General features: G+C 34.3%; 3 protein-coding genes across 3 annotated transcripts; 2 read left to right on the top strand and 1 right to left on the bottom strand.

Annotated features, from left to right (window-relative positions):
• Nucleotides 1-2062: 2062 nt before the first annotated feature.
• On the top strand, nt 2063-6910 carry LOC128552658 (uncharacterized). The gene is made up of 3 exons (XM_053533701.1): nt 2063-2347; nt 2907-3091; nt 6477-6910. Exons 2-3 carry the CDS (start codon nt 2921-2923, stop codon nt 6609-6611), a joined length of 306 nt encoding a protein of 101 aa, XP_053389676.1. The 5' UTR covers nt 2063-2347; nt 2907-2920; the 3' UTR covers nt 6612-6910.
• A 12720-nt stretch (nt 6911-19630) lies between these two features.
• Nucleotides 19631-33025, bottom strand: LOC128552657 (uncharacterized). Its single transcript, XM_053533700.1, has 4 exons — nt 32937-33025; nt 22211-22471; nt 21773-21932; nt 19631-21069 (listed from the first exon to the last, which is right to left on the bottom strand). Exons 1-4 carry the CDS (start codon nt 32937-32939, stop codon nt 20987-20989), a joined length of 507 nt encoding a protein of 168 aa, XP_053389675.1. The 5' UTR covers nt 32940-33025; the 3' UTR covers nt 19631-20986.
• A 19918-nt stretch (nt 33026-52943) lies between these two features.
• Nucleotides 52944-58056, top strand: LOC128552656 (myelin transcription factor 1-like protein). Its single transcript, XM_053533699.1, has 6 exons — nt 52944-52964; nt 53710-54090; nt 54763-54779; nt 55337-55575; nt 56213-56397; nt 57440-58056. Exons 1-6 carry the CDS (start codon nt 52944-52946, stop codon nt 57572-57574), a joined length of 978 nt encoding a protein of 325 aa, XP_053389674.1. The 3' UTR covers nt 57575-58056.
• Nucleotides 58057-72089: the final 14033 nt, after the last annotated feature.

Here is a 72089-nt window from a genome sequence, read left to right as displayed (position 1 = left end):
TACAGTGATTACTATTTACCACCTGAATACGCGAGAGAGGTTAGACAATATTCTGTTTTGTTAACTGGTCACACAATTTCTTGGAAATTTTATTAATAATGAAAGTATATAAAGTTATGTATAACATACAATTATTGAATTAAAACAATTACACCCGATGGTTACTGTTCAGGCGGTAACGAGGCTCTGCCGAGTTACCGCAAAACAGTTACCCGAGAGCCAGATATTTCAAACCGTACCTTGATCTAATGATAGATTCTATTTCTTGCATGCCGTATATCTTCCATGTACAAAAATACTCGTTTCGTGTAGGAAGGAACACCAGGACCACGTGCTGAGATTGTCGATAGCCATGAAGCATGCAGCTGTTTTCCAAACCGAAGTAATAAGTTCGTTGGTTCAATGCTTTATGACAAAATTACCTGTCAGCACACAGGACTGACTGGGCATACGCAACCCGGAGTTTTTAAGTTCAACCCTTATTGGAATGAGAATATGGAAGAACCAATGAGGTTGAGGAAGAGAGATATGAGAATAGCAAGATCAAAGTATGTATTCGGGTATCCAAAACCACGATTTGAACTTGTGTCAGAAAGCGAAGAAGAATATGACGAGGATGAGGACGACGAGGATGATGATGACAGGGAAGCAACTGCTGCTAGCGGTCGCAAAGCGGAAACTCCAAAAACTGCTAAAACAAATAAGACGCGAGCTGAAGAGGAAGATGATGATGACGACGATGAGGATAGTGAATATGACAGTGAAGAATATGATTCTGATGAAGATGAAGAAGATGAGGACTATATTCCATTCAGATTACCCGAAATAGGTTATCCTCAAACCCCCTCACTACCACCAAGTAGTCAGAGCTTCCGGTCGCGTTACAGTGATTTTACAGAATACAGTGAAAGTGTTCCAGAGTCGTTACCGTCACTTCCGGCTTCGAGGCAGCTCACTGCGCAAACAAGGAGGACTGGTGTTACACAGGTAAGACTGTGTACATTTTACGTATAGATTCACAAACGCCTTGAATCTGTCATGTTAATTCGTTTTTAACAATTAGATGATAATGTTATAGTTTAACGCGTTCCGAAGGGGTAATGCGCTCTATTTCATGTCCTCTACGTTTACATCATTGATAGTTTCTTGCTCAGAAGACATTAGTGAAGACCCCAGAATTATCGCAAGTTTAAGGAATTTAGAGTTGTTTGATGACTAGAAAGAAGTGGTGTTTAAACTTATTTTCATATGTATTACTCACACAATAATTATTTAAAAAGGCCCTTCGAAAAAGGTCACAGCGAGACTGAAAACACCTGAAGAATCCTTTGATATGCTGCCTCCGAAAATCGTGGAATGATTTGATTTTCTGTGGTCAGTAAATGACCATTGATATTAAATGGATGAGAAGGTCACATTGACCTCAAGACTTGAAATTGACTCAAGGTTCTGCTTTTAATAAGTAAAGAAAACTTGGATCTACTACTTCTGACTTGATAGAATTATTACATGTAATGATTCTGAGTTAAATAGGTCAATGTCACAGTTGCCTTGATACTTTATGTGGAGCACTTTTTGGGATTACAGTCGTCAAATTCCAAGTGGTCAGGCGTTGGTGTACTTTTTAAGACAGTACCTCAAGGATTAATTAGTGGAGAGCGCTTGGGCATATGACCTTCAAACTTCATAGGATGTATTAGAAGTCCACTTAGGCTGATGCTAGTGGCACATTTCATTACCTCTCTTGAACAGACTCAATCAAACCGAGACTGGTATTATATTGCTTGGTTGCGTTCTATGCTTCCAAAGGATCTTTTCACAGATTTTAGTAACTATCACAACATTTGTCTTTAAGTGCTGTGTGGCAGTTGAAAAAGTCTCTCCCTACTTTGTTGTTATATTTTTACGTCCTTTGAGACAAAAGCTGGTGCAATGGGGCGTGAGGGGAACTGCACATTTCAGTATCGCTCATCAATAAACTCATGGTTGCGGTCTATGCTACCAAAGGTTATTTTCACAGATTTTATTCACAAAGAGTTTCTACCTGGAATACATCTAACTTTGTCATTATGAATACAGAATGTATAGCAGACCTTTACATTTTAGCGCACACAAAGAACACACTTCACACTTCCATCGCAAAGACAAGACACAAAACGCTCAGCACGAACCGCAAAATCTGGAAAAACTGAGAAATCCGGAAGGAAGACCGCCAAAAAGGCGAAGTCTATAGATAGCGGATATGACGATGATGTAAGCAGACGGACAACGGCGAGCAGACAGTCACTTCCGACAGGCCCTGTCATAGGAGCATCAAGAACTTTTCAAGGAAAATTTTATGATCCAGGTAGAGCTTATGTTCATCACTTATGGTGTTTATAACAAACTTCTATCAAATTAAACGTTTCCGTCCGATGAACGCTATGCCCCCCCCCCCCCCCCCGCCATCCGAGTTTGGTCTCTCAGTATGACAATATCATCCTGTTGATCCGATTAAATTTTTTTGACTCTTTTCTATTTGTTTCCTGTGGAAAGATTTCAATAACCTCAGGAGAGTGCTTTAGTACTATCAAACTAAATAACAGGGGAAATAAAAAATAGTATGAGTAACCATTTGAATGTTCCTTTTGTATGTATTCATATGTGCGTTGTATATTAACGGATACAAACCTTTTCAAGAATAAACATATAACTTATTAGATGCTGATAAACAATGTGCTTAGATAAGAAACAGAAATGTGTAACGTATGCACATGTTAGGACTTTTCAAAACCTTGAATGCCATCTCTTTGGTATCAAGAAAGCACTTGCAGCAGTATGCTGTAACTCTTCTGGCTATTTTCTTTATTCACCTTAACAATCGCATTTAACTGTCATGCGATCTAATAACGTCACCTATTTTACAGTTACAAAGCAAGTTATGTTGTACGACATTGGAACAAGACCTGGTCAAAGGATTCCCGCCGGAAATATGGAACCCTTGTATAAACCTCCCACTGCAGAGACGTCAGATAAGAAAATGACTCCTAAATCTTCCAACAAAAACGAGCCGGGCTCCAAACCAGGAACAAAGGGAAGCAAGCGAAGCACGGTACTATATTTTACGATATAATTATACAGAGGATGTTTGTTTGTTTCAATATAAGATTGGTTGCAATCTATGCTTCCAAAAGATGTTCTTACAAATTTTATTAATATGAATTTGCCGTAGAATTTCACCAAAAATGAATTGTCCGGATATTCTGTAAATTTTATCATAACATTCGGCCGGTGTATATAGGTTTAAGGTTTCGATGGAGGACTTGAGAAACAAAAATCAAACAACACCAAATCATAGAAAGAAAGAGTTGTTTGACATGAAAATTGAACAGCATGTAAAACATGTATATTACTTTACGAAACAAGTGTCAGTATACTGATATAAACATTGAATTCCGGAAAAGGGCTGCCTAAAGGGGCTCCACTTCCGGACAGTTAAACGCCTTTAAAAACTCACCATTTTCAAAGAACTGTTACACATGTTTGTTTTGATGCATTTGCAATAGCGTGCGAGTGGTGAAATTTCACGTAACAAGGTGGAACATAGTTTTCAGCAATGGCAGCATTCGCTGAGTTATCTTCCCACATGATTTGATAGGTGTCGCTACGGGCGAATAGGTCCTATCATGCGTATACTCTCGGCTTTTATCATAGTTAAACTCTTTTTCTTAACCTTTCATGCATTTGACAGCTGAATAAAAAAGTAATTAAAGTATTAAAAAAAATCTAATCTTGTAATGTATCAATATAATCTATTTGGATAGCTGTTTCTTCTGTTTTTAACATAAAATTTAAAGCTTGGTAAAATTTTCATCATTTCAAAATGCAGGCTTGTAATATATAACTGAAATTATTATTGTAGCTTTAATTTAATTGAGTCACATTTCCGTACAATTTATAAGCAAAGTGGGGCTAGCTATAGTAGCTAGTTGAAAAATATTGCTAAATTTTACCCCTGAATGGAAGCTTTGTTTCAAATAGACAATGGTTTCTCTGGAAACATTTAGTTTGCATAAAATTGCCTATCCATTGGCTGCATACTGATTGTTACCATAAAAATGTACATGCCATGTGTCCTGTTAACTCTAGGGGGTTCAAGAATATGTCCTTGAAGCAGACTAAACACTTCCTGCTCCCACTTAGGTGTTAAATATAGGTCAGATGTTAATGTAATGTGTATAATAAGTTTTCTTAATACATTGCAATTTGAAATAATGTCTAATATGTCTCACATTTGTTTTTATTTTTAAAGCTTCACAGATTTGTGGTATGTGTATTATAAATCCTACGGGTGTTTTTATTAAATGTAGAGATTTATATTTTCACTTTATGTGGGCAAGTTGCTGTGAACTGAATTGACTGAAAATTAAAGAGGCAGCATCATAGAATTAAATTAACACGTGGTATGTCAACTTGTCAATAGAGATCATTTATGCCTCATGGATGATATTTTCATGAAATATATGAGAAAACACCTATAATAAATTAATTGGGCTGATGGAAAATTGAAGGGACATCTTATCACAAGAGTATAATTATATTCTAACATTTTACAGTAATTATTATTATAATTTCTATATTATTCAAGATCTCATTGCATTAAACTGTGTATGCAGATCTTTCCGATTAATTTGTAACTTTAGGAATATATACTGTCTAGTATACTGATCCTTATTCTAAGAATATAGTCTGAATACTTGTACAATGATAAAATGACTTTCCAAGGAGGCATTTCAATATTGAAAAATACTTTAAAGCTAAATAAAAGTATTTATTGTCACAATTAACAAACATAACAATCATACAGTCCATATATAAACTGACACACAGAAAATGCACTTTAAAACAGTCCTTACAGCTAGCCTCACAGAGTATCAATAAATATAAATAAAGCTCTTTCCTCAATTGCTCAAGGGATAAACAGCTGAATTTTGATAACATAATCGGATATTTTCCAAATCTACTAATATAGTCTGAAGTGACAGCGACTATATAATGTAAATTATGTAAACAAAATTTTCTAGGACCTATTCGCATGTAGCGCCACCTATACGCGCACCTGTTTAATCAGGGGAATTAACTGACCGATATCGCCCATTGTTTATCTTTTTTGCTTTACAAATGGCATTCATTTTCAAAGGGAGACAACTTTTTCTCAAAGATTACTTAAAATAATCGGAAAAAGTTGTTTCCCTTTGAAAATGAATGCCATTTGTACTTAAAATAATCGGGAACAGTTGTCTCCCTTTGAAAATGAATGCCATTTGTAAAGAAATAAAGATAAACAATTGCTGAAAACTGTGTTCCACCTTGTTATTCGAAATTTCACCACTCGCACGCTATTGCAAATGCATCAAAACGAACATGTGTAACAGTTCTTTGAAAATGGTGAGTTTTAAAGGCGTTTAACTGTCCGGAAGTGGAGCCCCTTTAGGCAGCCCTTTTCCGGAATTCATTGTTTATATCAGTATACTGACACTTGTTTCGTAAAGTAATATACATGTTTTACATGCTGTTCAATTTTCATGTCAAACAACTCTTTCTTTCTATAATTTGGTGTTGTTTGATTTTTGTTTCTCAATGCCTCCATCGAAACCTTAAGTTTCCAAAAGAAAAATTTTTTGGGTAAAATAAATGTTTAAAATGTTATTTTGTGAGTTAAAACAGTTAATGTTACAGATATATGTATGAAATGCTCTAATATTTATACATAAAATAACACCACTTTGCCCAATACAGTCATTTTGCACGAACTTGTGCATACATATTTTACACATTACGTGTAATGAATTGCTTGGGCAAGGGGATGGGTAGGGAATGGTCTAGAGCCAAATAAAACTACAAAGGTTGATGGGGAAAAGTTGTATAGTTCGCAACAAACTCGCATCACATGAAATACCATTTTTTAACAACAACAACAACAACAATTTATTTATTATTTATTTTGTTGGGTTTAACGTCGCACCGACACAACTATTGGTCATATGGCAACTTTCCAGTTTTGATGGTGGAGGAAGACCCCAGGTGCCCCTCCGTGCATTATTTCACCACGAGCGGGAACCTGGGTAGAACCACCGACCTTCCGTAAGCCACCTGGATGGCTTCCTCACATGAAGAATTCAAAGCCCTGAGTGAGGCTCGAACCCACATCGATGAGGGGCAAGTGATTTAAAGTCAGCAACCTTAACCACTCGGCCACGGAGGCCCCACAACAACAACAACAACAACAGCTAAACAACAAATTACAATAACACTAATAAACTACATTAATGCTAGAAGGAATATCAAAGTCAGATGTATACCATTATCAAGCCATTCATACCAAACAAAGTTACGTTAAAATATATGAATAAGCCTGAAAAATTGTATCTATGTTGTAGGTCAAGTTAACTACATATGTAATATATCATTAAAATGATATTATTTCTGCTTTACAGACAAGTCAACAGAGTCACCATAGTGTACCTAAGGCGGCCGTGCTAGGGGCGGTTTTTATCTCAAACTTACTCAGTAAAAATAAAGCGAACAAAGAGGCACTGGAGGCGGGATATAGCGATGACGAAGATAATTAGTGCAAAGGCGGAGTTAGAGAAGGGCGGATTTAAAGATGTGATTGTGTGGAATCAGAGCTGTATATAGGCAGATACACAGATGTGCATGTGTAGATTCACGGATGCGACAAGTGTCAGATGTTGGATTTCAGAGCAGAGATAATGTAAATCATAACAATAATTTTATTCACAGCTGTTCATATGTTCAGCTGTTGCCTGAAGTCGTCTGATAGAAAGTAAATGCATCATTGCAATCACATTCATACCTATGTTCCAACGGGGTATTTTTCTTAAGATATGCTGCTAACCGAAATATAGCTATGTGGAAGTATACGTGGACACGCATTTATTTTGGAATATAGACTATTAATCGTGATAAACACATATCCATGAACGTAGATTCAATATAATAATTTATACACATACACACATACACGAGTACATACAAGAAAAACTATATATTTCATTTATCATATTTGAAATGGTAACGAATTAAACACCTCATAAAAGAGACAAATCGTTTTACGTGAAATTGGAACAGCATATTATCCTTTCCGTAGCCGTAGGGTATTAAAACGTATTAGCGTCTGATGGCTCTTTCACGCTTCCGTAGAATCAACATTTATGACACGAAATTAATTTTGAAAATATTTCTAAAATGTCCAGGTCTGCAGCTCTCTAATTCAGAAACATCTTACATCCAAGGCATATACATGCACTGGCACTTTTAGACAACATAAAAAAGAACCTATCGAACGATTTGACGAAGTTCCAAAAGTCTCCATATACCCTGCTCCGTTACGGACTCTGTTGGTATTTTTTTCGTAAATGAAAAATTGACATGTCTTGCTGAAGCCCAGATATTTTCAAATCATAAGAAAGTGCTGAAAATTGACCCCCATTAGCAAAACAAAATTTTAAACGGGGTGATCCCTGCGCGTGAACCCTGACTCAGCTAAACTTGAAAACGAAAGTCGCATTTGCATTGGTCTATACTTTACACTAATCCAAATGCGACTTTCGTTTCCAAGTTTAGCCTGTATTATTTTATTATTTTTTTCACTTCAGGAACTAGACCTACTTAAATTTTTTCATGTCAACAATATCAACTCGAAAACAGACTTGAGATTTCCACGAGCAATTAGTTTTGCATTTGAGTTATAATCAGCCCTAAATAAAGTTGTTGTAGAGGCAAGATATTGATTTTCCCTTCTGTATAAATTTACATTTGATGTCCAATTTTGATATCATATACTGCCATAATGTACTAAACTCTGACATATCAACACTTCATAGTCAATATCTAAAGGTATAAAAGATCCAAATGTCATATTTAATATTATGAACAATTACTACATATACTTTAAGTAAACATTTAATTAACAAGTGTATGTGTATACTGTGCATTATATTTAAAATAGCTTACACACTTAATACATTTATACCTAAACACAGTATAAGCCCGCCCGCTTAGCTCAGTAGGTAGAGCGTTGGTCTACGGACCGCGGGGTCGCGTGTTCGATCCTCGGGCTGGGCGTATGTTCTCTGTGACTATTTGATAAACGACATTGTGTCTGACATCATTAGTCCTCCACCTCTGATTCATGTGGGGAAGTTGGCAGTTACTTGCGGAGAACAGGTTTGTACTGGTACAGAATCCAGGAACACTGGTTAGGTTAACTGCCCGCCGTTACATGACTGAAATACTGTTGAAAAACGGCGTTAAACCCAAATCAAACAAACAAACAAACAAATGTGTACCTACAACCCCTGTGTTCCTTAAAACTGGAAGTTTTTCAATGACCGTCTGTTAATTGTGGTGACTGTGACGTATGAAGTATGAACTATGAAGTTACCACTGGGCTTTTTATTTATAATTTATTTGTAATAAGCATAGCATGATATAAAGATTCGTGCAAAAACATCATAGGTATACACAATGTCGAGCGAAATACTATCTATAAAGGTATAATTTGTCATGTTAAACAATATCTAAATAATAATAAAAAAAAGTACATAAAGAATTGAAGCATATCCTCGCAGGCCGCTTTGCATTCCTCTAAAAGAGAGATGCAAGCATAGAGGAACCTTTCCGACATCTTTAGTGTAGCCTTGTAAAAGACAGAGTAGTTTTAAGTAGACTGCATTAAAGATACCAGGATTAAAGTAAGGTAAAAAAACAACATCTTAAATCTACTTTAATTTCATCATTTGATAGAACCAGCAAGTAATTTGCTCCATTGCTACCAGATATAGAACAGAAACATTTGTCTAATGATATTACTCCACTGACCTTGGAGTGATGTATATAAATGTGAAGCATACAACATACAACATACAACCCAGACATGTTTCAACTTTTATATTCCTATCGGAAACAAAAGAGAAATAATTATGTTGATACAGAAAAACAGATAGGTCCAAGGGGAAGAACTCTGTTAGGCTTAGTTAAAAAGCTTACGGTGTGCCGGAGTACTTGTGAAAGTTGCACATATTTCTTCTAGCTTGCTCTCCAGTTTTGTTTATGAATATGTAGACAGATGTGCAAAAGACCGACTGACATTATGTCTCTAAGTACACCCCAGACTCTGTATGAGGGGGTGTAGGTGACATGTAATGTACAGCCGCGGTGTATGTAAAACCACTCTGACAGATGTCCATTTCCAATCACACAAGACTTAATATCATTATAGAAAAGTTTTATCCAGTTTTTGAATGTATCCCCAAATTTTAAGAAATCTAGAACAGAACTCATAAATTTCCATGATAAAGAGTCAAAGGTGGTTGCGAAATCAAGTAGTAAAAGCATATCTGGAATATTATATTTTTCTGTATAGAACATTCTCTCCAATAAAACGTTCAGACATAAAGCCAGTTGGTCTTCAATAACAAGCTTATTCAAGACAGTTTTTAATATGTTAGCTATATTTGCTGTTGCTTTTTTCTATGAGATATTCAGTAAGAAAATTGGTCTCCAGTTTTTCAAGTACAGTTTATTTTCACCACCTTTTGGAATACATATAATTATACCATATTTTTATGTACATGTATCTGACATTTCTCCTTTTTCTAAACCATAATTTACTGACATTACTAAAAATGACCTAAATTTGTCCAGAAAACCTTAAAAAAAGGCAGCTGTTAAACCAGAACTACCAGGTGAAGATGTATTTGACATTCCTTTTAGACTATTTAACATTTCTTTATATGTAAGTTTTCCTTCTAAAGACATTTTTCTTCTAAGGTTAGCTTTTTTCAAATTAATATCATTGAAAAATTATTTAAATTAAAATCTTTTGTGGCTTCAAACGTAAAAAACTGCTTATAATTTAAGAGAACACCTGTCTTTGAATATAATGAGTTCATACTTTTTTAAGTGAAATGTCTATTTTCTAAAGTACAGAAATAATTTGTTGGTTTTTCTCCCTCTAGAATCCACTTTGCTTTTGATCAAATAAATGCTCCCTGTAGTATAACTTTCCTTATTCTTAATAGTTCGTTATTTTTTTCTTCTAAGAAAACTGCATTTCCAGACAACTGCAAACTTTCAATTTCTTTTCCTATTAATATTTTGTTGTTGTTGTTTTTGCTGAGGTATATGTCATTGTTTTACCTCTAATAAGCATTAGTAACGTTTCAAAAACGTCACCACCGGACTTTCGTAGAATCTATACATATGAATCACTGTATGGAAAAAGAAGTGAAAACTTACTGAATCAGTAATAATTGCTGTTTCATTTCTTTCTTCGTTGTTTGTAGTTTCTGTCTGTCTCGCGTTTGTTTTCTTTAAGTTGCCAAACTTCTGCTTAAAAGAGACATATTTATAGGAAGTGTTTAAGCAGTATGCCTCCAGATCGTCCGACAACATAAAAAATATTTGTAGATATCTTGAAATAAATGCTATATTTCTTAAGAAGGCTTTAAAACTTAATTACTGAAAAACTTTATGTTACGGAAACACATGAGACTTTGCTGTTTTTACTACCTTTTGCGATTGTCACGCTTTTACTTCAGGTAAACTGTCTCCATTATAAATATCTATAATTTGAAGTCACGATTTCAGCTATAGCGCTATTGGTTACGACGACGGGAAAATGTCTTTATTGCCGCGGCGGTCCGGGGTTCGATTCCCGACGCGGTCATCTTTTTATCTTGATTTGGAACTTTTAAAATATGTTAGAAACAAAAAATCTTATTCTAATGTTCATAATATGACCAAACTTCAATTTGAAAGAAAGATTATTTTTTAGCCAAATCTAGAGGCATGCTGCTTTAAAACAAACTTAAATAAAATGTTTAAAATGTATAGAGAGAGGAGAAATTTGTAGAGATATGAAGGAAATCAAATTTTCCACTCAGAAATGAAACGTTCCAATAATAATACCAAGAATGGCATAAGCTTCTTTCATTTCGGTGAAACTACCCTCTTTGTACATAGAATATTTCCTAAATGAATGAATTAAAGAAGAAGACTCTTTTATTACAGATCCCAACTGAATAAAATTTCACAATTGTCTTATTGAGTACGACATAGGTTCTAAGTTTGAACAGTATTACTTTTAGAAAAATCTTTCATCACCATTAAAATCGTCAAGAACGAAAATATGCCCATAAAAACCAAGCAATATAAATGTGCCTAATAAAGATTACATAGAAATTTAAATCATTTTCATGGCAATTTAAATCATTTATCACTTGCATGACAATTTAAATCCTTTTCATGACAATTAAAATCAATTTTTATTTGCATGACAAATTAAATCATTTCCATGACAATTAAAATCAATTAATACAAGCCACTCTTTAAATTCTATTGTCTTTACTTCTGCACATTGCTTTCTCCTCTAGGGCTCGTCCATTACTTTAACAGCTTTTCACGGATTTGCACTGTCACATCCTATATGACTCCCTTCGGTTATTGCTACTCTGGGAGCTGTATTCGGAGCACAAGATCTCGGTTCCTTTCAAAAATTACCGCACTGCATCATTTGACTTGGAAATACGGCCCCTGAATTGGCAAAACAATACTGTTTTTATCCTTGTCAACACAATGGAGACTACATTTGTTATTTAATTTTTATTAAACTTATGAACGATCTCACTTCCTTTAATAACGGCCATATCGCGCCATTCGTCTCGGAGTTATGGCTGAAATGGCAAAATTTGCTTATTTTAGTCTTGTGAAGACAGTAGAGAGAGACCATATTTATTATTTCATTTTGACCAAACTTGTATAGAAGTTATATATCTATAACATCTCGGTTCCTTGCGAAAACCAGCTATATAGCACCATTTGTCCTGGAGTTATGGCCCTTAAAATGACAAAATTTGCTGACTTTAGCATTGTAAACATGACAGAGATCACATTTGTTATTTGATTTTGACCAAACTTGCATTGAAATATTATATCATTAAAATATTGCTTTTTTTCCTCGAAGAGTAGCTACATCACACTATTTGTCTTAGAGTTAGGGCCCCTGAAATGGCAAATATCGCAGATTTTATAACATGTATAATGTAGTATTACTCATGTGAGCGATAGTGGGTCATGACGACCCTCTTGTTGATTAGAGGGATATTTCCGGTCAGGTTAATATCTTGGTACAGGTTTGTTATCTGGCAATTAAACTTGGCAAGAATACAGTTATCATGACTGGTCTGTTCATAGTACCATGGTACTACATGTACATATCACTTATAAATTTCCCATATCGGTTTTGGTTTGCAAGATTTCATTTTTACTAAATGCATATGAATATGTATGATCAAAGGGGAAGATGCACACCACATGCAATCCCTGTTCAACTTTTATAATCGGTAAATCGCTGGTTGTATTGCTTCAACAACAAATAAAATGCACTAAAATCAAGATCAAGGCATTCTCAGCTAACATAGAAGTCTTGTAAAAGCTTGTTTCCGTAGAACACCGGGTATATATACATTTATGTATATTTTAATGTATTTATGTATACTTTAAAATAGTGACTAGCTTGACTATTCTTAGACTGCTCATGGCTATTGTCCTGATCCTGATGTCGTCGGCGTCCGCGGGTTCGCTGCAAGATAGGTTTTTCGTTTTCGTTTCGTTTATCTTTGTCAATTCGCATTGCTTTAAACATCAAAAATAAAAAAAAAAACTTAAACTGACGACAATTGATACATCAAATGAAATATGTCCCATTTAAAACCCTGACGTGAACTCTATTGGATTATATTTAGTTTTCTTGCCAGGCCTGGTGTCTGCATTCGGGCCGGAATTTCCAGAAATGTTGTGTTTCTCATCCACCCAGTTAAGACTTTACGTGTATCGGTGCGTTTTACCAGACCCGTAAACGAACGTACGAGTGTAAACTCGTATATGAGCCAGGGTATAATTTCAATTGAAATTAATGGGAAGAACTAACCATCGGCTAGAGTGTCAAGGGACGAACGTTGGAGACCGGGTGAAAGCTACTCGTATCTGTTGCGATTTTTGCCTATCGGTGCTGTTTCAAGCTGGGATGTTGTCTGTTACTAACAAAGATACTGTTGTACTGATTTTAATATTATTGACATTTTTATTATCATTATCATTATCATCATCATCATCTTCATAATCATCATCATCATCTTGGACTGGTCCGTTGTAAGATCAATGGTAAGATTATAACTGCCCTAAACTGTATTACCTAAATACTGTTGAAAACAGGCGCTCTGAATCCAACAAACAAACATAATATTCATCAAAACCATTCTACAGGGTGCCAAACTTTGAGACGTTTGCAGTAATAAGTGTAATATGATTACTACAGATTGTCACTAAATGGTGGTTATTTGTACCAAAGTATTTGGAAATCTGACTAATGCGAGTTAACGTATATATTACAACAAAATAACAAAACAAATCTTAGTTCAAAGCTGTGACCTTGATCTTGGATATAGCAACATGGATCATGATCGCAACAAAACTTCTATCCATGCTGATCATTTGTACCAAATAATTTGAAATCTAATTATGCATGGGCAAGTTATACCCAAGGACAAGAACCTATATATAACTGCACGAACGCACAAACTCCGCTATTTCACGGCGGGATTATAATAAAAGAAGGCCTATTACCTCTGAGGCGGGCTCAGTGGGGTTAGGGGAATAAAAAATAAAGTGTAATTTCTTAAAATCTCATAGACATTAGTCCGCAGCACAAGATCGGCCCCTAGACTTAAGGCTAACGACTCCGTCCATGACAAGTTATATATAATTTGTCCCACGACATAGCAACTTCCTGTTTGTCACCCAACTTGAAACAGCTCTGGATAACGAAAGATAGCTACACATGTTGACGCCACCGGGTTCGAACCAGTCACCTGAGCCTGTAGGTCTACATTTCAGCTAATCGAGGTAACAGTAGAAGTAGCTGAAGTTGTAATCATATTATAGTGGTAGTGGCAGTGGATGCAGAAATGATAAAAATAAGAATTGAGCCACGTCACGGGAAAATTGGCATTCGGACATTTTCGTGAATTTCCGAAAAGTCTATATTCAGGCTGACCTGTGCATTTATGCATCTGACTTAGGGTCAGAAAATTACATATTCAGGTAGAATAAGCCTTCTTTGAAATAACAGCGAACGGTGTGTTCCCGTGATCAGACTGCGTGGATGTGCAGGCTGATCTGGGCCTGATTTGGGCCCACAATGGTTGCAAAGCCTCGAAGATTCCCGAAGGCCCATTTTCTCATGATGCGGCTCAAATAATTTATGACGTCGATGACGACGAACTTGTGATGGTACTTACGGCAGTCATTTAATGATGTTGCGATGGCAACCGACTAATTGAACATTTGCAGTATAAAACTCAACATGATACATACGTGCTTCTCATGTCAACCCCCATGTTGGACAAACACATTCGTAACACATTTTACCTGTTACGAATGCGATCGCATACGTACGAAATCTGTTACAAATGTGATCTGTTACGAATGTGGTCCTACATAGCTCCCTTGCTTAAATTGGAGCTATACACGGAGTACCTGTAGCTCTGTTCCGCATATAGCTCTTCGGTCTCTTTATGCAACATATACCACGTAGTTTCTAATTCATATAATACATGTACCTGAAAAACAACTTGAAATGCAGAATAGTCCAGATCCGCACTCTATACGTTTAGTAATGTGTTAAAAGTTGGCTCTGAGATTGGCTATCGGCCTATCTATATAGTGAAAAACAAATGCCGAGATGCAGTGCCAAGCTCGGCCATCAGTATCCAGTTTTATGTAGCTGAACGAAAAGAATAAAGAGCGCCGAGCTAGACTGTATAGCTCGGCTACCGGCATTTGATTTCTAAACCTCGGGGTCATGTTCAATGTGTCACGGGATTTTCTCGAAGACATTTTTAAAACATTTACAGGGAAGGTAAATGCTTCCACACATACAAAACTTTAGAGTTCAGTCCATAGGATACGGATGTCCCCACTTGATGTTTTTTTTTTCACAAAACAAAAGCATTGATATTTATGACAGTTGTGTTAAATCTAGTTACTGTATAGATTTTAACAACAAGTTAGTGTCACAATATTTCTGTGCAGTTTTGGGACAATTACTTTATTTCGTCAAGCGTTATAATCTGCAGTTACTTGTCCGAACCAAAATTAAAATCGTCACTTACGTCTAATTAACCTTTGTTTCATATTTGGTGACTCATTCACATAGTTCAGGAGATAAATGCCTGTCATAGTATTTGGACTAGATCAAGGACCATAACTGCCAGACCAAGTACAATCATTTTTCTTTTTTGGAACTACCGAGGCAGTCCGTTTATTTTCTTTAAAAACATCAATAATGTACAATAAGCAATAGTTACACATAGAAACTGAAATATGACACTTATATATCATACAACTCATTTTTCTAAGATGTTCTCACACTTGTCAAAATATTTAAGGTTTCGAAGTAGGCCTTGAGAAACAAAAATCAAACAACACCAAATCATAGAAAGAAAGAGTTGCTTGACATGAAAATTGAACAGCATGTAAAACATGTATATTACTTCACGAAACAAGTATCAGTATACTACTGATATAAACTTTGAATTCCAGAAAATGACTGCCAATAGGGGCCCCACTTCCAGACAGTCAAACGCCTTTTAAAACTCACCATTTTCAAAGAACTGTTACATAGGTTCGTTTTGATGCAATTGCAATAGCGTGCGAGTGGTGAAATTTCACATAACAAGGTGGAACATAGCTTTCAGCAATTGTTTATCTTTATTTCTAAACAAATGGCATTCATTTTCAAAGGGAGACAACTTTTTCTCGACGATTACTTAAAATAATCGGAAAAGTTGTCTCCCTTTGAAAATGAATGCCATTTGTACTTAAAATTATCGGATTCTTCAATAACATCATATTCCTTAACAGAATACCATTAAACATTTACTATACAATCCAATGCCGGGTCTAAATCAAATATCACATTTATTAACCAGACTATAACCTTAGGAGATGAAATAATTTTCCTATTTTGACGGGACCTCTCAAGATTTAGAAAATATCTGGATTTTTTTTCTCCGTCTTCTGACAATTGTATCCTTGATCTTATTTGGGCTCCATGGATTTGGAAATTATATATTTGAGATATTTCATGCTCTATTTTTTTTTTAAAGTTTCACTATTTTCATACTAGAGTTGGGTGAGTTGTTTTTGTAGGTGATGTAATCTATTATGTCTTTTACGTGACATTTGTATCGAATATTTTATAGATGCTTCTTTAATTTCATAATTATATATTTCCCATTTTAGGATACTGTCGACCTCTAAACATTTACATTTTTCGATAATTTCTGAAATAATTTCACGGTATTCTTTTTCATTCAAATATGCATTATTCATTTTCCAATAACCAGGACCTCGTTTAAATGGTGATTTTAATTTAATAGATATGGCTAAATGATCAGTACTTTGTATAAGTGTTGGTCTAATATCACAGGAAAATATAAGTGGAAAAAGGTTATTTTCAACTAATTAAAAGTCTATACGACTTTTTTCTGTACCATTCTTTCTTCGCCACGTATATTGATTTATATTTTCATGTAATTTTCTCCAAATATCTATTAGATTATGACGTTTTAGCAGTTTAAGTAAACCTGAGTTAATTGTAAATTTGTTTGAATTGGAAGTGTTTGTTATTCTATCATCTGATTGCAATATATCATTAAAATCTCCGCAAATTATTTTAATTCCTTGCGCTTTTACAAATAACTCATCAGCTAAGTTAGTATAGAAAAGAGTACGTGACCTTTCGTCATTGGGTGCGTATATGTTTAAAAAACAAAATATGTTACAATGCGTATCCACATTAATTAAGCTGTCTATGAAACAAAATAGAACAACCTCTCACATTACTTTCTCCATATGAATTATAAAAATTCAAGTCTTCAAATTCATAATTTAAGCTATTAGTTATATCGGCTGTGAAATGTGTTTCCTGCAAGAAAACAACTTTGCATTTTTGCTGATTTAACCATTGTAGAAGGCGACCATGTTTATTTTTATCCCTAAAACCTTGGCAGTTTGGAGATATAATGTGTAATGTGTCAGTACTTTGATTCATAGTGTTTATGTTATTCATTTTTAAAAATGTGACACAGAGATTTAAATGTTTGTTTTAACAAAATAGTTACAACAACTAATCACAGTCTAGATAGAATAATACATCTCTAATTTTTTAAGAAGTAACATGCGTCTTATAACAAAAAAAACGTGCAAAAAAAATACATATTACGTATAAATTTCTTTGCATGCATAGTACTGTACTGGGTCTTCCCAGAAAAGACGGCTTCGCGTGTATCTGTGCTATACACCGGGCACGGTAAAGAACCAGACTGTCTATTCGCAAAGAGCTAGGCTAAGTTAGCCGGACAGGCCTGTATTTAAAATGAATTTCTCTCTATCTGTTCTTGGGGCTTTATCTCGCCCTGTCCCTCTGGTCAAATCGCTCTGTGTCTGTACTTGTAGAGGATGAATTTCGCGCCCTGTGTGGCTGCGTTTGCTATATGTAAAGCGCCTTTGAACATGTTTATCGTGAAAAGGGCGCTATATAAATCTGGTAAAATAATAATAGTAATCATATAATAGGTATTTTGATTCATTAGTGCTCTGTGTAATTTATTTTAAAAAATGTGACACAGAGATTTAAATGTTTGTTTTAACAAATTAGTTAAATAGAAAAAGTGGAAACTCCATAGGTCGCTCAACACGACAAAAACGAAAATGTTGCAGGCTCGGTTTGATTGAGCCTGTTCATGGACGGTAGTGGAAATGCATGCTACCGTCCACGCCCTCTAGCCCCGGGTTGAGCAGAACTCAACATTTAAACATGCTAAAAGTACAAAAAGCAATTGAGAGACATCAGCAGATGTATTCAAACGGCGGTAACCATGAGCTGTATTACATCAGGGATGAGATTTATATGTTTTATGTCTCATTGTTTCCCCAAAGGAAAGCTTGTGTATCACTTTGTATAGAAAACTACGAAAGACCCGTGGTGACATTTCAACTTCATTATTTCACGATTTCTGCTTCATGATTTCACGATTTCCACTTCATGAATTAACGATTTCACGATTTCCACTTCATGAATTCACGATTTCCACTTCACGAATTCTCGATTTCCACTTCACGAATTCACGATTTCACGATGGTGAAATCGTGAATTCATGAAGTTGAAATCGTGAATTCGTGAAGTGGAAATCGTGAAATCGTGAATTCGTGAAGTTGAAATCGTGAAATCGTGAATTCATAAAGTTGAAATCGTGAATTCGTGAAGTGGAAATCGTGAATTCATGAAGTTGAAATCGTGAAATCGTGAATTCATGAAGTGGAAATCGTGAAATCGTGAATTCGTGAAGTGGAAATTTTGAATTCGTGAAGTTGAAATCGTGAATTCGTGAAGTTGAAATCGTGAAATCGTGAATTCGTGAAGTGGAAATCGTGAATTCATGAAGTTGAAATCGTGAAATCGTGAATTCGTGAAGTGGAAATCGTGAATTCGTGAAGTTGAAATCGTGAAATCGTGAATTCATGAAGTGGAAATCGTGAAATCGTGAATTCGTGAAGTGGAAATCGTGAATTCGTGAAGTTGAAATCGTGAATTCGTGAAGTGGAAATCGTGAATTCGTGAAGTGGAAATCGTGAATTCATGAAGTTGAAATCGTGAAATCGTGAATTCGTGAAGTGGAAATCGTGAATTCGTGAAGTTGAAATCGTGAATTCATGAAGTGGAAATCGTGAAATCGTGAATTCGTGAAGTGGAAATCGTGAATTCATGAAGTGGAAATCGTGAATTCATGAAGTTGAAATCGTGAAATCGTGAATTCGTGAAGTGGAAATCGTGAATTCGTGAAGTTGAAATCGTGAATTCATGAAGTGGAAATCGTGAAATCGTGAATTCGTGAAGTGGAAATCGTGAATTCATGAAGTGGAAATCGTGAAATCGTGAATTCGTGAAGTGGAAATCGTGAATTCGTGAAGTGGAAATCGTGAATTCATGAAGCTGAAATCGTGAAATCGTGAATTCGTGAAGTGGAAATCGTGAATTCATGAAGTGGAAATCGTGAATTCATGAAGTTGAAATCGTGAAATCGTGAATTCGTGAAGTGGAAATCGTGAATTCGTGAAGTTGAAATCGTGAAATAGTGAAGTGGAAATCGTGAATTCATGAAGTGGAAATCGTGAAATCGTGAATTCAAGAAGTGGAAATCGTGAATTCAGGAAGCAGAAATCGTGAAATCGTGAATTCATGAAGTGGAAATCGTGAAATCAAGAAATCGTGAAATCATGAAATCGTGAAATCAAGAAATCGTGAAGTTTTTTCGTGAAATCGTGAATTCGTGAAATCGTGAATTCATGAAGTGGAAATCGTGAAATCGTGAATTCATGAAGTGGAAATCGTGAAATCAGGAAGCAGAAATCGTGAAATAATGAAGTTGAAATGTCACCACGGGTCTTTCGTAGAAAACTCAACTACTGTATGAATTGAATATAGGGTATTTATTTACAAAATACCGGAAAACAAAGTTACATTAAAGTGTAAGAAAAATAAGAGTTATCTATATCCAGGCGATAAGAAACCGCCGCCACACACTACAAACACAATTAGAAGGTTACTAACACTAAAAATACATATATCCAAAGACATATTTGTATAATACAAGCGACAAGAAACTAGAGCTAAACAAAAACCGACAATAATGTTGAACGTCTACAGGAACCTAAGATATGAAGGAGGTTGGGGAAGGTGGAGGCTGTTAAGAGAAAATATACATGAACTGATCCTTTCCGCATCCAAAACAAGAATGATTTCCTAGACGGCGATTGGTTTAATCGCATCACGTGACTAGGGATCTCGATTCTCATTAACTCTAATTAATTATCTAACCACGATGCTACCTTCTATTGCATGCGTCATAAACTTAATTGAATCATTAAACATAGAAACTTTAATAGAAAATACAAATGGAAAACAAATACATAAATCCTTTTACCGTATATAAGTATATATAAAATTTATTTATGTCTCATTATTTCCCTAAAGGAAAGCTTGTGTATCACTTTGTATAGAAAACTCAACTACTGATGAATTGAATATAGGGTATTTATTTACAAAATACCGGAAAACAAAGTTACATTAAAGTGTACGAAAATAGGAGTTATCTATATCCAGGCGATAAGAAACCACCACACAGCACCCTGGATGGTACACAAGCTAGCCGTACGGGGAAATTCTCATTGGCTTTAATTAATTATCTAACCACGATGCTACATTCTATTGCATGCGTCATACACTTAATTGAATCATAAAACACAGAAACTTTAATAGAAAATACAAATGGAAAACAAATACATAAATCCTTTTATATAAGTATATATAAAATTTATATATGTTAAAGATCCTATTTTTTACCAATTGATGAAAAGCACGGTCTGTTGTAAGTAGAAATTCTGACCAACTTTATTGGGTAATGGGTTTTCGACGCAGGTATAATCTCAAACAAAGAAATTTCTTTATGATTTTATTACACAATTGTTTTAGTTAAGAAGTAGTAATATGACGAATTTCTTTCAACAATACACATACAAGATCTCTAAAAATCATTTGATGCGGATATGAAGTAGCTCGTTTTTTATAAACTCCCAAACTTTGCGGACCTATTTTCATTATTGTGGTTGATCTTTCGCTAACGCTATGCAAATTAATGTTTTGTATCTATGTAATTCTTATGTAAGGAAAAAGAAAAAACACCTAAATACTTTAAGCTAATAAAATAATGTGAGTATATCTACATATTTTTATATCGTAAAAATGTTCATTATACATTATTCAGAAACCACAAATTGTCCGCGCATTTAGAAGATGTTTCTATTCGTCACCATCGTCCACACAGGCAGTAATTGTCACAGGTGCCCGTTCGTAGAATTCTTCAATTTCTATAACGCCATCAGCTGAATGAGAAAGTAAACATTATAACTATTATGGCTTAATAAGACCAATGAACCTTACTGCAGATATTTTTCTCGACAGGACTTGATTGGAATGGTTGATCACTACAGATATATGTTTAATCATAAATACGGAGTATCAGTTTAGTTAAAACTAGACATGTTTCACGTGATGGTTCAGTCACTAATGACTGATTTGTAACCTTAATTCATGGAAATATGTCTTGCACGGTGTATATCATAAGAGCAAGCTATCCCGTTGCATTCACAGTTGTTTTAGGTATATCACTTAACTTGCAGAAATATAAAATATAAAGTATGCTTTTAACCAAAGGTACTGACAAGTAGACTATATCGCTGGTACATAAGCAAGATATAGCTAATGAATAGCATGTAATTTGGTCCAGTTATTTCACGATACATTGTTGCAGCGTGCATCAAACGCATGAAAAATTTCAAATCAGACTACATTGTATTTGTATATTTATATATTATTTAAAAAGACAGTTCATGATGTTGAAAAAGATTCAGTTTGTTTAAAAATCAGCATGTTCTAGCTTTCTTTGTGAATATTGTACAATTCATAGAGATAATAATTTTTGTAATCACAATCAACCTTTAATATAGAGGAGACGGATTTGCAACACCTGTAAACAGGACTATTCGATGGTAAAATTTATATTAAACAAATAATGCTTAAACGTACCAGTTGGGTAATCTAGGTCATCGAATAGAGCATCAGTCATTTCGTTTTGCCCGAATACATCGTAGAATTCCTCTTTAGTTATTTCCTCGTTACGGTCGTCGTCATATGTCTTGAAATTACATGGATCAGTTTGTAGTGTGACGTTGTAATGGTGCTCTTGCTGAGAATTTAAATATACAAAATGAAACTTATTTGTTAATACTAATTATTCAATAGCATCTTAAATATATGATATAAACGTACAACAATGTTTCAAAAAGTATCAACATACTTTATAATAAAGCGTAGTCAATAACATTCATTAATGCGCATGTGAATGATCGCTAATGATCAATTAGTCTTAATTTTCAATTCAAACAGTACATAAGCAATGCTAATGGGCTAATGAAAGTACACGAAAAAATAAAGTTGAAGTAGAGTATCTTTAAACTTTTTTACTGATTCAACACTCCTTTTTTTGAAATGCCATGTGGCACCAATTCCAATATTCCAATTTCCTGAGGGATCGATACTTCCTGTCACTGAGCTTTCCCATTTATCTCCCTTGTGTGTCCAACTTCCTTCTAGCGTTGGTTGTCCATTCTTTACACTCACGTTTGCGCTAACCGTCCTGCGAGAATGTCGTCTACGTCTTCCCCACCAAGCGTCCGTGGAAAGACAACACACGAGTAACATAACAGAGACGAATATTGCCACCCTCTGAAATAGAACATCATCAGTTGAGTAAGTCGTATTAGAATGAAAAAGATGACATTTAATTGTTTCTTTTACTACAGCTGCGCCACTGAGCGCTGCTTGAATATAGAACCAACATTAAAGGCATATGAGTCTTTAAAAAGCGTTGTATTTTAAAGGCGCTTTATTAACAGTTGTTCAGCATGGGCTTTGGGATGTAAACAACATTGGACATAATTAAATAACTGTATCACAATATAAAATTTAAACATTTAAAGCGACTAACCAACACATTGTGATCTGTGATTTTTTTAAAAAAAATAAATATCATCGAAAGGCAAAATGCCGCCACGGTTTTATATATTTATATGAAACTTAATGGTTGATAAGTTCCTTGTTTCCAAAATAACGGGAATATTCGAGTTTTCGAAGTTTTTCTCCTTAACTTTTATAAACCGTTGCAACGCTTTATAAATGTAAACGTTGATAAATATAGAACGAGAAGCGACAGTATTTTTAGACATTATCATCACATGGGCAGCAAACCAAAACTGCGCATGGCAAAATGCGGCGTAATGAGGCGGAGTGCTGTATAATGTATGGGGGAATTGGGCATAATGTATATATATCTTAAATATTGATATTTATAATGGAAGGAAAAAGATTATATAGCACTAAATGATACATTTATAGCCTAAAAATCAGGCAACGATATATTCAAAACTATTTCTGACTGCCCTCTTTATATATTAGGCCCGTTATTACCCTTTTTAGGACAATTTTTTTCTTTCATGCATCAATTAATTTGCATCAATTCGGTAAAGGAAACGTCAATGTTTTTCTTATATTTAGACATTTGTATTTCTGTATTCTTCCCCTTTATTTTTTTCAGTAATAATTATGTTATGAAAGAATACAAAGATCGAGATCAATTAAAAACTCAATATCAATTTTATTGTAAGTATTGAGTCAAATGCCATTTACTAACCTTATATTTTCAAATGGTATCGCGGTTCCAACTTTTATTAACAAAATCGTTAATTACATTTGATCAAATCAAAATTATATCGCAATCCATGATGTTTATTAATCAAGAGAGGGGACAGTAACATGCTACTACTGTGTATATCACACCTGTCTACTTTAGACAACTACCATATAATGTCATAGTTTAGTTTAATAGTTTATTTAAGAAATAATAAGTTTCCAAACGTGGTTTATCGTAGAATAACCCGAGTTTTTGAGTTCTTATGCGTAAGAATATATTACGAAGGCCGTAGGCATGAGTGATATATTGTTTCGTATAAGAACGAAAAACTCGGGTTATTCTACGATAAATCACACTTGGGAACTTATTATTTCGATTCTAACACGTCATACTAGTATCAGCAGTGTTAGAAAAAATGGTAACTACTTTTCACGACCGTGCTACGCACCTGGATCGGATGATGTCATTGCACGCGAGTGGTTTATCGCAGAATAACCCGAGATAGATTTTGCTCTACATGTATGTAGGTTATTTGCTGGTCGTGTTAGAATTATGTTTTATCCATGCATATAAACATAGTACAAAACATTTAATAAATACATCAATAAAAATAAAAAACATGGCCAATCTGTTATAGATTTATAGGAGACTATCATTACATAACTTAAAAATACTAATTAAAAAAAAGGTTGTTCAGTGTTACTGTCAGAGTATATTACTAACTTATTCATATCTACAAATGTCTAATTGTATATTTCATCCACAATTAAAGTTAAACATGCAATATATAAATATTGACATTGCTTATTAACATAGTATATTGCACTTAAATCTACTGTCGTTTTCAATAGATAGATAGATAGATAGATAGATAGATAAATACATACATAAATACATACATACATAATACAATGACATATGAATATCTTAGACAATTTAGGATGTTTAAAAATTAGATTAGCATTTTAATCCATACATAAAATAATGAAGATTAAGATACTGAAAAGAGAAAAACTGTGGCACTACTGCGCGTAATAAGAAATGTTCTAAAATATCGTTTATCAACCCTGATCAGATCAGAGGTCAGCTGATTAGCAATGATTATATACATTTAACTACAAACATAAAAGAATCCTACATTTGAATAAAATGCAGTTTGGTAAATGTTAATGATATAGAGTATCAAAACGTGTAAGAAGTATATTATAGCAAGTTTTCATGTATTTTCATGATTCCATGTATACATCGTTTTGTTTGTTTGGGAAAGTCACCAAGTGTATATTATCTCTATATATATTGCGGGAGTGTTTCTATAAGTAAACACTACCTTGGTGTAAAATCATAAGTGTTTTGAGGTCACTCCTTGAGTACAGCTTTGCCATTGAACAGAGAATCAAACAGCCAGAAGATGGAGATTTGAGACTTGTCCTTAACTCAGTTTTATAACCTTTGACGTACTACTTTATTTCATGTGATATTTACAAATACAAGGGGCGGATCCCTGACTTTGCTAAAGAGGGGGATGCGGAATTTATAGGGGGTCCAGGGGCATATACCCTCTGAACATTTTCGTTCTAACGTATATTTGACATACTTTGAGCATGAATAGTTCACACAATATTATCTTTTAAAGTTTGTAAATGTTTGGGAAAAACAGTATGGCGAAGTTGATAGCTATTTAATTTGACTGTCGTCCGTTCCCAGCACTTCAATGTTTATAGATAGTACTATGACAAATTTTTGAGAGCGAATCGGACCGAAAAGTTTTGCTAAAGTGACTGATATCTAATTTTAGGCTATAAGAAATGATTTTGAGAGGGGGCGACTTTTAAAGGGGCGGCTGGGGGCCACTACTTAGATCCATCATTGACTTCAACGAAATGAAACACAATATAGATTTAAAATTTCGAAACATTTTACATAAATCTCAAAGCTTTTTACCTTTTACGTTAGATTAATAACCTTTCTTTTCTTCCTGATTACTTGCTAAACAGATGAAAATAAAGTCAATTTGTGCTAATATATTAATAAATTCTTAAAGTTTTTAAAGTTAGAATGAATCGAATACAAATGTATGCCAGAGATGTTGGAGTCTTTAGCAACGCAGTGCTAGTAATTGATAATATTTGTAAAATTTCATACATTTTATTGTATTCGTTAGCCGCATTTTCAATTATACACTTTGAGCAGATATTTGTATATATACAGGTTTTATAAACAACAGTAACAAAGTTTATAATAAGATATATAAAATATCATATATAAACAATTGTACGGCAAAAAAGCTTGATCACAGTAATGAAATCAACAGCTACTTGTTTATAAAGAAATCTTCGCTTAGTTCCTTTTCGAGTGCAGATGTAAGGTGCTTTGAAGTGAGGGAATGTCCTGTTTAAATACAGGCTTTTGCATCAACATTTAGGGACCATTGGTCAATTTCAAAAACGTGATATGAATGTACATTGTAATGACTCTTTCTTTTGACTTGTATGACATGTCAAGCTTTTGAGGCTAAATGCATTTTATTCTGAGTTTCTTATACCGTTCTAATGATATATTATGTTAAAATAATGAATTACATTGTTGGTTAATCAGACACATTTCAACAATATATTTTCGGTCAGTAATATTCAAGAATGAAATGTAACCTTGCACAACTTAAATGAAGATGTTATGAAAAAGAGAAATTTAAAATAATATGGACAAGTAATTAATGTCTAGGTTGCTTTATTTTCTATTTTATATTATTACGAAAGCTTTGTGAAAAAATAAAAGAGAACCATTTAAATGGTTAAAGTGTGGTGTTTAGTTTTGCTACTTGCAAAATGTTAGATAGATAATAGAATAACACAAATTATATGAAAACCTCACAAACTTCTTGTCTTATTACAATACGCCGACCATCTTTTTCAAAGATATTTCTTGTTACTAATTAATTTGGCGGTGTAATGGCAAGTTAATTGCCACTTTGTACAAAATATGGTTGAGATATTGATGAAAGTTCATAGAAATAGAAAGAAGTAAGCCTAGTTCCACATAATTTACGGATTTTACGATAGTCACCCTCTGATGTTTATACATAAAGTCAATTTAGAGGTTCTTTGTCGACGGCACCTTGACTATAATTCGACCATTAAAAGCTGGTAAGTCATCATTTGACCAATAATTGTGTCAGTGTGACAACAACAACAACAACTAATAATAATAATGATAATAATGTAGCATTTTGGCAAGTTGCCATTGTAAGTGCATCATTTACGTCGGCTTGCTCAAGATAACGATGCTGCATTATGATTCCATAAATATATTATTTATATTGCAAGTGTTTCTTTCTTCCATTACACTTAGATTTCGACTTCTGAATACAAGTTCCTTTTTTGTTAGTACTTTTTGTTCAGTCTGACAACTAGAGCTCAAAAATAATTATGATCAGAAGTTGCGCATTAATTATCTAAGTATAACGGACCCTTTTGTATATATTGAAGTGGTCGGTTGTGTATTGGATAACGTATCGGATTTTAGCAAAAACATGATTACATTTGTGGTGTGGCTACTTATTTGTTTTTCTAAATTTGGTTAAAAGATACATTAAAGAGCTGCCAGACAGCTCTGCAGTTACCCAGACATGTTAATATTTGTCAGTAAATAGTTATGCATATTTTATCAATAGCATTTCTGTACGATTTAATGAACGCAATAAGTAAAAGTTAAGAAAAGCTTTATTTTCGTATACAATTATAGTCTAGCATTTTTTACTTTTCAACACACAGATTTACAAAACATAAAAAGGTTTTAACAAAACATATTTTATAGATATACACTCAACAAAAATATATATGGGTAAAGAAATATAAAAAATATAAGGATGTAGTTCAGTATTTAGATTTTGACTTATTTGACATTTAAATCACTTCTGTTGTGTGTCTATAAATAAATATTAAAAAGGCAGTATAGACACTTTTACAATGGGGTTGGTTGCTACGTAGTTTTAGTGGATGTTTTGATTTCCATGCGCATGTGCTCTTTCCGTGTGACTAAAAGACCACTGAACAATAAGAAAACTTACATAAAATCATCATTATATTACGAATTGTTTTGCCACGATAAAGACGATTTTAATGAAACAATTTATTATACAGAATGCTTTGTGTTATTAATCATATCTTACCTGACAAGCCGGCGTTATTCTTATCTTATTTTCGTCAGAAAAGAACAAGCATTCCCTAGTCTTTTTCCACACTCACAAATATAAAACTTGTTCCTTACATTTAAAATATCATAATCCCTTTCATTTTTTCTGTAAAAGGTGTTTTTTCTTCAGACCTCAAATAGTTGTTGTACATGTATATATGTTTCTCCGACTTGAATGACATCTATTATGAATTCTGATGTGTAATAATAAATTACCACTGCAGGACAAAAAAAATGTTTGTAAATCTTTGCACATCCGCAACTGCCTTGTTCAAAAATTAGATACTTTAACTGATGCGCATTATAACTGATAATTAAGGATTCATTATGAACAGGTAATAAACTATTTTTCAGCAATATAAAAAGAAAAACGTATAACTGTTCTCATACTTCACATTATGCTTGTTTGTAAGGAAACTGGAAACAAAACTAATTAGTTAAGGGGGAATGGTACTTTGTCAAAATTTAAGATTTGCTGATTGTCTTATATACCAAAATAATCTTGAAGATATTTCCAATTGATATCATCATCTTTTAGAGCAATAAACATGCGTATGACGTTACCATGACGTCGCAAACATGACCCGTTTTCGCGCTTTTTACGTCCGTTAATGGTAGCACTAAAATAGTATAAAACTCGATACTACAAGCGTATTGTTGGCGTCAATGCATTAGATTATATATCAAACGACAGAATAAAGCAATTTCTTAGTGATTATTAACATGAACAGGTATTTTCTATCTGAATTTTCGAAGGAGGTGCGAAAACAGACATTTGGTTGTTTAAAAAAATTCAGGAAGAAAATCGCTTCTGATCCATTTTGCAAAACATTGGCCCGTGGAATTTTTGCCAAATTTTTGTATGTGAAAATTCATTATGTTGTTAATATCTATGCCAAAATAGAAAAAGTTCACCGAAGCGTTTTTGTAGTAAAACCGTTTGAACTTGATACTGCAGCGTCGTTTAAAAGACATGTAATCGTTATGTAACGTTACATGTGTTTATTTTAAATGGCTTGTAATAATTCTACCTGGAAACCTATAAACAAGCAGTTATGAGACATGAATTAAATATTTCAATCTAATCGTAAAAATATTACACATTTTATAACATGCAGTATTTCAAAATATTTTCATTGAAAAGTGCGTATCTTTTAAGTTACTAGAAGTTCTTGATGTTCATTTCAATAGCCACTTCATGAACCTTTTTCAAACTCGGAGAAAAGCAAAAAAGAAGAATCGTCGATTATGCATATTTGGTAATGTATTTGACAATGGTTGCAAAATATGCGGAAAAAGACTTTACTGAAGCCCGCCCGCTTAGCTCAATAGGTAAGAGCGTTGGTCTACGGATCTTGGGGTCGCTAGTTCGATCCTCGGACGGGGCGTATGTTCTCCGTGACTATTTGATGAACGACACTGTGTCTGATATCATTAGTCCTCCACCTCTGATTCATGTGGGGAAGTTGGCAGTTACTTGCGGAGAAACAGGTTTGTACTGGTACAGAATCCAGGAAAACTGGTTAGGTTAACAGCCCGCCGTTATATGACTGAGAAATTGTTGAAAAAAAAGCGTTAACTCAAAACAAAGACTTTACTGGAAAAAACCTATTTTCCGAAACTAAGTATGGTCTATATAGTGTACTACATTTTAAAATGTAAAATCTAAAATGCTATGGCATTTTACGGAACCCCTATTTAATAAACGTTACAGCTGCATTAGGTAAGCATGGGATAATTAAAATACAAACATTTCCGCACAGTTTTATCCGAATGTGAATTTCGTTTAAATTGTATTAATGATACAATTAAAGGCAGATTTATAGAATTTAAGTAAGTACTACAGTAATAAGACTGTTAAAAAAGTTGATTAATTTTCTGAATCAAGTTTTTACGCTCGTTTCAACAGTATGGCGGGTAGTTTCCTTAAACATTGTTCCTGGGAACGACCAGTACTAAACCCCTAACCTATGACACAACCTACCGAGTGATCTCACATAAAGAGCCATGTTCGGTAGCGGGGCTCGAACTTACAGTCCTCCATCAGTGAGATATCTCAGTGAATCAGACCACGTAGGCAGTCCTAAAAGTTGACAGTTTAATATATACGCTATTTTTCTTTTGCAAGCAGTACAACGGAATTTTAAAATTCGAATGTTACGTATGAATTTTAAGATTCCGCCGTGTACTGTTTGCAAAGATTACACGTCAAAACATTTACATAAATGGTTACCGTTCTACCCGTTTTAACATATGTTATTTGAGCCGCGCCATGAAGAAACCAACATAGTGGCTTTGCGACTAGCTTTGATCCAGACCAGCTTGCGCAGTCTTGTCAGGATCTATGTAGTTCGCTTTTAAAGCCTATTGCAATTTAAGAAACCGTTAGCGAACAGCATGGATCCTGACCAGACTGCAAAGCCACCGTATGTTGGTTTTCACAAGGCGCGGCTCATTTCATTTAAATATTTCTGTTATTTGTTATTTGTTGCACAGGACGGGGAAAAAGCCTGAATAGAAACGACTAAATTATGAATTTTAAACATGCCATCACGTACAGGTTCCCCTTCCGTTTACATGACGACATAACGATATAGAATGGTGAATGTTCGTCCAGATGCCGTTTGTTTCGCGGCTTGTTTCACAATATTGTCTTTCCTAAAATTCAATAAAAAATATATTAAAGTTTGCAATGTTGGTCCAAATAGAAACTAGCAGTATACACTAGAGAACGGTCACTCAAAAGATGCTAAATCGTTCCCGATCCTGGATTATGTACTGAGCTTTTATTTTACACGTATTATAGAAAGAATAAGTTTGAATAGAATGGCTGTATAATAAGTCTTAATAAATTAAGAATGCTTATATTTTTAATAAAAAAATAGCCAATGAGCGGCAGTAAGCTTGTCTACCTGCCTGACATAACTGAAATACTGAAAGGGCCGTAAACAGGATTCTATCAATCAAAACAAACAATAATATGAATTCATTTGGAATTTCCATATAAGCCGACAATCTCGCATGTTATGCGCCCTTTTCCGAGGTCACCGTACGCGCTACTGATAATTTCCTGACAAGTCAACACGATGCTGGTACAAATCTATACTTTAGGTTGTGTTTCTGTAATAAGAATGTATATAACAGCCGTACTTAATCGGTATCTGTTTGTCTCCCTTGGCTATATTTTTGCATGAAAACAAAAATGGGATAATCTCGTAAATATTAGTACTAAAGAAATATTATCAATAAATCTATCTATAAATATAAATTTGCCATCAAAATATTATGTTTGTTTCAAAACAACTTATTACATAAAATAAATACACATACAAAAATAATATATATGCAAATTTAACACACCCGTGTGAGTGATAATTATCTATGACTGCTATATAAATATAATAATTTTCTAAAAGTTAGAGTGAAAAAGAGCAATATTTTTATTGAGTTTTCTGTCAATTATTTATGTTAATTTCGTTTTGAAAATTATATTATTATTGACCCCTTTAGCCATTGGATATGCTATGGTATTCACTGGAAGAGGTCAATATTGTCCTCCTCCGTTGAATATCACATCATATCTGATGGCTTAACAGTCAATAACTGTTTTATTATTTGGGTTCAAGTTTATAAATAAGTAACAAATATTGTTGCAATATATGTAATGTTTGAAAGTAACAATAACTGTGTGAAAACTTATCAAAGTTTACACGAAAACAATTAAATATGGTCAACTTCACAGATGCCAAAAAATTGGAGCAATTCTGTAAAAGCTATGGAGCCCGATATTCGTGCTCAATTGCATAAAGAGGCATGCAATTCTGGACTGATGTACAAACATATTATAGAGGACGATGACTCTACAGCAACGAAATAAACATAGGAGAAAGTTAATTCTGACATTGTAAAATTTTCAGATCCAGCACATACAAAACGGATCGTAGGAAATAAACTTGAAAAGATTAGTCGAGCCTGTCCATCATTAACCGAAAAAGTGAAATCATCATTCATTAAACAATTCACATACGCTGTCAATCAAAACAAACAAAAAGGAGAAGCTGAATTAATACAGGCGCTAGAAAGCATCGTTCCACATATGTATGGAGAGCACCATCTTTGCAGCCACTGGTGTAAAAAATATAGGCTAATAATGTAAATATTCACGTGCTTACGTCATGTCTTAAGCGACGTTGTTTATTGCGTCACAATACTCTAATTTAAACGGTTGTACTAGAAAAACGCTACGGTGAACTTTTTTCTATTTTGGCACAGCCATTAACAACATAATGAATTTTTACATACAAAAATTTGGCAAAAATTCCACGGGCCATTCTTTGACAAAATGGACCAGAAGCGATTTTTTTCCTGAATTTTCTTAAACAACCAAAAGTCTGTTTTCGCACCTCCTTCGAAAATTCGGATAGAAAATACCTTTTCATGTTAATGATCACTAAGAAATTGCTTTATTCTGTCGTTTGATATATAATCTAATGCATTGACGCCAACAATACGTTTGTAGTATCGAGTTTTATACCATTTTAGTGCTACCATTAACGGACGTAAAAAGCGCGAAAACGGGTGATGTTTGCGACGTCATGGTAACGTCATACGCATGTTTATTGCTCTAAAAGATGATGATACAAATTTGAAATATCTTCAAGTTTATTTTGATATATACGACTATTAGCAAATCTTAAATTTTGACAAGGTACCATTCCCCCTTAAATAACTATAATGTAACCTTTTCTTTCTTTCCTGTGTACAAAATTACGTGCGCTGGCACGTTTATAAAAACAAGTTTGACCATCAAAGTTCTAAACAACTCGCCTGTTGTTGAAGACAAAGAGTATTTGTCTTGTTACACTTTAGGTTAATTTTGATGCCACGGATTCTTAGTGATTTATGAAATTGATATAAGAAATTCATGATTGTGATTCATAAAACGGTTGATTTCCGGTTATCAGAAAGTTTTGTTTTCAACAAATCGTTTTGAAAAACTTAGTCGAACTTAAATCTTTTTGGGGTTTTGCTCATATTCATGTAAGGACATTAAATCCTTCAATGTTTTAGTGTTAAAATTTTTTTTTATAATTCTTTTTTTTTCAGTTCTTAGTATCATTTCCAGTCATACCTCCAAGTAATTTTGACTTAATTTTTAAACAGTTTTGGCTGTCACTTTTTCATGCCTGGCTCTTTAATTATATTGTTAAGTAAAAAAGCAATACAGTTATCAATAATGATCAATTATTTATTAAAAGAAGTTTATGGCAAATATTAAATTATAAGCAAGTTAATGAAAACTTCACTTACCATGTTTGTACTTTTAGACGTCTAATCTGTTAGGAAAAAGCACTGTAGAAAGCTTGTTCAATTGCTAAGAAATGTGCATGGAAGTTTGGGGGGACTCGTATAAATATAGACTGATATAAAAAAAAACTGTGATGAAATTGGTAAACAACATATTTATAACTTTTATCCTTTCGCGACATGTCAGGGTTTTGAGGCTAGGTCATTTCTTTTCTGAGTTTCTTGTACCATTTCTATGATTAAGAATGTCAAACTATGAATGGTGAAACCGAATCGTGCTAAACAGACTCATTTCATACAAATATTTTCTACTGGAATGTTTAGAAATAATATGTAAAAAGCTGTTGAGCTATAATAAAGATTTTTAGCGCAATTAAAACAAAATTGATCATTAATTGATAACTTTATTGCTGTCTTCGTTTAAGGTTTTTGTCTAGTTTTCAGTTATCACAAACATACACTATTTTTATTACTGACTGATACTCTAGTTATCTGCAACTAACAAACATAACAGCTTTCCCGCACGAATTAGAGCTGAGCAACAAATTAAAAGCATTGTTTTACTCAAACTTTAACGAAGAAACATTCACCGGGCACAACGTATAGAACCTTAGTCTACTAGCTTGGAAGTGTTGACCTCTTGTTTAAGAAACGTCAGTCTATTTCATTTACTTACAGTATGACGATTAATGAAAATACAATTGTATTGGAAATTCGACAAGCAAAGTGAGAGTTACACTGATTTTTTATCATGACATTGAGCTATATGCTTTGATGCTTTGACCCGAGGAGCATTCTGCATTTCTGTGTCAGTTTTGCCAGATTTATAATTAGAATAAGCTTTGACATTGCTCTAAACTTTTTGTATCTTAATTTATATTCCCGAAGCCGTAAATAAAACTAAACTGCAGAGAGGATGAAAAACACACTTAAAAGTAGAACTAGACTTGAAGTTACGATCAGACGCAGTTGCAATAGTGATTTTTTTATAGAAGGAAGCTGAAATTATATTATGTAATTTTGCAAATGAATTTCATTGGATACACAAAAGTGAACAAACATTTTCGATTAAAAAGATATACTTTTCCGGGTAAGCACTCAAATGATAAGTTATGTCGTGTGCTTTTCGCACAACGTAAAAGTCTGATAAGATGTCACCTACACCACAAATGGTTATTTACGTAATATTATACAGTTGTGTATTTTCAAATTTATGGATTAAAGTTAGTTTATTAAATATATTTTAGGAAAATTATTTATTTGCAAAACTCGGTGAAAGGCTACTGGCATAATATAAGTTTTTTCCAAGTACCACTGTATGTGCATCACAAAATATCTAACAAACCAACAGGATTTTCAAATATTACGAGCAATCTATTGAGCACACAATTAGCATATGTATGTTTCAAACATTTAAATTCAGATTCAGTACACAAATTATTTCATTGAAAATTAACATATGGTTAATTCTAAATGCCAAAAATAAGTTGAATCTGAAACTGAATCTGAATAATTTGATTAAACGCCTATTTTTATACAATGATATATTCAATGGCGTTTTACATAATGATAATAATAATTGTTATAACAATATTAATAATGGCAATAATGATAATAATAATAATAATAATAATAATAACAGCATTATTGTAACAAACAGTCATGACCGCACCCCTCCCCATGAGGTCATTTTACCCCTATTGCGAATACCAGTGCTTAAAGCATCACATGATACGCTTGTAAGTTATACAACAAAAAATATATGTTGAGACCTTTTATGACCGTTCACCCCATAGAGCAACATAACTAGACTGACGCTAAACGTAAATTATGAAATGAATCATTGTATACTGTGAAATAGATATACATGCCAGAAGCAGCCTTCTAATTTCAATGAATCATAAACGTCCAGAAGGTATCTACATTTTATACTGGGACTTCAACTAGCGAAAATCATATTCCTTATTTGTAAGCCGCAAAATAGGATTAAATTACGTCCAGCACTTCAAACATCTTGTGTCAATAATACTAGGCGTATAAAAGTTTAGTATTGATCAGGTTTCGAAACAAAATCCTACCCAGCTACAATTTAATGTATTTTTTTTTGCGAAAAGTCTTTGAATACTGAAGCATAAATATTACACCAAACATTTTATTTATCACATCTATACGACATATTAGTCCGGTCTTTTTATTCATTATCCCACATATCCTTGCAACATTGTGTTGAGAGTACTATTTCTGTCTCGTTCCAGCGATAAATAATTCAAAAGTTACCATTTTTTAAATCGCCTTTAAAAAGCCTCTGACATTTGATTGCCGTTTCTTTAGTGTCGGGTCGGTATTCTCTGTCTTGAAGACAAAACAGAGAGACAAAGAATTTTGAAACTCTTACTGGGCAATGTGCAAACTCGGACGGGAGCCCCCTCTGTGTTTCAGTAACATATGGGCATAGATACAACTATCCGTCTGTTATCGACACTGAATCAGAAAGATTGTTGGTATATTTGGCCTTACAAAAAGGAACAAAAGAGTTGATTTCTAAACAGTCAGCTATCATACAGTTAATTCTACTGGCTTCCATTACTAGCTATCATCAAATCTAAATAATCTAATCTACTATAATCTTGAATTATCAACATTTTCAGTATTTGTCTGTTACCATTGAAGATGAATGATTTCTTTGATACCCGGCAACATCTCCATTCGACTTATCAAACCATAAAAAACATAAAACTTAAGATTAGAGAAAATGAAACATCGCAAAACACAGTGTTTAAAATAGTACAGGATGTATCATGAACGCGTGATAAACGCATGACCATATTATCATTCAATCATAAAAACAAATGGCAATGTTGTTTACAAGTTCGAAAGGAAATGAGATAACATCAGGGAACCGAAAAGTGCGTTGCTTAACAGCCAATACAAACCTCTCACCGAGACTTCCGGGTTTTTCTTATTTCAGTTCGTTCAGTCCCTATCATATATAACCTCAGATGTTTACAGTCGTCAGGGGCGTACCTGGATGATTTTGAACTGTACGTCGGATGTGAGCAGCATAGCTACGAACAAAGCAGAGATGCTGCGAGTGTGGGGTAGGTAAGGGATGGGGTCTCCATCTCCCCGCGGATTGGGTTTTTGGGGCCTTCCCTTGAAATCTTTTTGGCAAGAGATGCGTTCTCTTGCTTTATTCCAGCATTAATATATTTTGTAACATTTGTACTACATAGTAAAAAAGATAATCATTTAAATCTATAGTTTATCACACCACTCATGCTTACTGGCAGGGATCGTGACAGAGTCTAAAATTGCAGCCCCGGATATTTTATGGAATATGACCGTTTTTCGTATAAAGTCCTATCCTATGCAACTTTACCTTGGAAAGTGTGTGCTTCAATAGCTCGATCGCTCTGGCACGATACTTGGCCAGTACAAGTATTCAATAATAATTTTATCTAAGATTTTAAAATGTTTGATATCTATTTCGCAGATTTTTCCTTGAATTACTTCGCTACAACGATAAATAACAAAATGAATTATGCCAGACTAAGGATGTTAAAAAAAAAATCAGAGTTCTGTGAATTGCTCTATACAATACATGCATTCCAGGACCGTGACAACAACTTTAAATCAACAGTAACAGTAGATATATAGTTATGTTTCAAAATATTTGCGTCACTGAAACACTGTGATTCTATAATATATTTTATTGTGCAACTGCTAAGACCCGCGCAGGCATATTGTGTATCGCACATTGGACATAGCAATGTGTCTGTTAGGGTAACTGTATCTAAACACTTACCAAATCCCAACTGCTACACATGTGGACAAATCGCTTATTCGAACCGTGTGCAAAGCTGTTATTATCATTATTTATTTATTTGTTTATTTGATATCCTCTACATTGTGAAGATTGCACAGGCAATATTCACACATTATGGATATACTAGTTTTTTGTTGCTATCTTTTTTGAAATCTTCGTCAATGTTTAATTTAATGCACGACTTCTGCAACCGCAATTTGACAGGTTTTTGATAAATGTATCTACCCATACATTGAAAATACTTCAAGGTTTCTCGCGCAAAACATAACTTTTTTCCAGCTAACGTAAACAACATCTACTATTGGCAAACGCAAATTCAAACTGCGTAAATTGCTAAATGATATTTCGGTATCCAGATTTGGATATAGATTGATAGATTTAATTGCAACCATTAAAAAGTCTTCAGTATCACGCCAAATGTTATATTTAGCGTAACTTTTATTTTATTCGAAACATTGGCTAATCATCTTGTTCTCCTGCTGCTCTCTTGATTTACCAATAAAACACAGGTCATTTAAAACTTGAACTGCAAACAAAATTTCCAACATGCCCAAATTGAGTACATCGAGGTTTAATGAACATACTTAGTTTTATGTTGGTATGTTTGTAGAAAACGAGCGGCCACCTAGGTAGAACCACCTACCATCCGTAAGCCAGCTGGACGGCTTCCTCACATGATATGCACAATAGAATCTCTTTTTTTTGACAGAGTATCGCAACTTGGAGTTTGTGGCAAAATGATTCCCCTGAAGTGGTGCTCTAAATCTAAAACATCCAATTAGTATACAATGTCATGTGTATTAAATATAGATCATTGACTAGACTGTTTGTACTAGTAATAAATATTTATACATACTGTGTTTAGCTATACATGCATTTTGTCTTATTTTAAACCTATTGCATAGTACTGTTAATTGTATGTATAGGATATAAGACGAAACGACCCAATATGTAAAATACTGGACTGTCCAAGCGCGTCTACGCTGAGGACCGTCCAGTATTTTACATATTGGATCGTTTGAGGCTTATATCTTACTTAAATGTTTTATGACATAACCAATAAAAAAGTACGTATAAACCATTGACGTAAAATATTCATAAATTAATTCAGTTTTATTTATTTTACCGCATTTAATAACAGTTGCTGTATGAATATGAAATACTCTGTAGATCCACATGACTATTTTACGCACGTTTTTCTCAAAATGCACGATTGCGTTTTTCTCGTGTTTCTCGCCTTCGAAATATTGGACTTTCGTTAGCCCGGGATTCTCGTGCTGCTATTAGACCTTTATAACGGACACGGACAATGTAATCGTACTATGTACTATGGTCACTATCTGGGGATTTTCTCAAAACACAAAAATTGTAACCACAGGATTTCGTATTTTTTTTTAAGATATTAATATAATAAAGGTTTTCTAGTAATTATAATTATCAAGGCACAACATATCTTTATAATTCTTGGCAGTGCTGTCGTCTGCTGCGAATAAATCTTGTCCTCAAGGAGAACACAGACGAACACTTTATATTTACATATACATCAGATGAAAAAAATACCATGTTCAGTTTAATCAAACGTCACATACCTGTAATTTTATTTATTGTCATTTGATAAAATACCATTGTTTACTTTTGAAATTTTTGAGAATTATTTTGACAGTCTATCGGCAAGCAACGCGATTACAGCATTTCATCGTAGTGGCAGTAGATACATTTTGAACTAAATTCATTGGATTGTAGCTGTTTTTTTTTGTATAGGTAAAACAATTCTGACCTCAACTCAAATAGACCATTGCTAGGTCTTTTCACTCAAATAAGTATAGTTTATGTCAGAACATTATCTACTAATTTAGATACAGCGACTTTGATCCAAACAGCTCTAATGCAATTGCAAGCTGGTGTTTTTTAACTATGTTATTTCTCATGTTTGGTGATGATAAATGTCATTCTAAACTCTTGACCGAAAACCATTTTTCTATTTTCAGTAACAAACAAGCAGCTACCCCATATATATCCAAGCCTTTCTATATTAGAAAGCTACCTATAAACAAAGTTTTGTCATAACATCTCGTTGTTATTTACTGTAATTAAGCTCAATCAATTTAAGCGAATAAGGATTTCTATAATTGTACTCACACCGACGTCTGTGTCGGTTTTGCTCTTCGCTCTCGGGTCAAAGTTGGCCACCTTCTAAATTTTTCTAGTAACTGCCCTATAATCATTAAACCTCATATTTTGTAATAGTGTTGGTTCATTTTTAAGTCAACCTTCTCAGTGCCTTCTTACTACAATCACTATAATAAAAAAGCAACATTTCTTAAGGACTGATTTTATTAAAGGATAAATTTCTCATATGCTCCAACTCTTTACGCCTGTACAACTGGCAATGGCTTCATCTCGTATCTCAAAAGTGCAAATAGGTAAGTAAGAACAAACAGTAAAACCACATTATTTATTTTATAATAAATAAGCTTCTCAAATAAATAGGTACTATTTCTGTGAAATACTGATGTTTTACCAACCGGAACGGAATATATTGCAAAACTTAACTTTCGTTTTGAACAGGCTCTATATCACAACTCTCGAAAGTGCTGACGTAAAACAGGTAATCTCTGATAATCGATCTTTATAAATGTCAGTTACAGTCATTTGTGATTAGAACTATATTGCACGTTTAACTGAAATAAGGTTCCAAATTGGTACAGAAAGTAGTCTTTTTGTTTTTCTACTTAGAGCCTCCTCGGAAGTATCATTAGCCCTTTCCTCCACTTACTTTACTAGTCAACAAAAATATGTGGATCCAGTGTTTACATGCTGTATTTAGCTGATATTGTTTCTAAGTATCTATTTTCCTCCATCCTCTGACTCTTACACCCTGACTACCAAAACATGAGACAACAAACAAATAAGTTTTATGTTGTTCTAATTTTTAAGTATTGTCCCAAACACCCAGATCCTTCAACCCCCCAAATACACTCCTACACCGACCATCAGTTATCTTTGTAATTTTTTATTCATATTCCTTTCTTTTTTAATTCCTTGTGTATCTTTTAGTTGTTTTAGAGCACCCCATCCTTTCCCAAACAGTTACAAATACGTCAAAGATCACTGTTTATGTATAGCATGCAACTTTACAGGATTAAACTTTACCTCTACACAATTTAAAAGACAATGCGCTGTAATTATAATTATACTTATTACATACTCCTTTCTATTCCCCGTTAAGTTAACACTGGTACCGGAATCGTCAATATTTTTCCATACACTGACGCCTGAATTTCATATCGGGTGCGTGACGTAATTCCGTGTGTGTTGTTGCACTATCTTTTTCTATTTAGTTCAGTTTTGTTAGTCTTATTCAGGCTATTGAACTAATTTATGATACTTACATTATATCTATACGTATAGATGCGTATGTAATAAAAAGGTTCTCCTAAAGTCGAGCAATATTTCCACTGAAGAACTCGTGCATATTTCCCGATACAAAGCTAATAACCTATAAATATTCTCGATACACACTAAGTAAAATAAGTTACCATGATTCCAATAATATGTTTGAGAAAACCCCTCAAATTTGACCGCTGTACAGAGTAAGTTTACATTTACATTTCCATGTCCGTGTCCGTGATAAAGGTCTATTAGCTGTGTAACTCGTGTACTGAATAGGCAATATTATATCATCGAGTGAACTTCGAAAGTACAATTCTCACTCCGGGAGAGGTACGTTCCAACGTAAGTCAAGTCTCAACGATATCGTGTTGCAAAATATCAACGACACACGATACGGTATCTCAACAATAATGTTACTGTGCCGCTCCATATACCTACAACATGACAACAATTTCTTGATTTCAAACAAACATCAGCAACGGACATGGTCAGATAACTTTCCTTGTTACCCATTGATCTCATAGTATACCAACAGTTGATTTATATTTCACCCAATAAGACCATGTATACTACAATTTAAATAAATGGATGTTAGTTTAAAACAATACATAACGCCTATATTTTCCGACAATTGTATGTGTAGATGTGATGAGATGTTTAGTTGTATCAGTAGTGATCTTACAATCATTATTGTGTATGTAATTTAAAAATAAAGCTCGTAGATATTCTTTATAATGTTACGAAGTCAAACAGAATACGTTGCAAACTCTGAACGATGACACAATCATATGTTACCAGCTCTCATCGATGTTTTTGGGAATATTGTTACAGATTTGCAACTAAAATCATAAATAAAGTATCATATATTTCATGTTACCTTTACAGAATTCCAATCTTAAATGTGACTCTTTGTTTGGCACAGTACCAGGTGCCATAATAATGAATAAGGTATAAATGTAGCCTCTCACCTTGACAGTGTATATCAATGAGTCTAGAAAACTAGGTCTTTCGCCGAAGGAAAGTAGTTTTAATAGTCCCTTAAGAAAACTGTTAAAAGTGAACATGCCAAAAAGAATATTTACAGTAAGATATTTGATGTTATGGAAAACGACAACAAAACTGAAGATAGTGGGGAAGAGAGTGGTTGGGGACGGGATTCAGGGTGTATGAGAGATACTTACAATCAGGATAAGATATAAGTAAATGTGAGAAATGTAAAAAATAAACATAAACGTTTACGTGTTCGGGATGAGTAGCACTTGGAGTAGGGCGGGTGCAGGATAGTAAGTGTAAGGAAATGTGAAGTACGTAAAAAAGTGGTGTTGTTTTTCGAGGGGAGGAGCGGGGGTGTAATGAGTGGGAAGTCGGGGGTTTGTGGGGGTAGAGGAACGATTGGTAAGCGTTCGAAGTGGGGGTAGGCGTTAGACGTGTGGATGTAATGGATAACAGTATAAGGAAAAATTATGCGTCTTAGCTAAATTGAGCAGTGCGCCATAAAACTTTTAATCAATCGGTATGAGAGATTTGATGACTATAGAGGAAGTAGATATAGTTAAATTAAAAAACTTGCTGTTAAACTTTAACCAACACTGTTACATTTTAGACCATAGAGATCATGACCTGCGAGGTACCTGGCCCTAAACTGTCGAATGTCTGCCCCTTAACAAGATCAAATCTTACGTGAAGTTTGAGATTGATAGGGAAAGCAGTTAAAATGATAATAAAATTGAGAAGCTTCCCAAAACACTTTTGCCGACACTGTTAAAATATTTGCTTCCAGTGTCCTTGACCTTTAAGGTATGTAATTCTAAATGACCCGATATCTAATCCTTTCCTATACCCTTACGTTAAGTTTGGTGATAATAGGGGCAGTGGTTAAGAAGATATAGTGAAAGTTAAAGATTGCAATAAAACTTGAATGCAACGGCGACACAGACGGCGACCCCAATGCCAACGCCGACGACAGGCCGAGTACAACAGCAATCCTTATTCTTCGAATAATCGAGGTAAAAAGGATAAAAGGGATAAAAAATAGTTGATGGCAGCGCAGTGCCAGGTTATATAAACATTGCAAGCTTAAATATGTGAAACCAATGCAAACAAATATTTATTACAAAACTTAACTTCTAACGTGCAAAGTCTGAACTAAGCAATGGGGTTCCTTAGGTTTTAAATACAGATGCTGATACGGAATGATACAAATAATCAAGCTTCCCCAGTAAAACCTTATCAAGGATGTCTCAATGGCGCATATCAACGTGTTTGGACCATGTCTCCCCTTGCTATGGTCATTTAAGGAAGTTTTACTGTTAAATATGCTTCGCATGTGTCATACTTAAATGCATTTTTCTCCGTATAATGTTTCATTGTGCGTGTTAAGACTTGTCTTATAACCGAAACTTTTACTACATTTATTACACGCATAAGGTCTTGAATCTAGGCGTTTGTCTTTATGCCTTAAATAACAAAGTTTTTCATAAAACTGATGTCCACATATTTCACATGTGTAGTTTTGAATGCTCTGTTTAAACATATCTTTGCAGGGTAAATCTGTTGTTGAAGTGCTTGCTACAAAATTCACATAACATTTTCAAACCTTCATAAATTGACAATGCGTGATGACTTAGGTCGTATACATCTGAAAATGATTTCTTGCGTTTGCAACATTTGGCAATTATTTTGCCATGAACACGTGGATGTCTGTATGAATTTTCCCAATATACAGTTAGATATTTGCGCTTTATACAATGGAATACCTTTTTTATCATCTCTTGCCTAGTAAACTGATTGAAAATTGTTAGTCTCTACACATATCTTGCGTTCAGTGCGTACGTTTTTATCTTCAACAAATGAAATCTCCGTCGGTAACACAGTAAGTGAGAAACAGTAACACTCTTTTATCGATGAGACGTTGCAACAATCTTGTAGAGTTTGTATCAAAATGAAATATGTACATTTATATGCTATAACGAGTGAATATGACAAGATTTTGTAGATTGAAATGTAGATATAGCAAAGCATTTACAAATGACAACATTTAACTGATTGTACATGTATGTAATTGCTCATCAATATATCTAGTTAAATTTTACTTTCGGTTTCAGTTTTAGCAGGTAATATAGAGTAGATTTTTCGCTATTAGTCTTAACAAGTCATACAGATGTTGCAGATTGCACTATGAAATCTGTCTTTCCCGTAAAACCTACCTTTCTTCACAAAACATGTAAATCAGTACACTTTCCTGTGTAAATCAGCTGTGGGGAGAGGTCACGTGATAAAATTGTCGACACGACATCGTTGAGACTTGACTTACGTTGGAACGTACCTCTCTCGGTGATTCTCACGAGTGGCGGAGCGAGCAAAGAAATTTTGTAACATTTAGGAAACAAATACTGGATTTATTTTAATTCATGGCAAGGGTAAAGTGGTTTTGTTCTAGTCTCTATTTAAGCGTGTACAAGGAAACACTTTCTTGGTGTTAAAATTAACAAGGGTATAGCGGATGCGGATAATGTTTCACTGGAAGCTTAGTTGGAATCGGACAGCTGGAGAAAGTTGACTGCTGCAGACATGTGCACTAAATGAGAAAATGGGTTATTTGTTTACCTGCCTGGCAATATACTTTTGTTCAATGACAGTTTTTGCTGAGTTGTACATGAATATGCCTGAAATTCTTCAAATTTAGTGCAAGAAGACTCACAGAACAGACGCTTTCAATATATTATCGGATACATACTGGTAAGTCCAAACTATACTAAATGATATTATTTTCGTTTCTGTTAGCTGGTTAATACACGGCGCATAGCGAGGCTGAAATTAAAAACTAAGGAAAACTTGGTTTCCATAATAAGTTTATTTATGTAACAGAAAGTACTCTTACTTAAGTTATTATCGCAATGGTTGACAGTGCCTGAGGCACCCTAAGGGCAAATATATTTAAAGTTGTCCCAACTGGAGTACTGAAAAATATATTTGATATTTTTCACTTTGAATTGATTAAATATATTTTTCACTTATAACTCAGTATTTCATCCGAAAGCATAAAATAAAATAGGATATACGAGTACGAAATTCAAAAACATTGCGACAAAACTAAGGTTCATGTTAGTGCATGTGTTTAAAACTGGGGCACCTTATTTGCAGATTTGTTTTTTCTTTTCAAATAGGCAGTCTAAACAAATGTGAGTAAATGCTTCGCACTGGCTTCTGACGCAAGAAATGAAGGCAATTTGTTATACGTACGGTGCTATAAACGTTTATATTTTGTAGTACCTTGTGTTTTTTTTTTTGGTGTTTTTTTGTTGTTGTTTTTTTTTCAATACGGATATCGCCAAGGTTTTCGACGGAAAATTTAGGGTATTGGATAATTTTTTTTTGTTTTAAGTATTGATCGTTTTGAATGGTATATTTAGAAATTAGCCCGACATTCCGTAGATAAACCACAATGTGTTTCAACAGTATTTTGCTTTGAAGGTACATTGAATGTTATACTCAAATAAACATGAAATCTGAACATAACGGTAGATAATTCTTATAGTTAATGCTAAGATACCCACAACAAAAATATAATTTGCAGGCGTTTACATGAACATTCAGAAACGTTTAATCATTAGTTTAGTTGTTTTTTCTACCATGTACGGATAAATTCGGAAATGTAGATTGTGACATAATAAAAAATTGACTATGCAATAATTCACTCAACTTTCGTCATTATTACTATTATTTTTGTGACTGAAATAATGTTAAAAAGGTAGTTAAACGTAAAACAACCACTACCGAATCATTATGGTTGATTTGTTTTCAATTAACTGTAGCACTGTAGTTTATCAATAGATAACCGCTTCGTTCAATATAGAGGAATTGGGACTGTATGACTAGTAGTAACTGAAGAAGCTTTCGTGTGTACAGGCCCTCCGTAAGGATTTTAATTTACCCAACATACAAAACTTTTTCACCTATATAAAAATACAGTTCGGCAACAAATGGAGGTTTTAAACGAGGTCGTAGAAATTTAGCGGCGTGCCGTAACCATGGAAACGGCTACTGAAGCTGGTAATCGCAGAAACTAAAAATCTTTCTTTTGTCATATTTCAAAAAGTAATGGTATTAGAAACTTGATTTTTCATATTTTTATTAAGTTATAGATACCTATTGTTTGCAGTGATTATATTCTAAATATCTTATTAAATTTCTTAATTGTCGTCAGCACGTGCATTTTAGTAATTAGCACGTGCATTCAGTTGTGAACCAAGAAGGTGCCTTTTTTAAGCAGAAAATGTTTTTTGGACTTAATTACAACTATGCCTGATTTTTTGGCTTGAAAATTTTGTATAATACGAATGCAATTAAAATTCTAAAAATTTTGAAACGTCAGTTTAACATTATTTTATATATTAATGCTGCGGATTACATGCCATATACGTTATTCATTCGCTTCCTTTTTCAATACACATGGACATTGAAGTTAGGGAATAACTCGTTGAATCTCGGCTTGGAATATTTAACATATATAATATGAAAAAAAAATGTTTATTAAATTAACTGTTGAAAAACACGTGAATAAATTATGTTTTTTATGTAACATTTTCGTTGATATTTTTACTATTACTGTTACGAATTCAAGTGTTTTAGATTTCATATTTCTATCACTTTAGTGATTAATCATATTACCGGACTTCTCTCCATAATTCAGCGGTACAATAATGGGAGTAAACTAGGCCTAGAGTAAAGACTTCCAGTGTGTGTAGAGCGGTTCTACCAAAGTGGTGCTAATGTTCATGTTTATATGGAAACCTGGTGCGTCATGTTATTTGTCAATTGCCAAATATCAGATATCAATGCTAAATGCCAAACACCTTATGCAAAATGTTTTGAAAACAAAATGACACTTATTAAGTACTATGGAAGGCTATGGAAAGCCGGTGTTCCATGCTAATTGCCAAATGCTAAATGACAGTTATTGTAAAATGCTGTTTGCTATATGCTTAATGTCAAATATTGCCTGTGAAATGGTAGTTGTCAAACATTCTAACACGATCCGCAACAGTTGCTATATAAACATATAGCGAAATCTCACATATATGATTCAACGATAAAATATAGCTGTTCCATTCCACCCTACGATTGTAACATGACTGTGAGATTCTGCATGCAGACTAAATTTACTCAACTTTTTCAGTGCAAAGTAGAAGTAATAAAAATACATCAAATTTTCTGAAAAAAAAATAACAAACAAACAAAACAATTTCTAAATGATATTATTTGTTTATATAACCTGCTTACATTTTTACCGTAAGAAAATGTTTCAGCTCGGTAAGTTTCAACTTCATCATCGGTGCATCTAGATCTATATATGGTCGTTTGCGTAGTTTACAATTTCTGCGTTGTAGACCCCACAAATGCCAACAAGAGTCTACTTTGACAGTAAATAAATTATAATTCATGTTCCAATCTTCCAGACTCAAGTGTTTACGTGTTTATATGCTGCAATGTTCTGGCGTGTATGTTTCAGTGCCACCATGTAGGTGACGTGTACTATTTTTAGAAACTGCATATATAAATTTTGAATGAAGTATTTACTTCTATTTCTATATCCGACCTTAAATGTTATTGAAAATAAAATTTTCGCAGCAGTAACTACTTAATACTTTAATTAAAATTTACTGAAAATTCCGTTTTATGCAACGCTTTCCATTCGTGGGGAGGTTTTTATAATAGCATATGACCAACTGGATGACGTATCGAGCTAAAATATAGTCCTGTAAAATGCGAAGAATTTGCGTGGTTAGAATCGAAATAATAAATATGTTCCAATAATTTTATCAGTTAATAAAATATGGGCAGGAGTTCGGATGCGAATATTAAATATTTATTTATTTAATTATTACGCATCCGAACTCCTGTCCATATTTTATTAACTGATAAAATATATGGACATATTTATTATTTCTTAAATAAATGATAATTGTTAGTCGCAAATACGAAACAAAAAATGCCAAATGCGTATTGCTAAGTTCTTATTCAGATAAAGAGCTGAATATATCAGTGTATAAATGCATCCTGTAAATAGTCATTGGCCTTTGTAACATAACTTTGTCTCTATTAAAAATATGTCTTAACATTTTAGAGTGAAAAGTTTCGATCATGTCATCTCATAACCTTTAGAACATGTTATTGCTTCAAATCAGGCTGATAGAACTTCATATGTTTTCACGTGATTAAAAGTAACAGTCATTAGTGTAAGGGATACAGATCATTAATTCACAAAGTTAAAGCATTTGACGAGTAGCTTTGTCATTTGGCAATAATTATAGGCATTTAGCACAAAGGATATGGCATATGGCATCTGATATGTATTGAAGGCCGGTGCGCCATGAATATTGCCATATGTTAAACGACAAATATTTAATGCTAAATGCCAATAACTTAATGCTAAACACCAAACACTTAATGCTAAATGCCAATTACTTAATGCAAAATGCCAAATACTTCACATAAAATGCAACATACCAAATGCTATATGCCTATGGAAGGCCAATGCGCAATGGTAACTGCAAAAATATTAATGCAAAATGAAAACGAACTGCTTAATTTCAAATATTGGCTTTCGAACGGTAATTGTCAATCAATGATAAATGCCTTTTTGTTAAAACAATAAATGTCAAAATGCTCATTGCTATGTTTTCATCGAAATAAAGAGCTGAATATATCAGTATATAATCATTGCCCTTCGTTACATAACTTTATCTCTGTTACATATCTTAGTCTATTAGATAATAAACATTTCACAGCAAAATGTTTCGGTTCCATGTCCCCGTAACATCTGCAACGTTATTGCTTTAAATTAGACAGGCAGAACATTTTTGTTTTCAAATGAGTAAAAGTTACATTCATTAGTTGAATAGATCTACTGCAACTACACTGTCAGACAAGTAGCCTAGATGAAACTTGTGGTTTGCCGCAGATCCTCAATGCTTCCATACAGTTTCTGGTGCATTGAGGTATCTATCGGCCAAGTCGCAGTTCGCTCATGGTCATGACTTTTACATCTCTGAAGTATATGCTCCGCAGTCTGATCTTCCTCACCACATGAACAAGTTTGCGATGGTGCCAGTCTGTATTTTTTGTACATGTGAGCATTGAGCTTGTTGTGCCCTGAGCGAAGCCTGACCAGCATCACTTGTTCAGACCAACTAAGGAAATGAAAAGAATCTTCCTCTACCCTTGGTCTCGTTAGTGCCTTGTTTTTGGTGACTTTCTCCTTGTAACTCACAGGTTTTGTTGACTGAGCTTCTAGCTTAGCCAGTTTGTCTGCCTCTTCATTGTCTGCAAGTCCACAATGGGATGGAATCCACTGAAGTGCTACTTTGCAGGTTATACTCATGCTCTGCATTCTCATGGCTAGCTGTGGAGCTTTATTGTTTATCAGAACTTCCATAAGAGACATTGCATCTGTGAGAAAGACGATTGAGGAGCTTTCTTCTTTATATACGGCATATAGTATTATGTATGTAGCATTTAGCATTAAGTATGTGACATTAACATTAAGCTATTGACATTTAGTATTAACAACTTCTTATTTAGCATTTAACAGTTAGCATAGCGCATCGGTCCCCACTAACTGCGCAGGGACAATGAGTCCCATGTTATTAAAAGAGAAGTTCGCCATGCATTTAAGATGATGTTAGATGATCTGTTTTTGCAATTCAAAATGAAGTTACATGTTGTTGATGAGATCTTGTATACGAGTCAGATAAGGATGTGACAGTTATAGCTTTGGCTTAGCTGTATTGCTTATTGTATTGAGAAAAGATCTAGATCACTTTCACTGTGAATTTCCATGTCTACATTTATACGGGTTATCGCTAAATGACAAATTTCATGGGAGTATTTTCATTTGGTGATGTTTTTCAGACAGATATTTTTTTTAATATATGTAACCTAACATCTCAAAATATATATATTTTCATTTTTGGTAAGAAGATATGTTATATTTAATGGCTATATATGTGTTTTATATCATTGAAATGCTGTAAAGCACTGAAAATGAGGTCTCAAGATTTAATTGTTTATATGAAACAAAGGGAGAATGTAACCTTGTACCATTTCGGTATTTTCACTCAAAGCAAATTGATTCTAATAGTGTGCATATTGATAAGTACCGGAACAGTCGTACAGAGTTGCAATAAAGCATTAATCCTAGCACTGAGACGTCAAGGATTTATTCAAGTTGCTCAAATTGAGTAAGGGGTAGTGCGTGGGGGTGAGGGAATCCGGGGTTTGGCCATCCGGAGTTATTCATTAACACTTGAAATTCGTCTTTACACATAGTCCTATACTTTTTAAAACGTGATTATGTTATATGTATGTTTTTCAATGTTTAGAATGTAAGTCATCATAGTAAAACGATCATTTGGATTTCATTTTGTTTTTCATTTTGTCAATAAACTGTAAAGTGTTTTTGTATATAAAATAACTAGAAATATGCGACTTATTGAAGATAACATTTACTGACCATGATCCTTTTGCAAACTGTCACTTTAATATATGTATTTTCTTCGTAACCGCATGCAGAGGATGTATATTGCTACTACAAATGTGCATGAAAGAAATACAGACATACTCTTTCAAAAACATCGTATTTTCCTTGGTTTTTTCCATCCGGGCTATATACAAAATATGAAGCGTATTTGATAACATACCAATGGTGATGATATCTCCGAAAAGTTTATTGCATAATACGAGATTTCAACAGAGTAACAATAAGTGACCCGTCGCCAAAATAGCAAATACGCAAATTATGATTAATGTTTCGCAAATTTTATCGTACATTCTTTCCACGTGAACATTAGCATCACTTTGGTAGAACCGCTGTACCTAGTTTACTCCCATTATGGTTCCGCTGAATTATGGAGAGAAGTCCGGTATAGTGATTAATTATTAAAGAAATAGAAATATCAAACTAAAATATTTGATTTCGTAACAGTAATAGTAAAAATATCAACGAAAAGGGGAACAATTTTATGCATGCATTATAATATGTTAAGCGTATCTATACAATATTGACAGCTAACAAAAGGCAATGTCACAAAAATAATTTATCCACATGTTTTCCAACAATTAATTAAATAAACTTTGTTGTTTTTCATATAATATACATTATATATTCCAAGCCGATATTTAACGCATTATTGATTAACTTCATTGTCTATATGTATTGAAAAAGGAAGCGAATTATTAGCCTATATGGCATGCAATCCTCTGCATTAATATATAAAATAATGTTAAACTGACGTATCAAAATTTTAAGAATTTTAATTGCATGCGCATTATACAAAATTTTCAAGCAAAAAATCAGGCATAATTGCATAATACGAGAGGTGGGGGTCGTAGAATATTGATTAATTTGCAATGACTTCTATGGGCTGGTTATTACATATTGGTTTTTCCTAGGCATTATTACCCTTTGATTATCATGCTTTTGGCAAATACCAGTTCTTCAGTCATTCTTAAGAGTTTATCCCAACATTGTATTTTAAGGCTTTTTACAGTCCTGTAATATATAGCCAGTTTTATCTTAGTAGAAATCTTAAGTGTTAGGTTGTTTTTTATCTAGATTACCTTTAAAATATTTTTAATAATCAGTAATATATGATTGATTAAGAATAATACAGAAAAAATGTTTTGTACCTGTTTTATCTAGCATAGTAACACCCATTTATAAATTCACTTTATTATCAGTTTTTTAAGACATTTCCTCTTTATAACAGATTAGTGGTGGTGTTTTCCTTTTATTTTTATTTTTATTTTAAAACGCTTACCTATGTTTGTCAATGTAAATGAATTATGTCTATGATATCAGAATAATTATTGTCTCTTATAACTCTGCTTAGAGTGGCAATGTACTGTTTTATAGATTCATATTTTAATTAATTATGATGTTTTATGTTGTATCATATGTATATGGAATGATATTTAGGTAAATATTACACAATGCCTGCTGACTGTTACAATTTACTCACTGACACTCCCATTGTGCTTACTGGTATAGTAATCATGCATGCTGGCACCCTTAACACGCTTGTTGACAATGATACCACGCTTGTTGACAATGATACCATGCTTGCTGACAATGATACCATGCGTGCTGTAAGTTACAACTTCTTTGCTGCTTAGACCCTGATGTCTATATCATAATTTCATTTGGCAAAATGACAATGCCGTGTACCGTATTGGAATATTTCAACATGCTATGGTCATACTGGTTAATCTGTAATGCATCCAAGAACAAAATTCACAAAGTGATCAACCAGTAAGGAAAATGTAATCAGGCACTAGGCAAAATAGGAGTAAGCATAATGTAATTTCAAAAGTATATGTCACATTTTGATAACAGGGGGCTATGGAATGGGGTAATTGAAACAAAGGGACATAACCGATAGCAAATGGTTTAGCCAAGAGCTAACTAAAATCCGTTATAGGCCGGATATTCCCGTTACCTTTCGTGAAAACTACGAACTTGCGCCCCCTGGTATCAAAACGTGACGTGTAATGTTGCACTTTGCATTATGCTTACTTTCAACTTGCTTAATGGCTGATTGCATCTTTCATATTGTGTGGTCACATCGTGTATTTTCTTCTGTGAGCATTGTAACTGTGCAATGTTGCTTATATGCTGTCCCGGCATGTTGAAATATTCCAATACGGTACACGGCACTGTCATTTTGCCAAATGAAATTATGATATAGACATCAGGGTCTAAGCAGCAAAGAAGTTGTAACTTCCAGCACGCATGGTATCATTGTCAGCAAGCATGGTATCATTGTCAACAAGCGTGGTATCATTGTCAACAAGCGTGTTAAAGGTGCCAGCATGCATGATTACAATACCAGTAAGCACAATGGGAGTGTTAGTGAGTAAATTGTAACAGTCAGCAGGCATTGTGTAATATTTACCTAAATATCATTCCATATATGAATGTACATTGATGAGACGTAAATAAACAATAAAATCTAGTTGTAAATAAGTCCAGAAAAATATTTTCTGATTAAAAAAGGCACCTTTTTGGTTCACAACTGAATGCACGTTCTAATTACTAAAATTACACATGCTGACGACAGTGAAGAAATTTAATAAGATATTTAGAATATAATCATTGCAAACAATAGGTATTCATAACTTAATGAAAATTTGAAAAAATAAAGTTTCTAGTAATATTACCTTTTGACATATGACACAAGAAAGTTTTTTGAGTTTCCGCGATTACCAGCTTCTGTAGCCGTTTCCATGGTTACGGCACACCGCTAAATTTCTACGACCGATCTTAAAAGTCAGTTTTTATTTCACGTAATTGTTTTGTCATAGTAAAAAGGTTTTGTATGATGGGTAAATTAAGTGTGGCACATATTTTGAAAGATTCCTCGTATATATAGGCCCTCCCACGTCGCGAAATCCAGGAATCTGCTTCAGTACAGCCCCTCAGAACTATCGTCATTGGTCTTATAAAACTGATTTTTATGAAGAGAGGGATCAAATTTTTGCACAATTCTTAAAACTGGAAACCTACACAATATTTTGCAAGGGAAATTGTTGCTCTAGGAGGGTGTCATTTAGGGAGTAAGACTACGTCGACGCATGCAAAAAATGTATACTGTTATTTTAAATATTTTGCGATTACTTCCATGTTGATTAGGCATCTATATATATAAATTTGTTTTAATACATGTATTAATTTTCTTTTTTATTATCATTACTGTGTTATAATATTGGACTGCTTTCAGTGGGTTACAGTAATGTATTTGTATGGAATTCAAGTATTGCTAAATATTGGACTACACGAGTAAATTGATTGTGACTATTCATTTTCCTCGTGCAGTCCAATATCAAATAAACTGTCCAATATTATTAGGTTATTTAACATTGTTCTGTACAATACGGAGATATATTTGGACGAGTACCCAGCTAAGAAAACCATATTGGACGAGCCGCTAGTCCAAATATATCTCGTATTGTACAGTACAATGTTAAATAACCTTTTTATTCTATATCTATTTTATCTTACTATAATAATAGTTTAAATTAAAAATGTTTCACTGAATATTGTATTCCTGCCTTTTCTAGTTTATCACAGCTTGGTATGAGTGCAAATATATTTTATACAGAACAATGTTAGACCTTAAATAACCTTTTTGTTCTATATTTATTTCACTTCATACGTAATATACGTAATTCATTGAATGTTGTTTTTTCTGCGTATCATCATTAAAAAAAGTATATGGTGCAACCTCCCTACAACAGCCATTTTGCGATTTGGGTGGTAATAATACTTGGCTGAGATATTATGCCCACAAACATTGTCAGTAAGTTTGGTGAAGATCGGGTGAAAACTGTTTGACTTAAAAGAGCGGACAAGGCTTAATTTCTCGTTTTTCGAGTAATTCAATGACTATAATCAAAGAGTGCCTGGTACAGTTTGGCTGGTTATCGAAATTAGCCGAGATGTAATGCCCGCAAACATTGTCAGCAAGTTTGGTGAAGATCCGATGCGAAGAAGAATAGGACGAGGATGAGGACGACGAGGATGACGATGACACGGAAGCAACTACTGCGAGCGGTCGCAAGGCGGAAACTCCAAAAACTGCTAAAACAAATAAGACGCGAGCTGAAGAGGAAGATGATAATGATGACGACGATGAGGATAGTGAATATGACAGTGAAGAATATGATTCTGATGAAGATGAAGAAGATGAAGACTATATTCCGTTCAGATTACCCGAAATAGGTTATCCACAAACACCTTCACTGCCACCGAGTAGTCAGAGCTTCCGGTCGCATTACAGTGATTTTACAAAATACAGTGAAAGTGTTCCAGAGTCGTTACCGTCACTTCCGGCTTCGAGGCAGCTCACTGCACAAACAAAGAGGACTGGTGTTACACAGGTAAGACTGTGTAAATTTTACGTATATATTCATAAACAGATTCAGAATCTGTAATGTTAATTCATTTTTAACATTTAGATGATAATGTTATAGTTTAACGCGTTCCGAAAAGGTAATGCGCTCTATTTCATGTCCTCTACGTCTACATCATTGATAGTTTCTTGCTCAGAAGACATTAGTGAAGACCCCAGAATTACCGCAAATTTAAAGAATTTAGAGTTGTTTGATGACTAGAAAGAAGTGGTGTATAAACTTATTTTCATATGTATTACTCACACAATAGTTATTTAATAAGGCCCTTCGAAAAAAAAAAAGAAGTATATTGGTTTGCCTATTGTCTGTCTGTTTGTCTGTCGGTCGGTAGAATATTTGGTCAAAGGGTAAGGTCACAGCAAGACTGAAAAACCTGAAGAACCCTTTGATATGCTGCCTCCGACAATCATCAGTAAATGACCATCGATATTAAATGGATGAGAAGGTCACATTGACCTCAATATTTGAAATTGACTCGAAGTTCTGCTTTTAATAACTAAAGAAAACTTGGATCTACTACTTCTAACTTGATAGAATTATTACATGTGTTAAACTGATGACCCGTAATGATTTTGAGTTAAATAGGTCAATGTCACAGTTGCCTTGATACGTTATGTGGAGCATTTTTTGGGTTTACAGTCGTCAAATACCAAGTGGTCAGGCGTTGGTGTACTTTTTAAGACAGTACCCCAAGGATTAATTAGTTGAGAGCGCTTGGGCCTATGACCTTCGAACTTCATAAGATGTATTAGAAGTCCACTTAGGCTGATGCTAGGGGCACATTTCATTACCTCTCATGAACAGACTCAATCAAACTGAGTCTGCTATTATGTTGCTTGGTTGCATTCTATGCTTCCAAAGGATCTTTTCACAGATTTTAGTAACTATTACAACAGAGGTCTTTAAGTGCCGTGTGGCGGTTGTAAAAAGTCTCTCCCTACTTTGTTGTTATAATTTTTGGTTCTTTGAGATCATGGAGAACAAACAAAAAGTTGGTGCTATGGGGCGTGAGAAGTACTGCACATTTCAGTACCTCTCATGAATAAACTCATTCAAACCGAGTCTGCTTTTATGTTGGTTGGTTGCGTTCTATGCTTCCAAAGATTATTTTCACAGATTTTATTTAATACATTCTTCTGTATAAGATGCAATAGGAATACATCTAACATTGTCATTATGAATACAAAATGTATAGCAGACCTTTTTATTTTAGCGTACACAAAGAACACACTTCACACTTCCATCGCAGACAGGACACAAAGCGCTCAGCACGGACTGCAAAATCTGGAAAAACTGAGAAATCCGGAAAGAAGTCCGCGAAAAAGGCGGAATCTATAGATAGCGGATATGACGATGATGTAAGCAGACGGACAACGGCGAGCAGACAGTCACTTCCGACAGGCCCTGTCATAGGAGCATCAAGAACTTTTCAAGGAAAATTTTATGATCCAGGTAGAGCTTATGTTCATCACTTATGGTGTTTATAACAAACTTCTATCAAATTAAACGTTTCCGTCCGAGGAACGCTATAACCTTCTCCCCCCCCCCCCCCCCCCCCCCCCCCCCCCCGCCCACATTCCGAGTTTGATCTCTCAGTATGACAATATCATCCTGTTGATCCGATTAAATGTTTTTGACTCTCTTTTCTATTTGTTTCCTATGGAAAGATTTCAATAACCTCAGGAGAGTGCTTTAAAACTATCAAAAGCTAGCGTATCCATCGTGATGTTTTTGAAATGATGCTAAACAAAACTAGTTTCAATAACAGGGGAAATAAAAAATAGTATGAGTAACCATTTGAATGTTCCTTTTGTATGTATTCATATGTGCGTTGTATATTAACGGATACAAACCTTTTCAAGAATAAACATATAACTTATTAGATGCTGATAAACAATGTGCTTAGATAAGAAACAGAAATGTGTAACGTATGCACATGTTAGGACTTTTCAAAACCTTGAATGCCATCTCTTTGGTATCAAGAAAGCACGTGCAGCAGTATGCTGTAACTCTTCTGGCTATTTTCTTTATTCACCTTAACAATCGCATCTAACTGTCATACGATCTAATAACGTCACCTATTTTACAGTTACAAAGCAAGTTATGTTGTACGACATTGGAACAAGACCTGGTCAAAGGATTCCCGCCGGAAATATGGAGCCCTTGTATAAACCTCCCACTGCAGAGACGTCAGATAAGAAAATGACTCCTAAATCTTCCAACAAAAACGAGCCGGGCTCCAACCCAGGAACAAAGGGAAGCAAGCGAAGCACGGTACTATATTTTACGATATAATTATACAGAGGATGTTTGTTTGTTTCAATATAAGATTGGTTGCAATCTATGCTTCCAAAAGATGTTCTTACAAATTTTATTAATATGAATTTGCCGTAGAATTTCACCAAAAATGAATTGTCCGGATATTCTGTAAATTTTATCATAACATTCGGCCGGTGTATATAGGTTTAAGTTTCCAAAAGAAAAATATTTTGGGTAAAATAAATGTTTAAAATGTTATTTTGTGAGTTAAAACAGTTAATGTTACAGATATATGTATGAAATGCTCTAACATTTATACATAAAATAACACCACTTTGCCCATATCAGTCATTTTGCACGAACTTGTGCATACATATTTACACATTATGTGTAATGAATTGCTTGGGCAAGGGGATGGGTAGGGAATGGTCTAGAGCCAAATAAAACTACAAAGGTTGATGGGGAAAAGTTGTATAGTTCGCAACAAACTCACATCACATGAAATACCATTTTTTAACAAGAACAACAACAACAACAACAATTTATTTATTATTTATTTTGTTGGGTTTAACGTCGCACCGACACAACTATTGGTCATATGGCAACTTTCCAGTTTTGATGGTGGAGGAAGACCCCAGGTGCCCCTCCGTGCATTATTTCACCACGAGCGGGAACCTGGGTAGAACCACCGACCTTCAGTAAGCCAGCTGGATGGTTTCCTCACATGAAGAATTCAAAGCCCTGAGTGAGGCTCGAACCCACATCGATGAGGGGTAAGTGATTTAAAGTCAGCAACCTTAACCACTCGGCCACGGAGGCCCCACAACAACAACAACAACAACAACAACAGCTAAACAACAAATTACAATAACACTAATAAACTACATTAATGCTAGAAGGTATATCAAAGTCAGATGTATACCATTATCAAGCCATTCATACCAAACAAAGTTACGTTAAAATATATGAATAAGCCTGAAAAATTGTATCTATGTTGTAGGTCAAGTTAACTACATATGTAATATATCATTAAAATGATATTATTTCTGCTTTACAGACAAGTCAACAGAGTCACCATAGTGTACCTAAGGCGGCCGTGCTAGGCGCGGTTTTTATCTCAAACTTACTCAGTAAAAATAAAGCGAACAAAGAGGCACTGGAGGCGGGATATAGCGATGACGAAGATAATTAGTGCAAAGGCGGAGTTAGAGAAGGGCGGAGTTAAAGATGTGATTGTGTGGAGTAAGAGCTGTATATAGGCGGATACACAGATGTGCATATGTAGATTCACGGATGCGACAAGTGTCAGATGTTGGATTTCAGAGCATTGATAATGTAAATCATAACAATAATTTTATTCACAGCTGTTCTTATGTTCAGCTGTTGCCTGAAGTCGTCTGATAGAAAGTAAATGCGTCATTGCAATCACATTCATACCTATGCTCCAACGGGATATTTTTCTTAAGACATGCTGCTAACCGAAGTATAACTAACGGAAATATACGTGGACACGCATTCATTTTGGAATATAGACTATTAGTCGTGATAAACACGTATCCATGAACATATATTCAATATAATTATTTATACACATACACAGATACATGAGTACATACAAGATAAACTATATATTTCATTTATCATATATGAAATGGTAATGAATTAAACACCTCATAAAAGAGACAAATCGTTTTACGTGAAATTGAAACAGATATGCTTTCTGTAGCCGTAGGGTATTAAAATGTATTAGCGTCTGATGTTCCTTTAACGCTTCAGTAGAATCAACATTTATTACACGAAATTTGGGAATGCCCCAAAGTACAAGCCTTTTAGAACAATATTCAATTATGTTTGACTGCTTTGTACAATACTTGAAAGCTAGGATAAAAAGAAATATGTGCAACTTTCAAAGTACTCCGGGACACAGTAAGCTTATTGTCTAAGCCTAACAGAGTTCTTCCCCTTGGACCTATCTGTTTTTCTGTGTCAACATAATTATTTCTCTTTTGTTTCCGATAGGGATATTAAACATATCTGGGTCTGAATATCAGGTGTAGTTGTATGCTTCACATTTATATACATCACTCCAACTTTATTTTCCTTTGCATAACATACATATGACATACAATTTCATATAAAATGTCAATGGAATATATAGTCAAAATTAACTTAACATGTTTCGAATCAAAATCACGTCAGATTCGATACAAATATTATGCAAAGGGTTTGGGAATGTAAGGAAAAAGGAAGTAGAAGGAAGTAGAGAAGAAAGAAAAGAGCTATGTCGCTTGGGAGTTCTAACTTTTATTAATGAAAAAGTAGATTAAAATTGAGGTACATGGGATGATCGTTTATTGGTTTCAGTAGTAAGTACTAGTATGTGTACGAGAGTTTTAGGGGTTGTAAAGTTTAGTTTAGTCAGCTATTATATTTCATCGAACTTCGACCATTTTTCTTCATGTCTACCTATCATTATAGAAAAGTTTTATCCAGTCTTTGAATGTGTCCCCAAATTTTAAGAAATCTAGAACAGAACTCATAAACCATGATAAAGAGTCAAAGGTGGTTGCGAAATCAAGTAGTAAAAGCATACCTGGAATATTATATTTTTCTGTATAGAACATTATATCAGAAATTAGTCTAACATTCTCTCAAATAAAACGTCCAGACATAAAGCCAGTTTGGTCTTCAGTAATACGCTTATTCAAGACAGTTTTTAATATGTTAGCTATATTTGCTGTTGCTGTTTTCTATGAGATATTCAGTAAGAAAATTGGTCTCCAGTTTTTCAAGTACAGTTTATTTTCATCACCTTTTGGAATACATGTAATTATACCCTGTTTTTATGTACATGTATCTGACATTTCTCCTTTTTCTAAACTATAGTTTACTGACCTAACTAAAAATGACCTAAATCGGTCCAGAAAACCTTAAAAAGTAGCTGTAATACCAGAACTGCCAGGTGAAGAAGTATTTGACATATCTTTTAGACTATTTGATATTTCTTTATATGTAAGTTTTCCTTCTAAAGACATTTTTTTTTCTTCTAAGGTTAGCCTTTGCAAATGAATATCATTAAACAAATTATTTAAATCAACATCTTTTGTGGCTTCAAACGCATAAAGCTGCTTATAATGTCGTTCTGTGTCTTGTAAAATTTGGTCTTGTGAATTTAAGACAACACCTGTCTTTGAATATAATGAGTTCATATTTTTTAAGTAAAATGTCCATTTTCTAAAGTATAGAAATAATTTGTTGGTTTGTTTCCCTCCCTCTTGAATCCTCTTTGCTTTTGATCAGATGAATGCTCCCTGTAGTTTAACTTTCCTTAATCTTACTGGTTCGTTATTTTTTTCTTCCAATAAGACTTCATTTCCAGACAACTGCAAACTTTCATTTTTTCCCCTTTTAATATTTTTTTTTCTTTGCTGAGGCATATGCAATTGTTTTACCTCTAATAAGCATAAGTAACGTTTCAAAAGCGTCACCACCGGACTTTCGTAGAATCTATACATATGAATCACTGAGTGGAAAAAGAAGCAAAATCTTATTGAATCAGTTATAATTGTTGTTTCATTTCTTTCTCCGTTGTTTGTAGTTTCTGTCTGTCTCGCGTTTGTTTTCTGCTTAAAAGAGACATATTCATAAGAAGTGTTAAAACAGACTTAAACGAAATGTTTAAAATGTACAGAGAGAGGAGAAATTTGTAGAGATATGAAGGAAATTGAATTTTCCACTCATAAATGAAACGTTCTATTGCCCATGATAATGACATACATACAATGACATAAGCTTTCATTTTGATGAGACTTCCCTCTTTGTACTTAGAATTCTTTTTAATCATTGAATTAAAGAAGTACTCTTTTTACTACAGATCTGAAATAAATATAAATCCACAACAACAATTCCAAATGAGCCGTGCCATGGGAAGACCAACACAGTGGCTTTGCGACCAGCATGGATCCAGACTAGCCTGCGCATCCGCGCAGTCTGGTCAGGATCCATGCTGTTCGCTAACAGTTTCACCAATTCCAATAGGCTTTAAAAGCGAACAGCATGAATGGATCCTGATCAGACTGCGCGGATGCGTAGGCTGGTTTGGATCCCTGCTGGTCGCAAAGCCATTATGTTTGTTTTCTCATGGCACGGCTCAAATCATTTATCACTTGCATGACAATTAAAATCAGTTATCATTTCCATGGCAATGCAAATCATTTGCATGACAATTAAAATCAGTTATCGTTTACATGACAGTTTAAACCATTTACGATTTATCTAAATATGACTTCTACATTTCATATAACTAAATGTTATTTTTTTATGTTTTATAAATATGCAAACTCCAGACCGCTCAAGCATTTCCTTTTCCACACCATTCTGCCATATTGTCCAAGAGTTTGAAAGTTTACTTTCATGCGACAGTCTCAACAATAGTTATATTACATTCATGTCAGCATGAATTTATTATGAATGGTATACCTATTTTTTCAATAAACTTAAATTTAAATAGGTTTGGTTGACGTAACTTATGTAGCAATATATTTGCAAATAAGTGGATTTGCCTCCCTTTAAACACAAAAGTAAGGAACACGATATACACTTACACTTATCGGTCAATAGTCAAAATTATTTACTAATGGCCCGAAGTCCAAAGAACATGACATTGGAAATAATTTTTTATTTTTTCTTCTATTCTATATTGTGGTTCAGCGAACATGTAACCAGTCATATATTATATTTATTTTGTTTCCTTGGATATTTCCAAGACATTTGTAAGACGTCGGTCAAAATAAGCTGACATCAGAAATATTGCATAGCACATTGGTTTTAACATATTTCTATCCAGTAATACATGTACAAATTAAATACATACATCATAGTTTGAACAAGATAAGAAGGAAAGGACACACAGTTACTTGGATTGCATTTTAAGACATTTTGACTGAGTAGTTTTGTTTTAATACCGCTGTTTTAGAAGAGTATCGTTTCCAAATGCGATTATAATATTACGTACATGTACAATAATTTAATGACGATGTTAGTGGCATGAAAACGGGACGCACGATAACTTGTTTCCCAGATTATGTAACCGTTGCCTGCGTCGTGCAATGGTTACGGTATCCGCTGATCTGAGCTATAATTACAGTTCGAGTCCTACTAAGGAAATGATTTGTTTTCTTTTTTTTTTTTTCATTTTGTCTCAATATAACCATATTATTGCAGTTCTTGTTCTACATAACAGTAATCAAAATATTATGAAAATATTTTGCTATTAATTCAGTAGGAAACAAAGTTACAGTAAGTGCGCACTACAGAACTATTCTTTTAAAAAAAGGTTTTTTATTCTGTCCATGAATAGAATAGATTCTTTTTCAGAATAGTTTTAATAAGGACTCAAATTTATTGTAACTTTCACAAAGTCATATCGTCTAACGATTTTTATTTGTGATACATTGGATATTGTATTCTTTCCGTTTTTTTTTTGTTTTTTTTTTCCGTTTTAAAAACATATCAATGTATTTCATGCGCATAGCGGGGAAATTGTAATAAAATCATTATACGAGTATTTCATTTTGCACGTATAGTATTCGTGCCAGACCAAAGTCAGGTCAAAACTTTGTACTTTATCCCCTTACCGTAATCAACTCTGCTCGCAAATAAATACAATGTACCCACTTGTTAACCGCATTTCTATATCAAATCACGTCACTTTTTTTTTGCACGTATAGTATTTGTGCCTGACGAAAGTCAGGTCAAAACTATACTTTATCACCTTACCGTAATCTACTTGCAAACAAATGCAATGTACTAACTTGTTAACCGCATTTCTATATCAAATCACATGTTTGTGCAATTATCTGCTATTGAGTACATGCACTTAATTCATATCCTAGATCTAGGATGGTAGTCGAAATTCGAAAATGGTCATACTGGCATGAAATTCTGTCGCATTATGCACAGTTACATGGTGGTCAGTGAGTTTCGGAACCGCACAGAAGGTAAGACTCGCTCAATTTAGGTAACATTTTTCTTAAAAATCCCTAATTACTTGATGGATTAGATGATACCAAAAGCGTCAAAAACAGGAAAACGACAATGTTTCCTCTGCAAAGTATTCTCAAAAGAAACTGGGCGAGTGTGAGGAATGCAAACCTCGTGCTAACCCTATTTTCAACAAGTTAGATAAGAAAGTGCAAATAAAATAACTCCCTATGGAGAAATGCTCTAACATAAGTAACACAGTTATACAAAATTGTATTAAGTAAAACATGTAAGCTATCTAAGGTATAAGTACAGCAATGTACTACATAACTTGTCTGAAGTCAGAGCACAAAGAAGAAAAGTTCAAAGGGCACGACTATGCAAATTGCTTGACAAAATTCCAATCTCTATGTTTGTTTCTGTAGGATTTAGGAGAAAAGCATCATAGTCTTACACTTTATTTATCAGCGCACCATCATATAGCCAAACTTTTTAACAAGTTATAAAACAAACATCATCATGTTCGATACAGCTGTTTACTACGAAAAGATATAGGTCAGTAAAGAGGAAAAAGCATCAATTTGTAAACAAGTCTTACAGCATTGTATTAACCCTTACATCCAGAAGTTTTCTACGGTATGTGTAAACGTGTCATGGATTTTAGGAAAAAGAAAACACTTATTTATGACCCACCTGTGAATGCACATGTAAGGGTATAGCTATATATCAAAAATTTGTGAGACGATTTCTTTAAATAGAGAATACTGAACAAATTGACCTAAAACGTTTGGGGACAAACTGTCATCGAAGCTGAATGAACTATTAAAATAAATAATATGAAAGTGACCTTTATCTTTTTGAACCTATAAAGCACATGACACATAGTCGAAGTTCTAGGTTATAGTAGACAGTACTGCCCCCACTAATGGATAACTTTCACTGATAGAAGTAGATAGTAAGATTAGAAAATGTCCTATTTTCCCTACAAGTTTGAAAAGTTTGTTGTCATTTCCATTCATCAGCTGCAATGTATGCATGATTAAGACAGAATGTGAAGCTGGGGATATAATAATCAACACACAATACGTGTTCTCCAGGAAAGAAGTCGCGGAGCAATTAACAGATTTATATGATGAATAAGAGAAACCTAGACAGCTCAAACCCAATCCCAACCCCAACCGAATGCTGTAAAAACCAATTACCAAACATAAATCTACGGTTAATGAGTGAACTTTTATCGTATGTGAAATCTTTGATAATAATTTGTTTGTTTCGAGTTTAACGCCAACTTTCCCACATGAATCAGAGTTGGAGGACGATGATTTCAGACACACCGTCTTTTATCGTCACGGAGAATATATGCCCCGCCCTGGGAATCTAACTCAAGACCCTGCGATCCGTAGATCTGCGCTTTCCCTATTGAGCTAAGCTGGCGGGCTCATCTTTGATAACAAAATGATTATTTTGTGATATGGGACTACAATCGTTTAGAGATTTAAAAGGGATTCAAATATTGTTTAGATTTATATGCTTTATATATACTTTATGAAAATAATATAAAAGCCGCAAGTATTTCTAAATAATCTGTAGCATTATAGATTTAGAAAAGTGTTTTAGTTGCTTTGAAAACATTTCTGATCATTTTTACCTCTTTTTCTTAGTAGTATAAAGGAACCCAATGAAATTAAGTCGCAAGACTTTATGGGCTAACCTGGCAATACATGTCATTTTTCTTCAGTTTTATCGTATGTGACATCTTTGATAATAGTTTGTTTCGAGTTTAACGCCAACTTTCCCACATGAATCAGAGTTGGAGGACGATGATTTCAGACACACCGTCTTTTATCGTCACGGAGAATATATGCCCCGCCCTGGGAATCTAACTCACGACCCTGCGATCCGTAGATCTGCGCTCTCCCTATTGAGCTAAGCTGGCGGGCTCATCTTTGATAACAAAATGATTATTTTGTGATATGGGACTACAATCGTTTAGAGATTTAAAAGGGATTCAAATTTTGTTTAGATTTATATGCTTTATATATACTTTATGAAAATAATATAAAAGCCGCAAGTATTTCTAAATAATCTATAGCATTATAGATTTAGAAAAGTGTTTTAGTTGCTTTGAAAACATTTCTGATCATTTTTACCTCTTTTTCTTAGTAGTATAAAGGACTCCAATGAAATTAAGTCGCAAGACTTTATGGGCTAACCTGGCAATACATGTCATTTTTCTTCAGTTTTAATCAATTTGAATTTTTTTTTCAAAATATACTGCTTAAGTACATCTGATTTTCACTGTTTATTATTTTAAAGTAGAAACAAGCAAATTCGATGAATTGGTATCCCCCGCCGAAAAGGTTTGTGGATAGGAATGGCAAAAAAATATATCCGGCAAAAAGTTAAGGATGTTACTAAGAAGCAAAAAATTTCATTAATCAAAATCAATTTAACAGAAAACGAATGTTTAAAGTGTACATAATAAATATATGTTACGTTGATCCTGACTACAGAAATTATTTTGAATGGAAAATGTTTACTGTAATAAGCTTGTCTTTTAGAATTAAATGGAATTATTTGAAATGTGAGCTTGAAGTGTTACTGGAACGAAATATTGTCTTTGAGTAGTTTGGCACCAAGTGTTGCTATTTGAACTTAAAAGAATACATGTCCTTAAGAGAACACAGATATCTTGAACATGGCTGGGGGCGAGGTGAGTGTGGTTACAACTTCACATGTTGAAGGTTTAAACATGTTTTTAAAAAAGGAATGGAAAAATATATGTGTATATATTTTTTTGGCGGTGTGGGGGGGGGGGGGGGGGAGGGGCGGGGGTGAACGGGTGAGGGTACAAAACTTCACATATTGATTATAAATATTGATGGAACATAAAAAAAAACTAAATAATAAAAAAATGTTGGGGGGAAGGATGCATGGTCAGTGATGGGTATGACTGGGTGGAGGAGCGAGGTGGCGGAACAATAATACAACTTGCATGTTGATAAATATTCATGGAAGGTTAAAAAAATCTAAAATAAGGAATGAATTTTTTTGAGAGGATGGGAGGGGGAGGGGGTGTGACCAAGGCAAGGGGGTGACCAGGTGTGGGTACACAACTTCACATGTTTATAATAAATGTTCATGGAAAAGAATGAAAGAAATTTAATGAAATTCCACCAAATGGTAAGTTTGTTATGTACAAATATGTTGATTTTTTAACAATTAAGGGGCCAAACTCTGAAGTTACTAAAGAAATCCGGCCGGACGAAATTGTGTGTGCACAACCACATTATGGTTGAAGTTTCACAGTTCTAGGTCAAATATATCGAAAGTTATGAAGCAGAAATTATCATATTTATAGTGCCCTGTAAAGTTAACACTAGAAACTTCTATTAAAGGAACATAACTCTAATGTTACTTGGGCAATCTGGCTGAAACTTGACGGGCCGCATAACCTCATAGTGGTGAACATGTATATGAAGTTTTATTTAAATATTCCCAACCACTTCCTAGATATGGCTCCGGACGGACGGACAGGAAGACGGACGGACGGACAACGCCAAAACTATATCCCTCCGACTTCGTCGGGGGATAATAAGTGATAAGTGATAGGTGACTCTAATCGGGTTGCAAAGCTACTTCAATTGGTCAATTGATAGAGAAACCCTTTTTATTTCAGGCCACATTTTACATATGATATTCATCAGACTTTTTTCAGAATTTTTGTTTCTATAAATCAAGATCATTTTTAAAGCTGGGCTACTTGAGATAAAAGGTCACTGTGTCAACTCATAGGATAACATTGTTAACATTTATGAGGATCCATTTCCTAATTGATCTTCAAAAAACTTCAAAAAGTGGGTTGCCTGAGGTAAACATTAAGTTCACTTAGTTAAATCATATTCTAGCATAAAACTGCTGTTCTTGCCACTTTTCGGGGGTGTTTTAACAGGAGAGAAAACGTCTGTTAACAGAGAGATTCTCGCGCTCGCGTGCTGTTATAACACCTTTTTATATATGCGCGTTCTGTGGCAAAGCGTAAACGCCATTCGGCCCCAAAACGGAGAATTCAAAACGAAATGACGTCAACGTAAAAAAACAACTCAGACATTCCCGCGCATTTCGTGGAAGTTTAATGACGTTGAGTGATACTGTATTCATTTATCAGTTTTTACGCGTTTTATGCTAGAATAGCGTTAGCGCATGTTCATTTCGTGTTATAACATCTGCATAATCCCTCGGGATACGCTGGTACCCTCGCCCTAACGGGCTCGGGCGCCAACCAATCCCTCGGGATTCTGCAGATGTTATAACATGAAAAAACATGCGTTATCCCTACAGAAACGCCTTGTCAACATTCTGGAAGCCGTATTTTCTATTCGATATTCATAAAACCGTGTCTGAATGTTTGTCTCTTAGACTATAGAATACAGGTAAACTTTAAAACTGGTTAAATGAGATGAAACACAAAGTCACTAGGTCAAATCTTTGAAACCTTGTTAACACTAGAAGATAGGTTTACTAAAGATCTTAAAAAAAACTAGGTCAAAATGTTTGTGTCTATCACATCTAGCAGATTACAAGAGGGGAAATTCGGTCTCTTGGTAAAAAGCTTGTTAACACTCTTTAGACCAAATATTATTTACTTGATTGTAAAGTGTATCTACATAATTTCGACCAAGTTCAAAACTGGATTACCCGATGTCAGAAAACTGGGTCACTAGATTAAGTCCTATAAGTACTTACTGATATAAATCCATTTTGATTACAATCAGGGGAGGTAATCAGATATAAAATAACTCTGGAACCTACGATTGGATCTGATTTGTCATGGAATCAAAGATTTATTGTTGTTGAAGATATTTTGGAAGTTTGTATTAAATAAAACCATAAACGAAGTCTCTATATGGCTGCAAAAGCCAAAATAGCCAATTTTGGACCTTTAAGGGGCCATAACTCTGGAACCCATAAGGAATCTGGCCAGTTCAAGAAAGGAACCAAGATCTTGTGGTGATACAAGTTGTGTGCAAGTTTGGGTAAAATCAAATCATAAATGAAACTGCTATTGTGCAGACAAGGTCAAAATAGCTAATTTTGGCCCTTTCAGGGGCCATAACTCTGTAACCCATTAAGGGATCTAGCCGGTTCAAGAAAGGAACCAAGATCTTATGGTGACACAAGTTTTGTGCTAGTTTGATTAAATTCAAATCATAAATGAAGCTGCTATTGTGCAGACAAGGTCAAAATAGCTAATTTTGACCCTTTCAGGGGCCATAACTCTGGAACCCATAATGGGATCTGGCCAGTTCAAGAAAGAAACCAAGATCTTATGGTGATACAAATTGTATGCAAGTTTGGTTAAAATAAAATCATAAATGAAGCTGCTATTGTGCAGACAAGGTCAAAATAGCTAATTCTGGCCCTTTCAGGGCCCTTAACTCTGGAACCCATAACGGAATCTGGCCAGTTCAAAAAAGGAACCAAGATCTAATGGTGATACAAGTTGTGTGCCAGTTTGGTAAAAATCAAATAATAAATAAAGCTGCTATTATGCAGACAAGGTCAAAATAGCTAATTTTGACCCTTTCAGGGGCTATAACTCTGGAACCCATAATGGGATCTAGCCAGTTCAAGAAAGGAATCGAGATCTTATGGCGATACAAGTTGTGTGCAAGTTTGGTTAAAATAAAATCATAAATGAAACCACTATCGTGCAGACACGAAATTGTTGACGCACGGACGCACGTACGCACAGACGACGGACGAAGGGTGATCACAAAAGCTCACCTTGTCACTATGTGACAGGTGAGCTAAAAACAACAACTTGTCAACCTTCTGAAGGCCACGTTTTCTACTTGATCATCATAAATCTTTGAAAAAATGTTTGTGTCAAAGATCTACAGTGGGATTAATGGGTCAAACACTACGTCACAAGGCTGAATCTCAGAAAAAGACTTATTACCACCACAGATGCCACATTTCCCACTTGATCTCCATAAAATCCTCTCAGAATGTTTACCTCTATCAAATCTAGGTCAGGTCTGAAACTGGATTGCCTATGAAAAAAATATATCATAACGTTAAAGCATAGTTATTTGGACAAGCCTTCATTTTACAGCTTTCAAATTTTCAAAGGGTCATATCTTATTGATCGAGCAAGGTGCATTCATGTCCTAACTATTGGTGTTAGTCCACTTTCTGTAAACTACGGAATCCTGTTTCCGCCATCGACTTTTCGACTAGACAGAAACGCGAAAACTCGAAATTAAGCATCTAATTTATACTTTTCGTGCTATAAATTTACCGCGAAAAGTCGAAATCTTGAAGTTTTTGACCCGACAATTGTCGTGCAAACGTCAACTTTTCGACCTAGAATCAAGCGCGAAAAGTAGAAATTAAGAGAGCTAATTTCAACTTCTCGTGCTAAGATATTTCCTCGAAAAGTTGAAAAGTCGAAGTTTGTAACGCGACAATTGTCGTGCAAATTTCAACTTATCGACTGAATTTGTAGGGCGAAAAGTATAAATTAAAGTCTTAACTTCTACTTTTCGTGTCAGTTCTTTGGCCGATAATTTCGCGATATTATCGCTTAAATTTCGACTTTTCGTTGTAGGACTAATTTCAGTGAGCATAACCCTACACCGGTAAGAGGTGTCTTGGTAAAAAACTGTATACTATCACCGTTTTTCGAAATGACGTTGGAAGATGACATTCGGCATTATTTTATGCAGAATCATACATACAGGGAAATATTGGTACTTTTACACCTGGAAAAGAATGTCAGTATCAGGTAAGCTTCATAATATGAAATTAGGCGCTGCCTATCTGACGGGAAAACCTAGTCATACGGATTCTTTCTTCTTTCTGCATAAAGTGTTCTTTCTGATATTTTCAGTTTTAACTGTAAGCCTAGTGGTTTTGCTCTTGTTATATTACATAATATAATATTTTAAACTGTTCAGTATACCCCCTTCGGTACATACCTACACTCGGTGCCATGCGCCCTTTAACGATCATGCCTTTGCTCTCAGTTTGTTTCTCTAATACAAATTTCTGAATCCAGGAATGCACATTTTCTTTTCAGTTCATTTCTTACAAATAGTTTTTAAAAAAGACCAAAATAAAAATACAAAACCGCTAATCGCTCTCAAGCAATAAACATCACAAATTGTATGTTATCTTTACATTTCTTTGACTATCAAATACTATATGATAGACCCACAGTATATTTCTGCTTCAACATAATTAATGGTCTCAGATTTGCCTGTCGTGATATGTCTAAAAAAATACTCGAAAATGTGACTTATTATTTATCACACGATAAAGTCTGTAAGTTCCTGATGAAGTCAGCTGCTGAAAGTACAGATGTACTTTGATACGGTCGCCAGGAAAGAAAACAGCATTTTAAATATGATACGACGCACAACAATGGCATCATATGGACTTGTAATAGCTTAAATGTAAAGCCATGTCATCTACGAACATATCCATATATGGTATAGGTAGGTACCTGGGGTGCAGAGACTCGAACAAGGGTCAAAATCTAACATAGTGTCATTGTCAACTGAAATTCCGTATAAATTACAATAAAAATAATAATAAAAATAGGACAGGTATCAGAAAATGACGAAACTTGTTATATGCGGTAGGGTGCTGGCCAAGACTAAGCTGGCCTGACCCGTGCAGCTCTGAGAATTGCTCCAATGGTGTCATTGGACTAAGTAAAGGTAGTGCTTGGGTTTTCAGGACTTCATTGACTGCTCTAACAAGTCAATATTTTGAGAATTTTACCTGAATTTGACCTATGACCTTGACCCCTAGTTGACTGGGTACGAACCTGACGTGGCCACTTTTTTCTAGGTATTGGCTTGCCCTTTGCAACAAGGTATCATTTATTAAAATCAGACATCAGGTTATGAAGATATACTCCTCAGACAAGGACCACCCCTCTATTTAATATATGAAGAAGTATGCATATTTTCACGAAAAATGATATATTTTGAGACGGTCCTCCGACGAAACCGTCGGTGGTAAATTATACAAATTACGTATCCGTTTAGACAATGTTAAACTTATATTTATAAAAGTAATACCATTTAAATATCTTGTGTTTGGTACATTCTACAATTTTTTGAAGTTAATGAAAAAAACGGACATTTTACGTACGGAAATACAGCTTTTATCCTAAATTACGTACAGACGGATGAACAGATGTTGTCTTTTTTGTCACAAACATTCAGATTTTGTCATTTTCTTTCAAAACAAGTTTTTATATGCAGTTATTTACCCAAAATAAATCTATTATAAGCACTTTTTCCTTATTTTACTGATAATGTTTTAAGCCAAAAATGGCTAAGTTCAGCAAATGTTCCCGACAGCGTGCCCATCGGGGAAGAACATTTGTTTTTAATATTCGATTTGACAATACTACTTCTTAAAAGAAATTTCAGTTTGATACCTTACTTTTACCGCTTTTAATGATAAAAAGAAATTGATGAATTGTTCAAAAAAAGAATGCCACCAAGATTAGGCGGTATTTTTTTAGTGAACACCGCTATTTATTCACGTGAACACCAGTTGATGCACGACAATGCGATACGACATCGCGACAATGTCGTTTGTCGTATCGCATTTTCGCGCGTCGTATCATATTGTTGTGATGTCGTATTGCATTGTCGTGTTTTGTATTGCGATGTCGCATCGTGCTATTGACGACAATGTGACACGACATCGCGACAATGTCGTTTGAGAATGTATGGAAACGTTTATGGGCCTCGCAATGTCGTGTAAGATAACGCAAATATCGACATATTTTCGCGAGAAATCAACATATTATCATAACAAGTCGTTATATTTTATTGACATATTGCATTCATTTTTTCAATGTTTAATAATTTTTTCTCGAGATCCGCGTAAGCTGTAATGATACCTCGACATATTATGTCGATATAAACCATCCATTTCTTGATTTTCTAACGCAAGTTCTCGACTTAACCCGACTATATGTATACAAAGTCACTTCAATGACAGTGAGCAGGGGTGTACGAAAGGTGTGTTTGGTTAGGATTCAGTATGTATGCGTGGATCAGGGGACTCGTCAAGCACGAATACACAATCAACATAAACATATAAAAACGTGTAGTATCTCTAGAAAAAAAATGCGGATTCACTGTATAGGCAATTTACGAGTACTTAGGCAACAAATTTTCACTCGGCGGATCATTTGCCTTTCTATAAAGAGACTCGGCAGAGCTGCTAGTAATAGCAAGACTAACTAGAACTATCACTAAAGGTGATGAATGTACCCCCCGCATGCACTGACACAGTACATTGCAATTTGACACACACAAGATTGCATAATTATGTGGACTGTATGTATATAGACTGTATGTATACAGTATAGTATATAGTATAGTAACAAAAAACAAAGTCCCATAACTATGCAGAATATTTATCTAAAAGAATGTAACATGCAGCATGCACAACTAGGGTTGGTACTGATCACTTGTGTGAAGTTTCATTAAATTGTGTGTAAGGGTTTGGTAGATTAGGCACGCACAAGACTGCATATACAGACTGTAGGTACATAGTATGTTAACAAGAAACAAAGTCCCATAACTCTGCAATTTTTGTCGCTGAAAGAACCTAACATGTCCCCTGCACAACTACTGTTGTTACTGATCACTTGTGTGAAGTTTCATTAAATTGTGTCAAGGGGATGAGGA

Source organism: Mercenaria mercenaria, unplaced genomic scaffold (genome assembly GCF_021730395.1).
Source record: "Mercenaria mercenaria strain notata unplaced genomic scaffold, MADL_Memer_1 contig_3007, whole genome shotgun sequence".
NCBI lineage: Eukaryota > Metazoa > Mollusca > Bivalvia > Venerida > Veneridae > Mercenaria > Mercenaria mercenaria.
Note: the sequence above shows the minus strand (reverse complement) of the source record. Positions and strands in the feature narration are given on the sequence as shown.

Excerpts from the sequence above, each read along its gene's own strand:
- LOC128552658 (XM_053533701.1), top strand. The coding sequence starts at position 2,921 with ATGTTGTACGACATTGGAACAAGACCTGGTCAAAGGATTCCCGCCGGA. Across the intron at positions 3,092-6,476 it reads AGGGAAGCAAGCGAAGCACG|ACAAGTCAACAGAGTCACCA; the intron begins GTACTATATTTT and ends TCTGCTTTACAG.
- LOC128552657 (XM_053533700.1), bottom strand. Across the intron at positions 21,933-22,210 it reads AAAAAAGGAGTGTTGAATCA|CAAGAGCACCATTACAACGT; the intron begins GTAAAAAAGTTT and ends TTAAATTCTCAG. Across the intron at positions 21,070-21,772 it reads TGACCTAGATTACCCAACTG|CTGATGGCGTTATAGAAATT; the intron begins GTACGTTTAAGC and ends TTTCTCATTCAG.
- LOC128552656 (XM_053533699.1), top strand. The coding sequence starts at position 52,944 with ATGTATTTGTATGGAATTCAA. Across the intron at positions 52,965-53,709 it reads TGTATTTGTATGGAATTCAA|GACGAGGATGAGGACGACGA; the intron begins GTATTGCTAAAT and ends GAAGAAGAATAG. Across the intron at positions 56,398-57,439 it reads AGGGAAGCAAGCGAAGCACG|ACAAGTCAACAGAGTCACCA; the intron begins GTACTATATTTT and ends TCTGCTTTACAG.